The 72089-nt window shown below is 31.9% G+C and overlaps 3 protein-coding genes across 5 annotated transcripts; 1 reads left to right on the forward strand and 2 right to left on the reverse strand.

The window, feature by feature from the left end:
* On the forward strand, nt 5550-8061 carry LOC109326752 (NAD(P)H-quinone oxidoreductase subunit O, chloroplastic). The gene is made up of 6 exons (XM_019559541.1): nt 5550-5805; nt 5887-5942; nt 6638-6703; nt 6801-6842; nt 7232-7291; nt 7777-8061. The coding sequence occupies exons 1-6, from the start codon at nt 5592-5594 to the stop codon at nt 7804-7806; spliced, it is 468 nt and encodes a 155-aa protein (XP_019415086.1). The 5' UTR covers nt 5550-5591; the 3' UTR covers nt 7807-8061.
* On the reverse strand, nt 7857-12053 carry LOC109326750 (5' exonuclease Apollo). Of its 3 annotated transcripts, XM_019559538.1 has the most exons (4): nt 11813-12053; nt 11619-11724; nt 10324-10535; nt 7857-9794 (listed from the first exon to the last, which is right to left on the reverse strand). In XM_019559538.1, exons 1-4 carry the CDS (start codon nt 12002-12004, stop codon nt 8661-8663), a joined length of 1644 nt encoding a protein of 547 aa, XP_019415083.1. In that variant the 5' UTR covers nt 12005-12053; the 3' UTR covers nt 7857-8660. The 3 variants fall into 3 exon arrangements, with proteins under 3 accessions (XP_019415083.1, XP_019415084.1, XP_019415085.1); XM_019559539.1 differs by lacking the exons at nt 11619-11724; nt 11813-12053 and adding an exon at nt 11455-11603; XM_019559540.1 differs by lacking the exons at nt 11619-11724; nt 11813-12053 and adding an exon at nt 11165-11276.
* On the reverse strand, nt 15257-21323 carry LOC109326749 (mitogen-activated protein kinase kinase kinase YODA-like). Its single transcript, XM_019559537.1, has 11 exons — nt 20738-21323; nt 19234-19551; nt 18780-18867; nt 18544-18606; nt 17794-17954; nt 17630-17705; nt 17187-17246; nt 16968-17075; nt 16623-16859; nt 15999-16108; nt 15257-15912 (listed from the first exon to the last, which is right to left on the reverse strand). The coding sequence occupies exons 1-11, from the start codon at nt 21142-21144 to the stop codon at nt 15663-15665; spliced, it is 1878 nt and encodes a 625-aa protein (XP_019415082.1). The 5' UTR covers nt 21145-21323; the 3' UTR covers nt 15257-15662.

A 72089-nucleotide genomic window follows, 5' to 3' on the forward strand; every position in this document is an offset into this window, starting at 1 on the left:
CAGCTTGTTCATGTCTTTGTTTAGTGTCTGTTGGCGATGATTAATATTTTCGCCATTTCTTTTTGGATTTTTGTATATGTTAGTGGCGGTGTAGTTTCCGCCTTTGTTGACTTAGTTTGTATGAACTAAAGATGACTTAACTAATTATATGCATTGTGTTATTCAGGAAATTGTGAATCAGGTTAAGTTATCATTCGATAACGATAAGTTGATTTTCCGCATTCGAGTTACTTAAAGTGATGTCCCAGAAAAGGAAGGTTTTAAAAAGGAAATAATTTTATACATCACCATTTCAAAAAAAAAATTACCCATTTTTCCACAATGTTTTTGAGAAGTATTTTTCGGGGCGTTACATAGCACAATGGGCTATGTATTCTTCCTTGGGAAAGCACCTATATCATGGTCTTCTATGAAGCAAGATGTTGTAGCATTATCAACATGTGAGACTGAATATATAGCAGGTTGCTATGTTGCTTGCCAAAGTGTGTGGATTGAAGTACTAATAAAGGAATTGGGCTTGGGAAATGAGGAATCACTCTTGTTAAATGTTGATAACAAATTTTCTATTAACCTTGCCAAGAACCCAATATCACATGACAGATCTAAGCACATCGAAACCAAATATCATTTCCTAAGAGATCAAGTCACCAAAGAAAGGATCAAGCTGCAAGTTGTTGCACAGAATTGCAGGTAGCTAATGTGATGACTAAGCCTCTAAGGATTGCACGATTCAAAGCATTAAATGAGATGATGAATGTGAAAACTTGTGAAAACTGTTCCACAAAATCCAGTGTAGTTTAGAGTAGTTTTTGTTTATAAATTTCTATGTTTCTATTAGGCAGTTTGTTAATTCCATTTTGTGTATAGCTTTTGGATTAAGAGGGGACGTTGAAACAGAAAAGTAATTCAAAAGTTAGTTAGGTAGTTGCTAGACTTACTATTTGTAGAAGTTAATTTGGTTGAAGGTAGTTAGTCTATCACTATAAATAGAAAGGCTTTGTAATTCAAAGTATTCATTCAATAACATACAAGAAATTCAATTTACACATTACACACTCATATTCTCTCTTCTATTCTCCTCTTCACTGTCATTCTTCTGTAACATGAAAAAAGTAAATGTTACGAGACTCAAATAAGAATAAAGTGATGTTTGTCATTATAGAAAAAAGAATATATTATTTTTATTTAATAAGAAGTTATAATAAATTATAAAATAATGTGTAATACCTACATAAGAATGAAAATTTTATTTGTTGTCAGGAGCTGATATACTTACTTGTATGCATAAGCAAACCTATTTGTGGATATTCTCATAGGTAAACATATCTATATAGATGAATGGGTTAATAAAAGAATAAATTGTATATAGTATTAAAGTAATAGGAAAAATATAATATATATTAAATATTAATTAAAATAACAAGTATTAGCGTGCCAGAGGGTATCACAATATCCATCTTCATTAATTATTATTATGGATAGGTCTAGAAACGAGTCGAGTCGAATCAGAGCTTAATTAGCTCGGTTCAGCTCAAAACTCGACTCGAGTTCAATATGAGTTATTTTTTAGCTCGAATTCGACTCGGTTAAAGTTCGCGAACTGTTCGGTTCAATTCAAATGATTCATTTGAACAACTCAAATAACAATAAATATAAGAAATAATACATAAAAAATAGTTTATATATATAAATTAATAAAAATATATATATTTATATATATATAAAAGTCTATCGAGCCAACTCATAAATATAATGAGTCGAACTATATCCAACTCAAGTTCGGCTCGTTTATTTAACGAGCTCAATTTCCAGTTCAAGTTCAGCTCATTTGGTTCGTGAACCAAGTTTATTGAGCTAAATAACAATCGAGTTTCGAATGAATATCGAATTGATTCGGTTCATTGTCAGCCTAATTATGGACACATATTGCATGTATCTTATTTTTACCAGGTGAGTGTGAGTAGATCATTAGTATTTCATGGTGAAGAAAGGATTGTAAATATTTGAGCGTAAATATGTGTACCAAAATAAAAAGTATATATTTTTAATTATGCATCATTTATTCATCCTCCATGTTGTATAAACCATTGAGGTTTAAGTAAAGTTCATATAATAAATAATAAATAATAAATAATAAATAATAAATAATAAATAATACATAATACACTATAAAAAATATTGTAAGTATCAATTATTTTGAATCATCCTGCTCAATCTTCGATTACATTTTTAATCATTTAGATGAAGTGTGTTTGGTAAAGATCCCAAGTTAGAGATAGAAATCCTTTTCATTTCTGTCTCCATTTCTATCAATTTCCCTAAACAGGTGGTCATTAATTTGTAAACAAAATTTAGTACAATATATAACATATAGATAAATTATTTGATGGTTAATGTCATATCCATTTTTGAAGAAAATGGAGTGTCTCTGTCCCCAGGGCTTTGTTTGGGAGTGGGGTTTTGGAGGGAAAAGGAATGAAAGTGATGACTTTAGAAAATCTCTCCCTTGTTTGGGAGTTGAATGAACGAGAGGAGAATGTTTTGGATGGTTTCTATTTTTAAAGTTCCCCAATTTGACGATTTTTGGAGATAAAATGTCAAAATAACTATATATTTTGAGTAATATTATATAATTATACATTATTGTCCATTTCTCATTGTTAATTACATTTTTAAAAGAAAAATAAAAAAATATTCTTACATTATCATTAGTTTATCCTCTCTCATCTAAATTTTATACTCTCAAACCACGGAGATGATTTCCTTCCTTTTCACTTCCATTCCTCTCCCTTCCTAACCCTTTGATCCCTCTCCTTCCCTTTCCCTCATAACACCCAAACAAAGCCTAAGGGTTAGTCTGGGAGTTGAATTTTGGAGGGGAAGGAAGAGAAATGGAAGGCTTGGGAGTCATGAAATACACTTGTGAGATGACTCTTAAGCCTTCCATTTCCCTTCTTTCCCCTCCAAAATCTAACTCACAAACTAACCCTAAGGCTTTGTTTGGGAGTTAGGAGGAAAAGCGAAAGAGAAGGATCAAAGGGTTAGGAAGGGGAGGAAGAGAAGAGAAAAGGAAGGAAATTATCTCCCTTGTTTGGGAGTATGAAATTTAGATGAAGGAGGATAAACTAAGGATAATGAAAAAACATTTTTTTATTTTCTCTTAAAAATGTAATTAACAATGAGATATGGACAATAATATGTAATTATATATTATTATTAAATATATTTAGCTATTTTGACATTTTATTTCTCAAAAAACCAAAAATTGTGGAAACTTTAAAAATAGACATATGAAAGGTTTTGGAGGCCCTCCAAAACCTCCCCATTTTCTTAATCCAACTTCCAAACAAGGGAAAGACTTTCCAAAGCTATCACTTCCGTTCCTCTCCAAAACCCCACTCTCAAACAAATAGTTTGTATACTATTTGAAAGCTTATAAGTCAATTATTAGGAACATCAAACTAGGAGTTGATAAGTTAACTAAATGCATGTTTTGTAAAATTGGTTGATAAGTTAACTAATATGGTAAAATGAATTAGGTTATCTTCTATAAGTTATCTCAAATAGAGTTAGTAGTTTATTAAATAAGTCTTCTTACCAAGCACAATCAAGTAGCTTATTTTTATCATATAAGCCAATTAACTAACTTATAAGCTACCTCATGTCCTTCTCAAATACACTTGACTTATTTGACAAAAATATAAGTTGTGGATCATAATTGGTTAGAAAATGATTTTTCTATAAACCATTAAATTGAGGTGTAGATGAATATTCGGATCTATGAGTACCCATCAATAATATCATAATGAGTCGGGTTTATATCTGTATTTTTGGATCTGCGGATAATTGAAACTGAAGATTTTGAGATCTGCTATTGAACGAGTCCGGATCTAGGTAATGAGGTACTTAGATCCAAAATTCCTAAATATATATATATATATATATATATATAATAAGCATTCACGTCATAATTGTGATGATATATTCTGAAGCAGTAATGTTATATTTGTAAATCGATGATTATGAAATAATGTTATGTTGATAGAATGATATTAGACATTTTTTTTGGTTTCCCACATGTATCCTCGCACTGGGGCAATCCTTTCCGAGCCGGGAACATCCACAGGTACTGTGACTAACTCTCTCAACGGACATTTTTAAATGATATTAGACATTTGATATGCTTTATTGTCTTATTTTAAATTATGATTTTAGTAAAATTATTTATATTTACGTGACAAATTTAAAATTGTGTGCTTGTACTTTAATTATGTTTTACAATTGTTATCATCATTTTATTTTTATTTTGGTTGTCTAAAATAACACACATAATTATAAGATACACATGTACACAAATATATAAGTTGTTTTCAATTTTGTTAAATATTTTTTGAACTTATGGATATCTATGGATACATTAGGTACCCAAGGACCCGTAGGTAGTAGACCCAATGGGTACCTGCATGGGTCTGGGGCAGATCTGGGTCCCAAAGTGGTCTAATAGGACGAGTTTGGGTAATGCACTACCCGAACTCATTCAAACTTATTATCATTCCTAGGGATGGTAAAAAAATATGATCATTGGTACCCGTGGAAAAACCCGCAATAGATACCCACAAAAATAGCTTATGGGTGAGATTGAGTTTTATGATACCTGCCTCGCGGATACCCGCGAATTTATTTATTTAGTTTTTAATTAAATTTGTATATATATATTTATTATTATTTTAAGATTATATATCATATATTTTAATATTATTTCATAATAAATTATACATATTTGACTATGATCACAAATTTATCAAATACATATCATATTATTCATATAATAATTATTTTTACATATTATTTATTACAAATTATATAAATATATAATTAAAAACAAAAACTCGTTGGGTATCTGTAAATACTCGCTACTCGTAAATATTGCGGGTTTGGGGACGAGAAAATACTAACTCCATTCGCTCGCGCCCGTTACCATCCTTACTCATTCCTACTCTCAAACCTCCACATATTATTATTTTTTTGTTAAACTTATGTAAGCCGTTGTCCGTAAGTTAATTGAAATGCTTTATGATTTATAAATTATGGCTTTTAAGTCATTTTATATTTATTATTCACTTGATTAATTAATAAATCCAATCATCTAATTTATGAGCCTTTGTCTTTCAATAATAAAGGTATCTAACTTCTGCTGTGAGGATCCTCTAATAATATTTTTTTTATGACCACGCATTCTTAAGCACTTCCCACTTGATAGAAGGCATTTGCATTCATTACAACATCATAATATTTATATACGGACATACACTAATAATATAATTCACTCTTCTTTGAATTACTTTTTTTAAAGACAATAAATAATAATTAAAAATGAATTAGAGTAACATCTTAAAAACTATTAAACTGTAAACATCTTTTTCTCATTACACAAACAAACAAAGATGTTTGACAAATGTACATATCTTTTTTTCTCCTTCATGACTTGGCAAGTTGTGATTTGTTACATTTGCCATATCATCCAACATATCTTTGTCCAAAATGGAAGTGCCACTCTCTTCTTATCTCTTGTATGGCACTGTATTTCTCTTATGGCATTCTCTATGATTCTCTACCACACCTCTTTCTCTTGCCTTCACCATTTCCCACAAACTTTGAGAACTAAACATGTTCATTTGAACCTTTTCCCTTTGATTCATGCAGTGCAATCAGGTGAAGCAGATAGCAAAAAAAGTGAAGGTTCATCCTCTAAGGATAATAAGTCTTCAAGTCCTGTTCCTAAGCCCAAGAAACCTGTTTATTCTAGTGAGTTCATCAATTTCTTTTTTCAATGTGAGTTTTTATGGCTTTCTTTGATCATTGTGTGTTATTTTTATTTATGGGCAGTGAAGAAAGGTCAGATTGTGAGGGTGGAGAAGGAGAAATATCTCAACAGCATTAATGTAAGAAGGACAACCATTTTGTAGTTTTGTATTTCATGTTTCCTATTTTATATAGAGTTTGATTTTGATGCAATCTTAAGTAGTTATTTAAAGGGTTAAACATTATTAATGATTGACAACAAGCAAGCACATACTAGTAGATATTCTCTAATAAGGAGATAAGTAGTTGAAAAAACAAAACAAAAAACATGGTATGATATTTATATTTTATATCCTTTTATATAGAGTGAAATTACAATTTTGTTACTGAAAATAAAAGTAAAACAGGAACAGCTATGGAGAGGAGGACACAGGGTATGGCAAAAGAAATGTAAAATGTTATAAAATATAGTTAAGAGTGTCCAAATGTGTCTAATATAATCACACGACCAATAAGAAGACGTTAGTCTAATGGTATAAGATCTTACTAGATTCACAGAATGACCAAAAAATCAATGATTTGATTCCTGTGAACCATACTTGTTGAGAGGAACAATTACACACCCCGAAATGAATTAGTACCCTTAGTAGTACCAAAAAATATAATTTGACATGGAAATGACGAATATTGTGAAGTATTCGTGCTTTCTAATTAGTTGGTGGTATAAAAATCTTTACAAGGGCGCATCAGTGCTAAATCTCCTCTAGGATATTGGTTTAGTATACAGTAGATATTTGCAGTGTCAAAACTGACATGTCCAAGTTGAATATTTCAGTATCTTTCTGTTGGGCACCCAACTTATTACAAAGGATTAGACTACATTTATGAAGACCGTGGTGAGGTATATACCCAACAAATGTCTTACTAGATTTTCATATGGCAGCTTTGTTTTCTGTCATTACATGCATCTAACTGAAAATGTGAAATGCTTCTTCAAGGTCTTGGATATCCGTATATTTGAAACAGGAGAGTATGCACTTGTAAGTGACTTATATCCATATCAATTCTCATCTTTGCTTGATTCAAATTTTGAAAAAAAAAAATGTGAAGTGGCAAAAGTAAAAGTTTTATTTGTTAAAATGGGTAGAGTTATGCATGAATCTTGATAAAAGAAGAAAGAATGAATGAGAAAATCATTCATTGAATGATTATTGAATTAATTGAATGAATTGGATAAATGAAATTCTTTTATAAAAGGAAGAAAAATATTAACTACCCTAACTAACCAACTAACCCCTTTTACTACTAGAAACTAATAACTTGTTAAAACCAACCCAACAATATAATTTTTTGTATTCACGTACATTATTATTTACATTGATACAATATATTTCAACATTTGTGATCAAAACCTTTCCTTAATTGATAGATTGCATGGGTAGGGGTCCCTACTGCTCCAGCTTGGCTTCCTACAGACATGCTTATTAAGGTACAGTTTAACTACACTGATACTGTTAGGATCTATTTGTGAGTTGAATTTTGGAGATGAATGGAAGGGTATAGAGTTATGAAATACACTGGTGAGATGACTCTAAAACTTTCCATTTCCCTTCAAAATTAAACTCGCAAATAGACCCTAACAACATCAGTTAAGTAGAATGCATTTTCGAAATTAACCTCTGCTTAAGCAAAAGCCTAATCAAGATGAGCTAGTATTTGACCAGAAATGGCTTGTTTGATTGAGCTTGAGACTTGTGCATGGCTCACTTTGCAACTTATAAAACATTTATAATGCCTTTCTGTTCTGTAACTGATGATTTCCTTCCCTGGTCAAGTAGTAACATAAATCTCCAGTAAATTGGTTATGTCCATATATCTGACTTGCTTCTTTTCAATTGAACTTTTTTTATAAGCCTTTTCATTTAAAACTGCTTAATGTGAAAAGTTACCTCACTCTTCCTTTTTTCCTTGCAGTCAGAGAAACTCAATTATGAGAGGCTGTGATATCAGTGGGGAAAGCTATGACAAATAGATAAATAATATATATATGTTTTCCCTAATATTGTATGACTAAAGAAGCTTGGTCTGATACTCCGAGATTTTCTGCCCCATCTTTAGTCTATAGCTGCATGATCACCTTCAATGGCTTATGTCAATGATTTAAGAAAATCATTACTACTACCCTGCAGAAGTTTTTTCTGAAAACTATGATGTTATGAGTGCTTCATTATTCACAAATTTAATGTTAAAACTCTGATATATAGCAGCAATCATTAATAAAATGACAAGAAATGAAAAATCAATATCTTAATTTGCACATGTAGGTTTAGACATATAGTAAACACTAAGCAGAAAAACAAACATTTGTGTAGTATGGGTAACAGCAATTCAACCTATTGTACATGGTGTAAAAATAGAATGGATCTTTAGTTTGGATAACAGCATAAAACTGATTGTACAAGTAAAAATAGCACTTATGGCCATGAATGTTTGCTGACTTGTCAAGCCTCCATATTGTGTGTATGTAAACATTATAAACAATTATTTGAATTGCCATAATACATGAGTCCCTCCACATTCCAAGTTCTATGTATGAAGCATCCTTTGATGCATCTCTTGTTAGGAGAGCGAAAAAAATCATTGAAACATTATTATAACATATTGGAAACACTTCTGTGGTGCTTCTGCAATTCTTCTCTTCCAACTTGTTCCTATTTCAAGTACTATCGCAACTGTGATGGTAGTTTGATAGAGCAAGATAAACTGAATTCATGTGAAATCTTATGAGTAACACTTGCATAGACATCTTCCACCGTGGTAATCGGTAAATCGAAGAAATTTGGGAAAACACAATACCATTAATCATTTCCCCTCTTGGCACGTTTATAGGAATTCATAAGATTCACCAAGGAGGGGAGAGGTTGAGGTACAGGGACATTCATTGACCTGTACAACTTTCTGACACTTTCACTCAAGCCTGAAGATCCAACATTTAAATAAGAGGCACTCTTGTGTACTCTTGTCTCTTGAACTTCAGATTGCATATACTTCACTTCATCTAAATCTTCCTTTTTTTCTGGTGACTTCTCCCATTTCGTTTCGGCATCCGACACACTGCTAGATAATTCTTGTCCCGCGTCACTTGAAACTGTTTGTGAACAGATATTGGTAGGTAAATTATTACACCCTCGTGAAAAGGCGACGTCTTGGAGACCAAGCCTTGCTCTTCCGAATAACGTGACAGGCAAGCTTTTGCCAGGAGGAGACAATTCTACAGGTGCTTTACTTTCAGTGCAATGTTTGACTGGTGATTTAGTTTGCACGCAAGGCTGAAGGGTCCTATCAAGCACAGGATAACAGCTTACAGGTTTGACCAATGTATCAATGTTATCAGAAGTTTCCACTGCCATATCCAGAAGCTTCAAGATAGAGTTATTGAGAGAAACTTTAGAGTTAAAACAGTGTTTCTTAACGTAACTCAGATCCATAGCCCTGCAGCCGGGGGTTGTTGAAACAACCCAACTAGGTGCAAGAAGTTGAAGTGCCCAATCTAATTCTTCCTTGGATGAGTGCATTGAATAACATACATGCCAAACACCAAACTGATCCTTAACTGCTTCACCCATCCTCTTTTTTTTAGAATTTTCCATGTCTGAGGCATCATCTTCCAAAGCATACCACTGTGCAGAAGGTCGGACAATGAGAGGCTCCGGTTGGAGAGCTGCCTTGGCCTCAACCAACTTCATTCTCGCCCTTTCATATAGTCCTGGGGATCCATCGAACAAATGGAAACGAGAAGAAGGGTCTTCACAGAGGATTTCAGGAGCAGTAACTGCTAGATTCTTGAAACATTCTGGATCTTTGGCTTTCTCAACATATATATTGGCTCCAAATGTTTGGGATACATTAACAAGGATCTCTTCCTGACCGAGCATGTCACACGTTAGATACACCGTTGATGCATCAGGATGCTTCCATATACAATTAATAACCTGTTTCATAATTTCATAAGCCAAACTTTGAAATCAAATTACTTGTATTCATAATAATTCAATTCAGTTTTAAAGAAGAACTCAATATTATGCACCCACTGTTGTATTGCAAGTTTAGAACTGCTACAAAGTGAAATATAAACATAGCATGCTAAGGTTTAAGAATCCATTTGTTATACAATATTCAAGTTTCAACAAAAGTAAATGATGTGTGTTGGCATCAGGAAAGATTTAGGTTGAAGGCGTTAAATATAAAGCTGAGAATTAAATGATACTGTTACCGAACTGTGATATGTATAAAATCTCATGCACATGCACTCATCATAACTTGCCTTCATTGAGCATTCCAAATAAATACATACAATTACATTAAAAAAGCTTATTCCTTATTTTAGATTAAGGCTGGGAATTTTAGCCTATGCTTCTTCACACAAGTAACCATATTCTCCTGAGGTAGGTATCTAAATAATAAATTTCCTTCCAGTCCAAATCAAACAAAAAAATCAAGGGGTTCTAGGTTGTTGTTTACCTGTTGAATAGAAGAGTGCTTGCTAGGCATCCCATGAGAGAAGTTGCCGAAAGTACAGTCTAAGAATACACAATCAAGTGAGCAGCGTGGTTGTTTTCCTTGCTTGCCAACATACTTGCCAGGCAAGTTGTAGAGACACTCAGGGGTTAGCCTGCAATCCCCAGTGTGCAGAATATTACCAAATTTGCCTTCAAACAAGAACATCACAGCACCTGAAGAATTTGTAGTAAATTAAAGAAAAAGAAGGTGAATTAATCTTAATCCCGATAAAAAAAGTACCCATTAAGCACAACAATATGTTAAATTAAACTTATCAAACCAAAAACGCTCTTCTACCCCCGTACGGACAGAACTTAAACAAGCAACAATTCAAATATAGTTGAATTGAAATCCAAGTATAGGATTTCCTTCGAAGAAAGTCGATAAAGTAGCATAAATGCATAAACAAGAGGTCTATCACATGTAACTATCATATCTAATCAATTGCGTTCTGTTTCTCAGAGTACATTTTCATCCAATAAATGAGAGATTAATCCCTGGAGCAAGGCCAGGCCGATTAGCACCCCTCCCAGCAGTGTTTTACATATACACGAATCTTGAGCTTGAACCAAAACCCCATGCTCAAGAGGCATCTCCGAACACTTTTCATACACATGAATTTTGGGATGAAACCGAGTACCATATCGAATCAATCTAAGAATGTGTAATTATTTTGGAATCTTATTATTTCTCTATTTGTGGTTGGTGCTGGACTTGTACTACACTAATATCAATCCTAGGATAACAAAATTCAATCATGTTTGATGGAGCAAGTGGATCCCCTCTCTTAACAAATACATACATATATGTTTTTATACCAAGCCCCTCCCTCCATTGTTTTCTGGATCAGTCCCTGCACCTAGGATTATATAGGAGTAAAACTATAAACAGGAGGCACTGTACAAGGATCCCACCTAGCGGGGTTTGAGGAGGGTATGTAAGCGGTCTTACTCTTTCAAGTGAATAGACTATTTCCAGGATTTGAACACAGGTCACAATGGCAATGTTGTTTGCCTTATGACCTGGATTCAAACCCTAGAAAAATAAACATTTTATTCCCTTACAATAGATGGTAAGACTGCGTAAATTTACCTTACTCATAGCTCACTAGGTAGGAGCTTCCTACACTCGGCCCCGCCCTTTTTAGGACTATAAATAGGCTTAAAGACTGTTGCATATGATCATTCAGAAAATACAGAAATCATTGACAGAATATATGTTTGTGGTATAAATGGAGTTGAATTAAGATCACTCACCAGGGCAGTGGTTAGCATCAAAAGCAGTAACAGTGAAGGAGCCATCAGGATCTTGAACAATCAAAGACTGACCCACCTCAATACTCACAAACAAGGAATCAACAAGCTGTACAACAACACAAAACATTCAGAAAATAAAAATAAAAAACATAATTGCAACAAAAAGTACTAAAAAAAGTCACAAATGTAAAAACCTGAGGGTAATGTTGAAGAACGAGGGTTCTAGTAAGAAGGGTAGAGTAAATAGGGAAAGAGGAATAAGAAGTAATATTAGAAGAATGATCTTTATGAGCATGTGTGAGAAAATGATGTCTCTTTGTAGCCTTTGATGATTGACTCCATGTGTCTACAGAGAAGGGTAATCCTTTCGGCATTTCCATCACCATTTTCGAATCTCTTATCTTTCTTAATAGTCTATTTTTTATTTATTATACAACCAAGTAACCCACACCCACCAATGCTTTTCGGAATCAACAAAGTATAACAAAATATGACAATACTATTTACACAGTTATGGATTCGACAGATAGAATCATTTTTTTTGGGAGTAATTTTGTGCGCCGCAGAATGGTTTTTTTTGCATGTGAAGTTACATAAGTAACCCTTATTTAAACATGTAATGACGGGTGAGTACCTAAGAATGTGACGTGGAAGATTTTGTTTGGCGGATCAAAGAGGACTTTATTGTGTGGAAACAGTTTTCGAAGTTATGTGGCTTCCCGCGGAATCTCCATTACAAAGTATAAGCCCTATTTGGATATATCATATAAGTGGGCGTATACAGGGACTGCCCACATGTATGGGGCACTGGCACAAGCCCCATAGTTTATGGGTATACATTTTTACTTAGTGTCACTCTATATACCATAATCTTATTATTTGTCAAAAAATTATTTAAAAATTAAATTTTAACTTAAATATATTTTTTCAAATAATCACAAGGTTATGGTGCGAGAGTGGAGTAGCATTAAGTGTAGAACAACAGATATGCACCCTAATTTATAAGAGTCCAAATATTTTTTTACATATATAACTAATATATGATAAATATATTTTTATTTTTTTTAAATCAATTATATTATTAATGATTATTACTTTAGACATAAATTCATTTAATATTTTGTTGATCATAATAATCATTGTTTTATATTATCACATGTCTTGTTATATAATTAAAATAAGGTACAACTTGGGTTGAGATAGTCTCAAAAAATATATTAAACTGAAGACATTTGAAGTAAATTGTATTTTAGGTTATCCAAATTTACCTGAGGCCTACTTCTTCTGTTACAAGCACCAACAAACGTCATCCAACACAACGACCATGATTCATCGATGATGGTAGTGCCAAGGTTTGAGTTATGTGGTTCAATAATATGGTGTTTAAGGTGATTGTAGAAGTTCATGTCTTACTTGTTCTATTGTAAGGAGTATTGGGTCCACTCTTTTGGATGAGGGTGAAGGTGTTGTAAGTATTTTTGAAATTTTAATAATCATGAAAACAAAAATACATAATTGAATGGATTTGAGAAGATAAATTATTTCATGACATGAAAAAAAAATTTATTATATTAATGTAATTTTTATTAGTTATCGGTTTATAATATATAAATGTTAATTAATCTTGTGATATAATGAATTAGTTAAGAGCTTAATACGTATATCCAGTTTACACTGTTAATATATAATACTTATCCATCTTTGCTTTTATTTAATAATTATTAATATGTAAGTGATGAATGGTTTTACAATAGTGCAGACTATTTTCTCATTCTTTAATATTATATATGTACGTGCAGGGGAGGATCTTCTCTAGGACAGGTGGGGGAAGTTGCCCCCCTCAAATATTTCAAAAAAATATTATAGAGATATTGTTTTTGGTATATTTTAAAATTTAACAACAAAACTTAAGGATAAGAGTGTAATATTTATGTATTATTAATGTAAAAATTTATACACATTCACTACATCATCCATCATTCATTTAGATTAATTTTTTAAAGAGTTAATAAAGATTGAATATGAATGGTAGGTGATGAAGTGAAAAAGTATAAAATTCATACATTGTTAGTGCATATATTCTTCTCTCAAAGAATAATACTTCTACATGACTCATTGGACAATAAAAAATTCAATATTCTCTTCAAAACTCTCACCCTTTATAAAGTTTCACTCTCTTTAGTATCATATGACATATTCCCCCCTAATATTGTTTTAGATAACTCTCCAACTCAAACTGACATGATTACTTATGATTTGTTTGTTTCTTGCATCAAATTTTATTCATGGAGGTTGTTATTCTTTGTTAGTGAACTATTTTTTTATTTATTAATTTTAGTTGGGTTATTCCATTGCTATGTATGATATTCTTAATTTCGTTATTTCTATCTTTATATATTTTTCTCTTAAAAAATATTTATATTAATCTCAAGCATATATTATTTTGATTCTCTATTTGAAAGGATTGAAAAACTAACTTTATACTCGATTCTTCTGAATTTAAAATACATATAATGTTTATAAGAGATAATGAACTTATGTGTGCTTAGGAATATTTGGAATTTCTTCATAGATTTGTTATGTTATATTTTTATCATGTTTCTTGGGAATTTAAATATGAAAGAATAACTCATTTTTACATTAAAAATTTATATATATTCTAATGATTTCATATGTTATTTATGTATAAATCATAATGCTGCCCCCTCTAAAATCATGGTCAAGATCCGCCACTGTGTAGGTGTCTATTGATGAATGAGTTAACCACGTGAAAACATGGTGTCGGGTAATAGGGGACATGGCTCACTTAGTTGTTTTATTCCACGCACATATAATAAAATTTAGTTGACTTTCTTAAGAAAGAGTATAACAGTTGAACACTGCCTCTGTCATGGTCTGCACAACCCACAATGCTTAATAAAAACTTATTGTTTGTAAGAATTGCTCAATTTAAGTGTGACATTCTTCTTATGCAATATTCTAACAAGATTAAATTACTCCATAAGTCTCTATAAATGTATTAAATTGTCAAAATCTGGCTTTCTAGTTGAATTTTTTTAAATAAAATGTTTGAAATAAATTTTTAATAGGTTCTTTAATGGTTGAAAGTTATTCTTTTAAAAAAAATCATAATAAAATTGCACAATAATTAATTTTATCTTTTTTATTAGCAACTTGTCATTTTGTCACATGGAGCTGATTTTTTTAAAGCCAGTAGGAGGTTTACCTAAGTTGTTTTGAATAAGCATCACCAATCATTCATCAAGTTAGCACTGCATACAGACCACATCCACTACTAACATGTTGCAATGAGATTAAGTATAGAAAATAAAGCATCTCATTAATCAGGAGATAAGAATCATTTAACCACTAAAATTATAACTTGTATCATATTTAATTATTTTTTACAAAAATATTTCTAAAAACTAAAAAAATAGAATATATGTCATGATTCTAGTGACTGAAATAGATAACTTATCTCTAATACGATAAAATACTTTATTATGTTAAATATAACTTATGCTATAGTTGCGGCTTATTCACTCAAATATTTCAAAAAATAAAATAAAAAATACTATGTGAAATAATTTGAACATAATTGTACTATGAATTGCTTCCAAGTATTTTGGACATTAGGTACATACTGCTCTTTTTCATTAAACTCTTATAGTGATAATAACAAAAATACAATTTAAAAAGAAAAAAAAAGAGTATGCATGAAAAATTACCTTTTTCTCCTCTTCCATGAACTAACATAATATACAACATAAGCATCAGAATAAAGACAATAAACACATGCATTTACATCCAATAAAAATTGCTACAATCATCAAGGTTTCCTCATTCCAATGCTTGCATTGAGAGCTTCTATTCCTCACTTTTACCATTGTCTAGTTCTCATTCTCATGTGTTGGAAAGAATCTCTCATAACTTTTTAGATATAATCTGTGCTTTAAGAGAACATATTACAGTTCAACCACATACCAAAATGCAAGCTGGGGCAACCAAGAAAGGGATCTTAGTGGGGTATTTACACATGCAAACTCAAATGAGTCTCGTTCTCGGGGATCCGCTGGATGGGGTGTGACCTCTGTAAGGAGATCTTTCCTGCCAAGGATCAAGGGTGAATGCGGCATTCGATCTTAATGGATATGAATTGAGGTTATTTTGTCTCATCATTGTGTATGAAGGATGAGGAGGAGAAAGGAAACAGCTATTGTGTGCCGGTCCATATTGTCGCAATGGACTTGAGCAGGGAGACACAGGTAAAGATGTGATCATTCTTGTGTTGTCTCTGAACATGGGAGTTATAATAGTATGTCAGTCCAAATTACGCAAGTGATTTATGCGTATATAAAATCAGAAAGTCGGGTATTTTACCTTGGGCTCCTTACTGCTCGTGAAGATGCGACAACTTGCTTTGTTGCATAGTCTCCGTTTATTAGAGTATTATTTGTTCTATTGGAATTGGAATGATGCTCTAAAACTGGCTGCAAATCGACCCAAACAATGAGAAAGTTAGCCCAGACCATCCTTGGCCAATATATAAACAGATCTCCAGAAACTTAAGAAATCACATCATTTGGTGCAAGGAATAGGTGCATTAGATTAAAATATATGATATTCTATGTTCAACTTCTATTGCATATGTAGAATTCTGTGGCAGCATTAAATCCTCTATGAAGCTATGTAGTCCACTACCCTCATATATTATTAATGTATTTCCCTTATCACCCGAAACTATGTAATGGTTGCCCTGTTAATCTGTTCTCGGACTTCAATTTCTCTCACATTTGTGCCATACAAACTTCACCAGTACATTTGTATACATTGAAACAATGATTTAAGGCAAAATAAGAGGATCAATTGCAACATGTTAACTTTATGAGAATGTTACATGCTTTATAGTGAAGTTATCATGTATTGGAGCTCGGAACTAGCATTCAAGAGGCTAAAGTAACATCACTTCTCAAAGAAAAATAAAATCAAAGAATAGAATAGTACCGGCGTCCGGCTTCCATCAAACATGTAAGGGAAAGCATCTCTGGTTATGCTGACATTTACAGATTTTGTTGCTGGTTGGTCTCGAATAAAGGGGTGGTCTAGTAGCATTTGGGCTGTTGGGCGAGCTAATGGATCTCTTTGTAAGCATAGCTTAATGAAATTCTTTGCATCATTTGAAAGATGCTCAGGAATTTCGGGCATATCTTTGCTGTTACCAATTTTAAATATCGCAGCTACCTGTTGAATCCAACATGATATAAAAAACGATTTAGTCATCCACACTCTTCTAACAAGATCATAACAAATATGCAAATAAAGGCTAGTTTTAAATATCCAATATCTCACCCCTTCATATTGACTCCAAGGAGGCTTCGACATTGCCATTTCGAGAATTGTGCATCCCAAACTCCATATATCAACAGGAAGACTATAGCCGTTTGTATTCATCACAACCTAAGAAAGCAAAGATCAGGACATAGTGCTTACAGTCGGGGAGAGAGAGAAGGATGTGCTTGTTTCAAAAGAAATTTCAAGATCTGTAAAGATGCAGGATAAATTTTTTACCTCAGGTGCCATCCAGTATGGACTTCCTTTGAAAGAAAGCATTGAGGCAGAGGAATTTATCTGGTTTAGAACAATAACAATTCAGAGACGGTCTTCAACATAAATTAGAAGTAAACTAAAACATAAAATTATAATTTTGAAGCTCTCTAAATTGGATTTGCTTCTTATGGGTATAATCTAACACCATAAAGCTCTAAATTATTAAAAAAAACAAGGTAAACATGAGAGAGTGCAATGGATGTGAGTCACTAGGCATTCAAAAATGAGTAGAACTACAAACTTTAACCTTTGACGAAACAAACATCTTAAGTATCCACTGTCCATAAATTGTGTATTATAATTATTATCTAACTTCCATTATACCCGAGATAATAAATACTATTTGCTTTCGAACTGAGGAAGAAGCAAGTTCTTTACAGTATATGAATATATGATATACTCACATGTTTAGCCATTCCAAAGTCTGCCAACTTGATTTCACCATTAGGATCAACTAGTATGTTAGCCCCTTTGATATCTCTGTCAAAACAAAAACAACAAAATAATTTAAAGATGATAAAGAAACAACAATTTCATGTTATAACTAGAGTACGGAAAACCGAATTACCTATGTACTGTATTTCTTCCATGAAGATAAGAAAGTCCAGACACAATCTGCCTGGTATAATTCTGAATAACTGGCTCCCCAAAGGATCCGTATTCCTGAAGTAGTTTATGAATAGAACCACCGGATACAAATTCCAAATAAACTGAAAGTGCTTCATCTCCCTGCAATCATGTCATATAAATATTGATAAGAGCAGAGATGAGAATATTGGATTGGATGAGTGGATACACCGGATAAGATACGATTAGGGATGAATGAATTGGAAAGAAAGTTGGGGTAGCTCCTATTGTAAAAAAGATGATATAATCACACCTCATGTGATTTGAGCATATGCAGAGGATACCGTTAAAAGCCCCAATAAGAAAAACCATATGCAACATGATTAGAAGATTTAGAGATCAATGTTTTGTCAATATACGTAATTTATGATAGAGCATTATGGAGTCGTTTGTTCGATCCATGTAAACGACCCCACCTAATGGATCAAATGCTTGGTTGTTGTTGATGTGTTTGTGCGGTGGTGCTGTAAAGCATGGATATTTTTTACGAAAAAGGCCGAGAACACTTATGAACCAATCATAAGAGGTGGAGGAAAACAGAATTAGGGTAAATCTATTTTTGATGGCAAATCAAACAAATATCACGCGATGCCAGTTCATAACCACTTCCTTAAGAAGAGTTTTGTGATAAACAGCCTAGTTACATACACATTGCATACAGGATTCTAGACTCAGAGTATTTTAGTCATACCAAGTCACTCCCATAGTACTGAACAATGTTTGGATGTGAAAGCTGACTAAGCAAATGTATCTCCTGCAATCATTTCGAGAACATGTTAAGGATTTATATAGAATCAAATGATAATCATACATATGAAAGCAAACTACAATGCAACCTTAATATAAGAACTGCAAAAGAGGTACGGTATGTGTTAAAAGCTTAAAACATGATGCATACATAAATAAAATAAAACATGATAGAATTACCTGATTAAGTTGTTTGAGGCACTCTTTTGACGACCGGTCATCGCAGATAACCCTGACTTCTTTTATTGCGCACATCTGTCCACTTTCACTATCAAAGTTGCAACACAAGCATTTTAGAGAGGCAGAAGATATATAGTTTAAGTAATTTGTCCATAATATTAAGGACATATGAGAAGAGTGCACAGTCTGAGGAGAGGGTTTATGATATCATTCTGTAAATATAGCCATACTTTAACATCAGTTTTTTCATTGTTGCCAATAAATCTGGAATTCTAGTATTTATTTTGTAACCAAAAGATTTGCTTATACATTACAAACACCAGATACAAAAGGCCACGTGCTCTGCCTTAAAACTTTCAAGGAGTGAAAAGTATTACATGATAAAAGTTGTCGAAGGCTAAGCCGAATATGTAGTATATTTCCTTCACTGGAAAAGAAAAAAACAACCCAATACCTATGGAATCCTTGGTAAACATGCCCAAATGTTCCCTGTCCTAGAAGTTTTCCTTTCTTCCACTTGCCCCGGTTACAGATACTGTTTTCTTGCTGTACATTTGCTCGTGTGTTCGATAGAGAAGACGGACTTGTAGGAGATCCTGGGGGAAGAGGCAATGGATGACATTGACTCCTTCCATCTTCTTGCCTGCCAGTCGGGGAGTCAAGACTCAAAACATTCAACCTTGGATGAAGAGGGGAAGTAGGGCTGGTGGGCCCTCTTGAACCAGGACCTGGGCTTTTTGGCCTCACATTGAACTTCATGTCAACTTGCCCTCTAGCATAAGGAAATAGAGTTTATTAGTTTAGCAGCAGATGAGAGAAGAGCACTGAAACACCCTTATAAACAAACTACACAGATTCATGTTCTCTCCATTCCTTTACTTCACACTGTCACTGCTAAGATGAGTGTACACATCACCCTCCCAACTATTATAATTACAACCATCTTGAACTAGCATATATCCTTGAATTCATTACTACGTTTGATGAAAAGTTGAAAGAAAAATGTAATTTGCATGATTATCACCTAAATCATTTGGAATGTCTAAGAAGCATGAATCATATAATGGAAGATGAGCAGGTAGATAACTTTCCAAGAGTCTGTTTGCAAGTTGAATTTTGAAGGGAGGGAAAGGTAAGGCTTCATAGCCATGAAATACACTTGTGACATGACTCTGAAGTTTTTCCTTTCACTTCCCTCCAAAACTCAACTCGCAAATAGACTCTAAGAGAAAAAACTATAGAGTATAGTCTTGAAAAAACTTTCCATCACAAGTTAGATCTTCATTTCCACCAAATAAATCCATACAGAAAGTTCGCACTTTAGAAAGAAGAGCTTCAAATCTACAATCATACAAAAAGACGCCTAAAATAACAAGTTATAAATTATTCATTATTCACAGAACAAAACAATCATCTAATCTGAAGAGAAGGAGAAAAATTATGAGACTGAGAACCCTTTTACATAACTGGCTAACTGAAAAGGGAAAGAAAAGTTGAAGGCAAGAGAAATGGAAGAAAAGTGTACAAAAAAGTCTACCACCATGTAAAAAAGGGTAGTAGTATCAGACCTTGTTACAAAATTTTGATTGGAGAAGTATTAGCAAAACTAATAGGGGATATAAATCAAGCAAGAAAGCAATCATAGTCCAAAATTATACAACACCGAACGGAGAAAACTTTTGGAAAAAATAATCTTTATGTGATGAATGATTAACCTAAGGTTTAACCTCTCCAAAAACAAATGAATCAAACAAATTAAGACAAAATTTACAAACTTGAGCTAAACCCAAAACAGGAAAAACAAAAGTTAAAAAGACCCAAAAAAAAAAGAAATTTTGATCATCAATCTACCAAGCTAAGTTCAACATAAGCACAAATTTACAAACCTAATCCAAATATGGAAAATAGAAAAACCCAAAAAAAAGGTAAATTAATTTAAACCCAAATCCAAATCCAACCTTGTAGCGTTAATTTGAGAAATCGAATGATCATCCAAGGAGCCAGAAGAACTAACGCTAGAACCAGCAGAGAAGGACCCAGATCCAAAAACAAGACCTTGATCATTCCCAGTGTTAGAAGAAACAGAAGGACGCGGTAAAGGGAGTCCTATTTTATCACCACCGTCTGCATCGGCGGCGGCGCCGTGTGAAGTAAAATCCTTGTTAGCTCTAGGAGAATTCCGGGAAAGAAAGGCGGCGCCGGTGACATCATCAAAACCCAATTGTTTTTCACCGTTTTTCTTAACCTTTTTGATGGATGACTTGTTGATGAAGTTAAGAAAAGTGCTTGTGTTGTTTTCATTTGGTTGGTTTTGTTGTTGGGTTTTGGTGCTTTTGCATGGTTTTTTACTCCACCAAGTTGGCATTGAAATTGTGATGATGATGCAGAATTTGGAAGTGGAAGATGAGGTTAGAAGGAGTATAGGAAAGTGGGTTAGTGAAGAAGATGAGAGAAAAAGGGTTGAAGAGTTCAGAGTAGGTGTGGTTTTGTAAGATTATGAGGAAGAAACGAAGAAAGAGAGCAATGAAAGAATGGGAAAAATATTATAACAAATACTTTCTTTTTGTTTTTTTTAATTAGTGATTACATTATTATTTTGCAGTGTGAATGTTGTATATGTTCACATGAATGTGGATAAGTTGTCAGATAAGATATTTAGCATTTTTAGATGTTGGATTGTATACTATTTTTAGTTTTTTACTATTTGTCATTTTGTAATAAAGTGAAATATGTACCGATATATTATTTATTATTTATTTGTATTATTTATATTTAAAAGTTAATGATAATAAAATATAAATGACGGATAATATAGTAACATTATAAAAATATCTTATATTAATATATATATTATTTTCTCTTTGTAATATTATTTTTATTTAAGATTCAATAATAACTATAATATAAATGATAGAAGATATGTTGTTAGTATATATATATGTATGAAATTGGTGAATACATATATGTGTTTTATAGATCAACCAATTTAATGGTTAATGTAGTTTTTATTTTATAAATTAAAACTCTTTAAACGTGTATTACAAACGAGTAAGACTTGCTCAAGTAATGAAGAGACAAGTGAATTTTTACTTTATATATTAAGGATAAAAATGTAATCTCATTTTAAATAAAAAAATAGTAAATTACACTGACACCTCCTGAGTTTTAGTGAAATTACACGAACTATCCTCACTTTTCTACCCCTACACGAACATCTCCTAGTTTTTATAGTTTTATTACACTAACCACTCTTGCATAAGAAATAAGTGTAATCTTTTAAACAAAAAATGTGATAAATGCAATTAAGTTAAACAAAACATGATATATTATGTAGACAAATCTAAATAATATACAAATCAATGTATCTTTATTATTTTTTGTTACAAAATGCATCAACAGTTCTAAAGAAATATTGTTTAAATCGCTCTTATAATATAGTGTAACGAACCAAAAATAAAAAAAAAAATATTGACTCATATATTATTTGGATTTGTCTTCACAATATATATGTTTTGTTTAACTTAAGTGTATTTATCACATTTTTTGTTTAAAAGATTGCACTTATTTTTCATGCAAATGTGGTTAGTGTAATGAAAGTATAAAAACTAAGAGAGGTTTGTGTAGGTGTAGAAAAATAGGGGCGGTTTGTATAATTTCACTAAAACTCAGGAGTATCAATATAATTTACTCATAAAAAAATATAAATACTAATATATGTTGTTTTTTATAGCACTTGTCTCTCCATTAATAGAGAGGAGTCTTATTCATTACAAACATAGTTAATAAATGATCAGATTCCTTAAAGAAAGATATCATGAACGCAATTGTCTCCATGTGAAAGGTGTGTAGGGATTCTTTATTTATTTATTTTCATTTCCCTCATCTTATAGTTATTATTTTGAGAAAAATGTATATATATTGATAATATATGAGTTTTATACATGACTATTGTATTATTCATCGTTCATATTTAATTATTATTCAATATTCATACAACATAATATAAATGAATAAGTAAATGATACATATAATTTGTATAAATCTTTACAATAGTATTGCATAAATATTTAATATTTTATTATATAGATGAGTCATATTAAGGATAGGGGTGTGACAATGTAATCCAATTTGATTTTTTTGTATACTAAGAACCGATAAAAAAAAATGAATGGTTGGTTAGGAATCAAACTGGGCCGTGAACAATTCTAAGATAAAAGAGAGAGGATTGAATTTCATCAACTTTTTTTATTATAAACATTGAAACATAATACTAGGATAAAAGAGTGAGAAAATTGTATGAAGATAGGGGCAATGGTGCTAGCATACCCCTTCCAAGCACATTTTGGTTGGGAATCCCACAACACTGTAGAGGAAGATCTTACACATCATTTCTTAAAATTTGGACCATCAATGAATGTCACATTTCTGGCCGCAACTATGTTTTCCTTAACTTTGAAAAGGATGAAGATGCATGCTACTGACAACCCAATTGGAATCTAGTTTTGTGTTACCTAGGTAATTGTTCGATTGGTTTTTTTGTTTTGTGGGTTGGTTTCCACAAATCAATCTCTAAACTATTAGAGTCGTATTATAAACAAAAATTAAATGAGCTTTTAAAAATGAGTTTATAACTTTTGAAAATAGCTTGTAATCTTACATATATGAAATAATATTAAGAGAAAATAATAAAGTATAGAAGAAACTTTATTCTCTTGAAAAAATGAACACACTTTCAATATTTCTCAAACAAATTTTACACGCCTATAAATATTTAAAAATTATATTAGTTACTTTTTTAAACTTAAAAAAATCAAATTATTACTTTTAGTTATTTTTCAAATTCCAACTAGCTCTAATACTAATTTTATTCAACAACTTTAGTTTAATAAATCACTTATACAACTACAAACATTCATATACCATTACAACTAAAAACATCCATATACCATTACAACTACAAGTTCACATGTAAGAATTAGTTTTTCGGAACATGGAATTAATATATTTTGACATTATATAGGTATAATTATATACACTACAATATTTTAAGAGTAAATTACATTGACACCTTATGAATTTTAGCGAAATTATACAAATCACTCATTCATTTTTTATAGCTACAAAAACCCTAATTTTTATACATATGTTATACACTACCATTGTATGAGAAATGAATGTGGTTTTTTAAACATAAAATGACAATAAGTGTAATTAAGTTAAACAAAAATATGATATATCGTAGAGACAAATATAAATAGTATATGAGTTAATACATTTTTATTATTTTTGGTTTATTACAAAATGTATCAATAATTCTAAGGAAGTATTCTTTAAATCATTCTTATATTACATTATAACGGACAAAAAATAATGAAAATTTATTGACTCATATGTTATTCAACTTGTTTCTATAATATACTATATTTTGTTTAACTTAATTATACTTATCACCATTTTATGTTTAAAAAACCACATTTATTTCTCATACAAGAATAATCAGTATAATGTATATATAAAAATAAGGGGATTTTTCATAGGGATGATTTATATAATTTTACTAAAACATATAAAATATTAGTATAATTTACTTATATTTTAAAGATATATAGAATTTTTGAAAATTAAATCTCATGAATAAAATATTACTCTACTCCTATCATAGTATAACTACCTAAAATAGTAAAATTAAATACAGGAAATGACAGCTAAGACATAAAGGATGGGTTGAAGGGGACGGCAAATAGTCGTTGGATAAATCAATAACTGTTTAGTGTTTCTTTCTGTATTATTCTATCTCTTTGTCATTTCCGGGGTTATTTTTAGGAATCAAATACATAGTAAGTTTTTTTTTTTTTTGGAGATTTAATAAGGTTTTATATTATTAAACTAAAAATTTATTAGTATTATTTATATAATTTGAAGAAGAAGAAAGGGTTATTACTTATTTGTTCAAATTAAAACTATGATATTATAGTAATTATTATTTTTATATGTGTTGATTTGTATTAATATTTTATTATCCACGTACATAATAGAACTTTTAATAGCTACATAGAAAAATAAAAAATCATAATAAATAATAAATATCATCCAAATCAGTACTATAATTACATTTATTAAATAACATTTTTTTAAACTCAGATAAGTAGAAACTGTGTAATGTGTATTTTATAATCCACGTACATAGTAGTTGTCTGTTCGTTAAGGTATTAAGGTAGTGAAGGGGAAAACGAGAAGAGTTTAAAACATGTGCGCTAGGAGTGTAAAGTTTTTACATTGTCAGTATAAAATTCACCATTGATTTGTATTACTGTTGTTTGAGAATCAATGATGATTAATAAATCAATGATGAATGATTGACTGATGGTGTATAAAATATTTTTGTGCTTGACAGTTTACATGCGCTGGACCTAAAATTGGCCAGCCATAAAGCATTTTACCAATTTGCTTTTTTTAATTTGTTTTCTAACCACGTTATGGTAATAATTCTTTAATACTACTAACTCAACATTGGGACCACATTTTCTCTTCTAAACATTATTTCATTTCATGTGTCGTTTTTGTGGTTGGTCATAATAATTTATTTTTTAAAATTTTAGATTTAAATATTTATTTTTTAACCAATCAAATAAAATGATATATGAAGTGACATATATTTTAAACAGCATATATGATACTCTTAAATTAATACGAGGCAATAAATTTTAGTATTCACATTAGCAAGTTATTCATGCATTTGCATAGACAGTATTTTTTGGTCGCACGGTTAAGAATGTACATATTACATGTGCATCATGGTTAAGAAAACACATGTTATTCTTACATTCACATGGTTAAGAACATACATGTTATCCGTATATTCGTATGGTTAAAAACACACATGTTACTTGTGCATTCGTATTGTTAAGAACAAACATGTGACCTGTACATTTTAATAGTTAAAACATATATGTTACTTGTACACTCACATTGCTAAGAATACACATATTACTCGCACATTCGTATAGTTAAAACACATATGTGTTACCCGTACATTCGCATTATTAAGAACACAAGTGTTACTTATATTGCCAATGCAGTCAATTTTATAAAATGATTACATTTTTATCAATAAAACTACTCAACTTCAATAACCAATATTAATTATATTTCTCAAACAAAGTAAAAGATAACATTTTGAAAAAGACCAAAAATATGTATATGAGTCTAAAGAAGAATGTTAACTTCCATATGTTATATTATATTTTTGTGAACTTTTTGAATATGTTATTTTGAATGAAATTGAACACAACTCATTATCAAAAAATATATACATGATGAGCATTGTCTCAAATTTGTATCCATAATTAGTATCACCTGAAATTAAGCAATCGTAAACAAATCAAAAAATATATAAAAATAAAAAATAAAACAAATTAATTCATTTCCACAATCAAATGAAATCAAATATATTATTTTTTAAGTCACAAATACATGTAGAAGAATAATATAATTGTAAAATAAAAATAACATTAGTATGGGTAGGTTGCTAATTTTATTCTTCTAAACAAATGTAACTCTTTTATCAAAATAAAATTAATTCTCAAAGATGTAACTCATTTAGAAAACTCTCTCTTTTCTTTGTGATGAACAAATTTATAAATAAAAAAATGAAAAATATATTAATTTACATAGTTGCAATAATAATAAAAAATCATCATATAATGAATATAATATTATTATTTTTAGCTTTATTCAGTAATTTTATTTTTATGTCACACAGAATATTAACAGATTTCCTTATAAATTGTAACATCATAGCTCATTTATTAGTAATAGGATTGAATTCTTATTATTTAAGTTTTAAAAATAATATTAATTAAGAACATTTTAAGATCTATTTAAATCATTAGTATTAAAAATGATTATTTTGAAATAAATTTATTGTCTATCATTTTTTCAAGCGTATAATATTAACTGAATTCTTTATTAAATGTGATATCATAATTCATTATATTAATTATAACAATGAATTCCTACTACTTAATTTTTTAAAAATGATTAAAACATATTAATTGAGAATTTTTTAAGATCTACTAATTAAATGCTTAATTAGTACATATTCTATTCAACGTTCTAAAATTTAAAAAATGATAGATGATATTAATTGAGAATCTTTTAATAAGATTAAATTCCTACTATTAAAGTTTTAAAAATAATTAAATAATATTAATTGAGAAAACTTTAAGATCTATTTAAATAATTATTATTAAAAAATGTTATTTTGCAATAATTCAATGTCTATTATTTTTTAAGCGAAATAAATTATAAACAATTTTCTTTATTAATTGTAATATCATACTTCATTCTATTAATAATATCAATGGTTTTCTACTATTTAAGTTTTAAAAATGATTAAATACTATTAATCGAGAAAGTTTTAAGATATACTATTTAAATGCGTAATTCCTAAATATCTATTTAGCATTTTAAAATTTCAAAAATGATTAGATGATATTTAGTGAGAATGTTTTATACTCCTACTATTTAAGTTGTAAAAATAATTAAATAATATTAATTGAGAATGTTTTAAGATCAATTTAAATAATTAGTATTAAAAATTAGGAATGACAATATGGGCTTGGCCCAACAGGCCAGCCCGTTCGGATAGGTATTTTTAGGAGGTCGGGCTGGGGGAAAGCTTGTATTCAACCCGTTTTTAGACGGACAACAGAGGGCCGGGTCAGGGGGCCAACATTAAAAAGGTTGCTGCAGTGTTGCAAAGATCAGGCGGAGAGTGTTGCAAAAAAATTGCATGAAATGAAAATTAGAGATGATAAAGCCAATAAGAATAAAGATAAGGTATATACTGTCATTCATTTTTTTCTTACTCTCCTAAGTTCAATGCCTATTTTAGTCATTATTGTGCTACTTTGTAAATGTAAAATCATTAATAGATGTTCATAATATTGAAAAGTATGCACATATACACCTTTCTGTCTCTACTCTCTACTAAGATATCTAAAACAAGTTGCTTTTATTTGTAAGTTTCATAAGCCGAAATAAATTTTAAATTCTATCAATTGCTGATTTGAGTAATAAGTTTACTACATGTAGGATATAGAAGCAACCATAGTGAGTGGTCACGGAACAGTAACATGTCAAATAATTACAACTGCTATTGGTGGTCAATGTTAAACTAGGATGGTATGCTATTGTGAGATTGTAAACTTTTGTTTGTGATTTTTTGTTTTAAACGACGTGTATGAGGCATGATGATTATTTATTGTTGTCTAAAAGTTTTAATGAGTATTTTGAAGAAGAAAAAACGGGCAAGCCCGTCGGCCTGTCAGTCCTGCCAAATATGGGTCGGACTGACATTTTGAGCCCTTTTAGCAATAAGGGTCAGGCTGGGCCAGCCCATATTCTGGCGGGCTAAAGGTGGGTCAGGTCGGGTCGGGCCAGCCTGTATTGTCACCCCTATTAAAAATGATTGTTTTGAATTGTGTATTATTTTTTAAGTGAGATAGAATATCAATAGATTTCCTTATTATTGTAATATCATTAATATTAACAATGACTTCCTACTATTTGTGTTTTAAAAAATGATTAAATGATATTGTTTGAGAACATTTTAAGATCTACTATTTAAATGCGTAATTTCTACATATTTTATTTATTGTTTTAAAATTTAAATTTGATTAGATGATTTTAATTGATAATGTTTGAATAAGATTGAATTCCTACTATTTCAGTTTTGAAAATAATTAAATAATATTAATTGTGAAAATTTTAAGATCTGCTTAAATAATTAATATTGAAAATAATTATTTTTAAATAAATTCATTGTCTATTATTTTTTTAAGCGAGATACAATATTAACAGGTTTCCTTATAAATTGTAATATCATAACTCATTCTATTAATAGTAACAATGGATTCCTCCAATTTAAGTTTAAAAAAATGATTAAACTATGTTAATTGAGAACGTTTTAAGATCTACTATTTAAATATGCAATTACTACATATCATATTTAGTGTTTTAAAATTTAAAAAATGATTAAATGATATTAATTGAGAATATTTTAATAAGATCTACTACTTAAATATGCAATTACTACATATCCTATTTACTTTGAAATAAATTCATTGTCTATTATTTTTTAAGCGTTATAGAATATCAACAGATTTCCTTACTAATTGTAATATCATAGCTCATTCTATTAATAGTAACAATAAGTTCTTACTATTTAAGTTTTAAAAAATGATTAAATAATATTAATTGAGAATGTTTTAAGATCTACTATTTAAATAGACAATATTGCATATCCTATTTAGCGTTTTAAATTAAAAAAATGATTAGATGATGTTAATTAAGAATGTTTTAAGACTTATTTCAATGTGTTTCATATAATTTTATAACATAATTTTAAAGTAGAAACAAATTAAGTTTAATAAAAAAAATAGCAAACCAAGAACCAAAGTGAGGTCAAGGATGCAGTGCAGTGAAAGTAGGGGTGGCAATGTGGGCCGCCCGGCCCGGCCCGCCATTGGCCTGCCAAAATAAGGGCTGGCCCGGCCCGTATTGTTAAAATGGCTCAAAATGTCAGTCTGGCCCATATTTTGAAGGGCTGACCCGTTTTCCCTCCAAAATGTACATAATTAAAACTTTTAGACAAAAAATAATCAACAAACTTGATAGATGTCTTTTAAAACAAAAAATCATAAACATAAGTCTATAATATTACAATAACAACATAACATCTTAGCTTAAAACTTTAAATTCTAAAGAAGAAACCAGTTGCCACGTCCCTCGTACAGCACAGTGTCACACACTTTAGTTTTTTTATTTTTTAACAATGGCCCGTTGGGCCAGCCCGGCCCGGCCCGTCTAAAAAACGGGCTGAATATGGATGTTTGGGCTAAAATCCTCAGCCCGGCCCGCTAAAAATAGCCATCCGAACGGGCTGGCCCGTCGGGCCAAGCCCATATTGTCACCCCTAAGTGAAAGATACCTATTTGGAGAAATTCCTTAACACCCAAAAGTAAAATCTGAACTTTTAAGTTGATTGTCAAACTGAATGACACATGAATAATTGAAAAGATGAAGACAACTTCGACCATATATTTGTAGTATCATTATTAATTTTGCAAATAAACAAAATGTTCTTCCCTTTCATTATTCATGTACCCTTCCTAGAAAAGAAAAGTAAAATTTAAAAGTAGAAACAAATCAACTATAAAAAAATATCAAATCCAAACCCAGGAAGTGAATGATGTATTGCAACTAAAGATCATAACTTGAAGAAGTTCTTTCACACATTGAAAAGAAGAACACAAATTCAACCATATATTTATAATATCATTATTAATCATTAGAAGTAAACAAATTAGACAAAATTAATAATGAAATAAGACTACTGAAGCTTTGCAATATACAAAATCGAATACACATAATATGAAAATTAAACAATTTGAAATTTCCAAACAATATAGAAGAAAGTCATAACAAAAAATTAAAAAAATGGCTTATCAGGATACTCGATGATGAAAATAGATTCAACACTGAAACCTCCATCTATTTGAAAAATACATGTTTTGGATCAGATCTAGAACTTTACTATATGTGGATAAACCCTCATGACAGTTATGAGAATCCAAATATGTTCAAAATGAGATCAGTTTTTTCTTTTAAGGATTTTATCTCTTTGATTGGTGAAAAATGAAATAAAATTATATTTACTAGTGAACATCTCGTTGGATCGATTCATGAATGATGAAGTAATGAAAAATAAAATTAGTATAAAATCATACCTCGTTTGACGATGGAAAAGATTAGATCTGTCTAATAAATATGGAATTTTTTTAGGAGAAGTAGTCTGTGAGTTTCAAAAGAAGAGAAGATTAAAAAGTAATTTGAAATAAGAATAGAGAAGAAAATTAAGAAGTAAATTGAAATGAAATAAGAGTAGAGAGATGAAATATTAATTTGACGAAAATAGACTATTCTTTGGACAATATATTGTCACATATTATATTAAGATAGTAGAGGAAGAATATAATGTGTGAGAGTCCACTATAAGAATATGTGAGTATTTTGGAGGGAAAACGTTAAGAAGATGTTGACATGTGTGTGTGATGACATGACAAAAACTTTTTTTATTATATAGACTAGCGTGTCGACAGACACTTCGTGTCTGCCGACCCGCATTCTTATTTCCTAGTATTAAATATTTAAGAGAATCATGTTATATTGTTTGTGATAAAAGAAATATGAAAATGAATTATAATTCTTTTAAAAAACTACATTGATAATATGATATTTTTAGGTATTAACTTTCTTTAACTCCTATTAACATTATTATGTATAAAAACATTGTAATAATAGTTAATTAGAAGGGTAAAATATGCAATAAGAAATTACACCATATTAGATAGTTATAAGATGTTTTGACTTTATATATAGTATAGATAATAAAAGTGCATGCATATTACGTGTAAACACATATAAGTGAATATAATTGGTAAAAAATATTTAATTATTAAATTTTTACCTTAAAAATATTTTTTCAATTATAATAATAAGTGCCATATTAATTAGATATCGGGAATATTTTTGTTGTCCCGAAAAATATGTCATCTAATGTCTTAGTTGTTTTGATTGACTGAGAAAATATATTTAGTTTAATAATTAATTGTTTTTCTAACTAACCATAATAAATAACATGAAATTACATAATTTATACTAGTGTGGTGACAGACATTTCGTGCCTGTTGGCCTACATTTTTACTTTATGAGATGAGAGAGCGATTAATATATTGGTAGTGGTTATATATGATTATATGGTTTTTTTAGAAACTAAAATGTTAAGGGTAAAATAAGAAAACTAAAATTACATCATGGGTAGTTACGCCATAATTTTCCTTTATATATAACTAGCGTGTTGACATGCACTGTCGTGCCTGTCAACCCGCTTTCCTATCGTTTGTAATGTATAGTTTGTATTTTATAAATTCAAATATAATTTTTTGTGCTAAATTTACGGTTGAATTTATTCAATTGGTCTAATATTCAATTTTTTAAATACACTTTTAAAATAAGAAGATAATAAGGATAAAATAAGAAAATAATATTATATGGTTTTTTGGTAGAAATAAAAAGATATTGAGGGCAAAATAGGAAAACACAAATTACACCATGATGGGTGGTTATTTTGTGTTTTCCCTTTATTAATAGTATAGATATATATAGTTAGATGGTCGAATTAAGGTGAGAGAGTGTTTAATATATTGGTAGTGGTTATATATGATTATATAATTTTTTGGTAAAAATTTAAAATTGTTAAGGGAAAACAGTAAAATTATATCATGGTGATAGTTAAATCATGTTTTCCCTTTATATACTAGTGTGTATAGGCACTTCGTGCCTACCGGTCAATATTGCATGATATTACACATTCAATTTTTATATATTTTATTTTTTGAATTATAATATATTTATCATGTTCGATGTACAATATATTATAATTTTTGCGTATTTATGATAATGTTCAATTTAATGTGAAAGATGTAGTTAATTAATATGTTGATGGTAGTTATTTATGATTATATAGTTTTTTTATAAATATTAAATAATGTTAAAGACAAAACAAAAGGTGGAAATTAGATGGAAGTTACACCATATTTTGTCTTTATATATATTATTATATATTATATATTATATATAATATATATGACAAAAGATATGCTCCATACAAATCCCTTTCTTAATAAAATAAGTGTGCCCAAATTTGCGTGTGGTTAGGGACAATGAGGTTTCATTTGTAATGGCAATTTTTGTTTATAAATTTCATTTCATTATTACCTGAAGGAGGTGTCACCCTGTGTAGTGCGTCATTCACAACGTCACTAACACCATCTAAAGACTAATTTAAGTATGATTAGTAAAGAGATTATGAGTATTATATCTTCAACTAATTTTTTATATACATAATAACTTAACAAGTTTAAAGAAGCCAGTTATAAAACTACTATAATTAAGATGCTTCATCATAATGTATGTTTAACAAGTAGTATTTTTTTCTCTTTTTTTACCCGTGCAGCACGCAGGAAAAAAAGGTACTTTAAATAATAATGTTAGAATGATAGTGAAAGCACAAATCTTATAGAAAAAATTTGTCCACAATATTCGGATTATTTATGTTCATTTTTCCCCAAAAAAAAAACAAATGTAATCGACCACAGGTCCACCACCCTCACTTAAAATAAATTTTAGCATTCTTTAGAAATGACAACGAGAGGAATCGACTTTGTGCTTATTTAACCCTAAATTCGGAATCTAAAATTCAATTTCGAACCTGAATTCAACAAAGTTGAAAATAATTCTGAATCCGATGGAAATCTGCTCGGAACATTTATATATATACATATATATATATGAATTAATATTAATTGTATTTTTATATATATTAATCAGGTTTTGGGTAGGATATCAACTATATCAAACTTGAATTTGAAAGTAAAATTAAGTAAATTTTAAACTCAATCACATTGGATTTTCCACGTTAAATTCGAGTGGGTTTAGATTAGTACGCACGTGTTTGATTTTTATTGACATCCTACCATTGATAGAGGATATTTGGTTTAGAAGAAAAAGGAAAGGAGAAATGCTATAGAATAGTGTTTTTAATATGACTTACTTCACCAAGAAGGCGTTGATCTAGTTGTGTTAGAGCTAACTAATTATAAAAATATCAAATTGTCAAAGTTTGATTTTAATAATGACATTTATTATGAGAGACAGTCACACATCCTAAAAAAAATTAGTGGAGAAAATACCTTACTTGTATAAAAAAATATGCCTTATTTAGGCGTTCCCTTTTAAAACTACGTCCCAATAAAAATTATCGCCCCGCTGGCAGCAGCTCCTTTCTCTTGGCAGATATGTTGGGTGTTGTTCACTTAGGTTTAGTGGTTGCTTTCTTAGAAACATAAACTAATATATTCTAGTGGTTGCTTTCTTAGAAACATAAACTATAGTAGTGGTTTTCTAGATTAAAAAAGTACATGGTGAGAGAGTTCTCCTCCATCATGGTCAGTTATTTTCTTTATAAGTTGAGTTTTAAAAATGAGGAAATGAAAACTGAAGACTTTAAAGTCATCTAAGTATTTTATAATTTCTTCATAACTTACCTCGCAAATAAACCATAAATGAATTTTCACCCCACTAAGAGTAATTGGCTACAAACCTATAGGAGGTTCCTCCAAAAAAACATTAAATTTTCAATAATTACTATAATACATGAATAAACTACTCTTATATTATATGGTTGAGAGTCATTTATAGACCCCTAAATATAAGTTACTCCATAATGTTTGGGCAATATCAAATAATTTATACCAAATTATATCTCTTCCTAATTATATTCTAATTTATTATTCCTTATACACATTTTATCATTTTCAGTAATAATGAATGGAGGGATAAGTTTAAAATGCTAATATATTTTTGAAAAATTTGAGAGCTGTGATTATTTTTATCTAACTTTCTTAATATATATGAATAATTATAAATAACTTATAAGTAGGTATGAGATGTAATAATAGTAATACATGAGAATTTCCTTATATCAATAGGGTGAAGATGACGAAACTCTTATCTATTCACATAGTACCAGTGAAGATTTACGAGATTCTTATGACCATAGCACATCAACGTTATATTATTATTTTACTTTTAAGACTCAACTGGGAATTACTTATATCTCACACATCAATATTAATTATATCATTATTTTCTTTTAAAACTTAATTTTATTTTAATAATGTCAGTCGTCTCCTATTTCTAAACATTATTTTCAAGTGCTATCTTTTCATTAGAAAATATTATAAATTAAGACAAACAAATCATTGTTTTTATGAAAAAAATAGTTAATAGTTAAAAGGAATTATAAAAAATCACATTGCATGTATATTCAATTGAAAAGGCTGTTAAAATAAAATAAAAATCATATATTCAACTGAAAATGTAATAGTTAAATGTAAAATATGTTTTTAACCCATATTTTTATAGCAGGTTTGTAACCGAAATTAAAAATTGCTAAGAAATGAGCAGTGCGACATAAAAAAATCACTTCTACCTTCACAAATGATTGATTCAAGTAATACATGTTTAATTCTTTTTATGTAAGGTTTTGAGTTAAGTATGTAAAAAACTTCAGCCAAAGAGAAACAATACCATCATATTAGAAATGTTTCTGACTCTAGTGAGATTGCTCAAAATAATATACCAATAATTTTAAAAAATCACATTGTAGATAGAACATCATAAAAAATATAGAACCATAAATCCTATTTCGTACAAGATACCATAAGGTGCTAAAAATCACCTTGAGAACAGTACGTAACGTTAACAATATAATTTTCATTTTTTAAAAGCTAATTTTTTAAATATATTACAAGTACTTAATTATTTTTATTATCTAGGTTACTTTTAACATTATTATTAGGATATATAAAAGAGTAATAATGTGACATAAAGAGAGTACATAATTAAAGAAAATGGATCCTCAAAGTGTTAACCTAAATATTCAAATTAAGAGACTCGTGTTAAGATTCCATTAGATTGTGAAGAATAGTAAAGTATGTGAATAACTAGCTAGCTATTGGTGAGTTTTTAATTTTTTTTCTTAACCCATATGCGTTTTTAAACTTTGGTGGCATATGAAAAATGTTTCCTTACTCAACATTATTATTTTATTTTAGTGACATGTGAATAGGCAGTAACATGTGAAGTGTATAACTAATCCATAACAAAAGTTCTGCAAATATTGAACTAGAACATGCCCTCAAGTGACAACTTGTAGAAATACTCACTTCTCAGCATGTGCTTAATGTTTCTGACCAGTTTCTTATTCTCAACTTGCTTCATTTTTTTCTGTGTTTGTTGTTATAGGCTCCAACAAAGTAGGGTAACCAAATGCTTGGGTGGGCCTTAATGTTCTTTCAAATTGAACCTTATTCAATGGATCTCATTTTCCTTCAATTATGCATTTATATGCATTAACCTTTTCCTCTCAACTTGAACCTATTTGTGCCTCTAAATCTCTAATGTTAGCGAATTTCCTTTTATAGTATTTTATTAATATTTTGGTCTTAATAATGTTTTTTTGGGATTATTAAGAGTATTTTATTACTCTATAGGTAAAGAACTAACCCCTTTGGGGTGCATGCCTACCCATTTTCTAATAAGTGTTGTTTTTAGTAATTGAACTATTGACATTTTGATCTTTTTGGAATCTAGTGGAGTCTTACATCATTACTACAACTTCATGTTGATTTAGGGCGAATAGTGCACGATTACATTCTTATTTGTTATAAAAATCATATTTTTACTAATTTATTAAAAAGTAACGTCCAAATATAAAATATAATCTATTTAAACATTTATTTTAAAAAAAAGCATATTATTAATCAATATTTAGAAGAATGGGAAAATCCAATGTATAAGCAAACTAATCAAATCTAGCTAGAGAAAAGAATTATAAGTCAAATTATTTAGAAAAAATAGCTTTCACTTTATAGTCGTGATTTAATAAATTCCTTACATAACTTATTTCTAATATAATTTTTCACTAATAAGCCCTTTCTTACATCATTTTATCATTTTAACTAGTTTTTACTATAATATATTAACTAATAACTAATCAACATTTAGCCTGACTTTTCTTCATTTGATTGGTTTTTTAGTCTACAACCAATTTTATATAAGTTTTGTTAAAATGACTTAAAATGTCATAACTTATTCAATTAATTTTTATTCATATCCACAAATTTATCAGCCTCTTTATTATTTTTATTCCATCACTATAAGCAATCATATAGATTCATATAAATTAAGTTACTACCAATAATAGATCAAATATATCTGTCAAAATAATAAAATATCTTCTCAACGAGAACATAAATTATATCATCTCGTCATTAAAATTGTTATATTATGCTATTATTTAGTTTTTAAAATATTTTTGTATAATTAAATAAGACATATATCAAAATTTTAATTATTGTAAAAAATAACTTATCTTCTAGTATAACAAGATATTTTATTCTTTATTATTATTTATCGGTGATGAATATTTTCCATCTCAGTTAATGTCAGTAAAAAAACAAATTCTTATATTTTAAGTAAACATATTTCATCATAGATTATTTTTTATTGACCAATGATTAAAGTTAGAGATCTTATTTATAAAAATAATGAGAAAACAACACATAATCGTACCCACTAGACCGTAAAGAGGCGTCCTATTAGGTATTAGTGGCCTAGGAACACTTAGAAGGGGGTAGAATAGGTGTAGCAGTTATCAATCACCGCTTCTTGCACCGAAACCCAATTTCTGGAAACAACCCAGTTAATCAATTAACACCTAGTCTTAGTCGATTAACGCATGCACAGAACAGAAAGATCAGAGAGGCATATTGCACAGTTATTTAAAAACAATTGAATAGAGATAAAACAAATATTTTTTAGAACTATTAATGAGCATATGACAGTAAACAAATATGCGAAATATCAGCTACAGATTCAAATTGAAACAACAAGAAACATAACGAAGATTCAGGGAGAAAAAGAGTGCACAAGTGGATTTTTATCCTGGTTCATTTGTGGTCCACTACAAACTACATCCAGGCCTCCCCTTCTGATCTAGAGAGATTTTCTTCTTCATAATATTGAGTAAAAGTATGAATACACACACCAATTCAATTACAAGCACATATGACGCTCATTTCTTAAAATCTAGGACCCCTAAACCATTGGTTTGACTCTACCTTTCGCCTGAGAAAACCTTTCTCATGAAACAATCCTAGCCAAGATTCTTCTCCTTAAATCAAGACCTCCTAGCCTTGGTGAAGAATCTCAATCTCTGTGGTGATGCGACACCAAGAGATTAATCCAGAAATACACAAAAATAGATTAAAACAGTTAAGGTATACTAAGCACAATAATGCTTGAAATATTACAAGAAAAGCTCTAAAGACTAACCCACTCACTAATCACTCAAGCCATCAAGAATCATGTGAGTTAATGAAAAACAGAAATCAAATAATCTCTCTATCAATCTTTACATATAATGCATAAATAAACATGTGAGCAAGATAAGAATGAGCATATGAACATGTAAAATAGTATGCAAAAATCAGAAATCAATTCGACATAACAACTCTCTTCTCACACATGCAACTATCTTGCAAAACAGTAAAACAAAATGAAAAATGCTCTCTAAAATCAGCCATATACAATAGAATGCAATGCTATTGTTTTCTGAAAGTTGTCTTTTATTTATAGCAAGTAGTTTTTGCAGTTGGATTCGTTGCAAACAGTTAAAGGGTTAAAACAGAAATCAGTTATAACAAATAACAGACATGTTAATCGATTAAGGCTACCCGTTAATCGATTAACCATGCAACAGAATGGCACAAAAAACAGTTGTAATAGAAAACACTGATTTAACAGGAAAGCAGTTGAGTTAATCGATTAAGTCACCATGTTAGTCGATTAACTGGCACATTAAAGTACATGGTTCAAACAGTAAACTTCTCATATGTTATGCACAACTTATATACATGTTCTACCAAATTATATTATTCCTAATATTCACATATAACATGTATGATTAATGCATGAACATACAATAAACTAGATGATATGTCTCATGAATATGACATGATAATTAAGATGGCTTGAGAGACTAGCACCTAGGTTCACCTCACCTATACTCACTTACTACGACACGCATCCCAGACTACTTAGAATAATGACTCTAATTATATCCTAGTCTAGATATGACCAGATGAGCATAAGGCATGTTGATTGTTGAGTCATCTTCAAGCTTTAATAGAACCTTGTCTTCATCAAAACATAGGCAAATCATTGCTAGTACTATCCTTGACACTTTGCACTTTCAATATCCCTATTTTTGTTGATGACAAACACCACATCAAAAAAATTTCAAAACGTTTAATGAATTAGCTTGATGATGAATTTGCATAATGGTTGTTTTTCGAAGATACAAAGTTGAAGCGCATTTGCTCCCCCTTAGGTAAGCAAGGTAAGCAATCATTATTACGGAAGCTATGTAAAACAACCTACAAAAGCTACAACCTGCAAAATACATATAACACAACAAGCAACTTTTCTCCCACTTTTGACATTATCAAAAAGATACAAGTATTCAATTCTAGTCAAAAGTCAGAAGAGGTATTATAGTTATGACAGACTTTAATTAATCAATTAATTTTGGGCGAGTAATCAATCAACCAACTGTAAGAAGCTTGAACAAATACACATTTACACAACATTTAATCGATTAAATAAAGGTCTTAATCGATTAAATGGAAAGCAAACATCAACACCACAGTTTTAATGGCATGAAAGGCTATGTTTATTCAAATTAAGCATGGAATGATTAAGCATTTGACATATTTGAGCAGTTAGCAGTAGGCATAATCATTCAATATTAACACATACACCAACTATGATCAAGATCCATTTAAAGAAAAGAAGTATACTATTTGCAACATAATTAGTACTCAAGCATGAACAAGATCATTCGAAATCATTGTAACACAATGTCAAGTTTTAAAGCAGTAATTCAGCAGAAGTCAAAGAGTTATTACAATCCATAATAAGAGCAAAAGCACAAAATAAAAGATAAGTTCTCAAGAGGGAACAAGGAACAACAAAGTCCATTAGCTAGGAAGGATAAAGCTAAGACTCTAAGGGCTCCTAACTAAGGATGAGATGGAGGGTTTTGGTTGTCAGGAATCGTCAAGCTACTACCATCCTTGATGAAGGTACTCAGGTTGTTGAACTCAGCATACAGTCTTCTAGTTTGTGAGTCAGCAGTGGTATGAACATAGTTCCTCAAAGATTGGTAACGGTTGTCAATATAAGAATTTTGACGCTCCTCAAAACTCTCCAGATTCGTATGATATGAGTCCTTCAAAGACTGAAAGTGGAGATCCATCCTATTGTTGAGACGTTGTTCCATAGCATCCATGTAGGCTTGTCCGAAAGCAGGTTCATGTGATGCATGTCCTGAAGACTCCCCCTGAGTAGCAGCAAATGGCTCTTGGTTATCATCTTGATCATCCTCACCAGATGGGTCAAGATTCATAGTGTTGAAGTCCTCTTGATATTACCATGTGTTACCATACTTGTAGATACTCATCTTATGAATTAGACTTTCACCAATCAAGTGATCCTTGTCAGAATAATCCATCACTATAGTATCAATCAATATGTAGATAATCATTAACTCGTGAAATGAAGATACTACCAGGAAGAAACCTTGATTGAGAAGTGGAGACACTATACATGACCTTCAGAATCTCGTCAGGCCAATTAATCATGATGTTCTCCTTCACAGAAAACATGAAACTCAAATCATTCACTGTAGGTGGTGCATGATTTGTGTTCCTCTGAATCAGAATATAGACAATCAAGTAGTGTAGGAGCCTATTCTCCACGGACAACGACCCAGCTTTGGTCAACTCAGCCTGAACATATAACTGAGGTCTACGCAAACAAGACTTATAAATTTCAACAACATCAAAAGAGTTATTATTTGCCCAACCACATTCACTTAAACTAGCACCAATACAAGATAAACCACCCACGTTCATAAAAATGTCTTCATTAATCTCAAACAGTTTTCCAGCAATCATTGACCAATACTTCCCATCTTTGTATCTAAAGTTGACATAATACTCCCTAACTAGAACAGGGTAAATGTTACCTTTTAATTCCAAGAAGGGGACAACCCCCTGAGCTTGCAAACCATGCGGAAATCGAAGTTTTGTTTCGCCAACCAAGTCAAATTCGCAAACCAAATGTATGTGGGTTTCCTCCCCTGAAATTTGAGCAACCGAGTTTCTTGCATAATCAATGAATAGTATGGGTCTCCGCAGTCCTGCCTTGCTTGTTGAGGTGGCACGACTTTTGGGGCACGCGGTGGACGTTACATGGTTGTCTTGATTCTCTTAGCACGTCTTCTCTTCATTGCAATTGAGACTGAACCGCGATGAAGGTTTAATGAAAGGATTGAGGGAAACCTATGGTAGAGTTTTCAGTTGGGGAAAACGAATTCCTTGGAAATAAGAGATGGAGAATCCGGTTTATGGAGTGGAAGTGATGTAGGATGACTCAGTTTGGGCTAGGTTAAAGCTTAGGGATGATGTTGGACTTGTTCCTCTGAGATTTGAGAGAAAAGGGGATGAATGAGGTTGTGAAAAATGCCCAGAAATGTTTCTGTTTCTGATATACTGATGTCGTTAATCGATTAACAGCTTACCTTAATCGATTAACCTGAGTTAAAAATGCTAGGTTTTAAAAAGTTTGCTAGGTAATCGATTAACTTATGGTTTTAATCGATTAAATGCATCAGATACAACATTTTGGATGTTTTTAACGGCATGCAAAGATTTCAAACTTATTATTAAATCAATTTTAAGCAATCACATATATTTATAAGACTTTTATACACAGAATCATGGATTATACAAGGAATTATGAGCATTCAACATGTTTTTATGATAAAACATACAAGGCAAATAAGTCATGCAAGGCAATTACATATGATCAATCAAGATATTTTTCATCAAGGATTCCTAGTTCTCTTCGAAGAACATAGAAAGTATATCGTGAGAGGGGCTTGGTGAAAATATATGCTAATTGCTTTGATGTTTCAACAAATTCTAATACACAATCACCTTTTTGAACATGATCACGCAAAAAATGATGCCTTATTTCAATATGCTTGGTTCTAGAATGCAAGACGAGATTCTTGGGAAGGTTAATGGCGCTTGTGTTATCACACTTAATAGGGATCTTCTCTAATATGAGCCCAAAGTCCTTAAGTTGCTGCTTCATCCAAAGGACTTGAGTGCAACACACGCCAGCGACAGTGTATTCCGCTTCAGCGGTGGATAAAGCAACGCATGCTTGCTTTTTACTATGCCATGCAACTAAGGAACTACCTAATAGGTGACAAGTCCCACTAGTGCTTTTTTGATCCAACTTACACCCAGCGAAGTCAGAATCGGAGTAACCTACAAAGGATAAGGAGGCATCCCTAGGATACCATAATCCCATATTTATAGTTCCCTTTAAATATCTCATGATTCGTTTTACAACAATATATAGTAATTTTTTTGGCAAGGCTTGAAATCTAGCACACATACAAACACTAAACATAATATCAGGGCGGCTAGCAGTTAAGTACAATAAGGAGCCGATAATCCCACGATATTTAGTTACCTCAATCGCTTTTCCCTTTTCATCTTTGTCCAGATAACATGCAGATGCCATAGGTGTGGATGCATCTTTACATTGCTCCATATCGAACTTCTTTAATAATTCTTTACAATACTTTAATTGATGAATGAAGATGTCACTTTCCATTTGTTTAATTTGAAGCCCAAGGAAGAAAGTCAGCTCACCCATCATCGACATATCAAACTCCCCCTACATCAACTCGGAAAATTCCTTACAAAGGATGTCATTAGTAGATCCGGAGATAATATCATCAACATATATTTGTACAAGTAAAACATGATTATCTAATCTGTGGATAAAGAGGGTGGTGTCAACCAAGCCTCTTTAGAACCCTTTTTCAAGTAGGAACGAACTCAATCTATCGTACTAGGTTGTGGGAGCTTGTTTTAGGCCATAGAGGGCCTTCTTGAGTTTATAAACATGGTTCGGGTATTTGAAGTTTTCAAACCCTGGTGGTTGGTCTATGTACACCTAATCTTGAATATAGCCATTTAAAAATGCACTTTTAACATCCATTTGGAAAAGTTTAAAATTCATGATTGATGCAAAAGCCAAGAGCATCCTAATGACCTCAAGTCTGGCTATAGGAGCGTAGGTCTCATGATAATCGATGCCCTCCTCCTGGTTGTAGCCTTTGGCCACTAAGCGAGCCTTATTTCTTATTATTAAGCCAGACTCATCTAGCTTGTTACGAAAGACACATCTGGTGCCAATCACCGGATGATCTTTTGGTTTGGGGACCAAGTCCCACACATTATTTTGCTCAAACTGGTTTAGTTCTTCTTGCATAGCTATACCCCAGTGTACATCATAGATGGCTTCATTGATGGTCTTTGGCTCTATTTGAGATACGAATGCAACAAAATAGCAGAAATTATGTAAAGAACTATGGGTTACCATCCCCACAGATATATCACCTAACACCTTATCGAGTGGATGATCCTTTTTAGTTTTCCACGCAATAGGTATATCCTGATGTTGTTCTTCTACTATTTGCTCCACATCTTATTGGATTTTATTCATGTCCTTGGATTGCACTTCTTCTAGTGTACGTTTGTCGCATAGTTGGCTTATGCTCAACAGATTATGTTCTAAACCTTCTACGTATAGAACGTTCTCGATTATAGCATGAGTTGAGTTGCCAATATTCCCATTGCATAAGATTCTTCCTTTGTTGTTGTCTCCCTAGGTGACAAATCCTTTTTCTTTTAAGGACAAGTCTAGGAATTTTGGCTTGTCTCCAGTCATATGTCTCAAACAGTCTCTATCATGATACCAGTTTTGTCCACGTGTTCGAAGACATACCTGCAAAATAGATCACCTCCTAGTTTCAGGTACCCAAATTATGTTGGGTCCTTTTCTGTTAGTGACGAGGGAGTTATCTCCCTTTCTTACCCAAGCGTAAACACCACTGTGTATCCCATATCTCCTGATGTAACAGGAATGAGACGTGTGGCCATGTGTGCCACAATAGTAAAATGTAGGGACTCTACTTTTCTTATTAGATTTTTATATGGGTGTGTTAGAGGTCTCATATATGGTCTATTTCTATGGGGTGAGCGAACATATCCTAGTCCAGTGTGGTCACCAACATTTCTCGTTTTACTAAGCAAAGTGTCTAATTGATGTTTACTATTTGTAAGTTTTGCGAGTTTTTCATTTAGTTTTATATTTTCGTTTTTCAAGTCCTCGCAAGACTAACAAGTAGTTGTTTGACATAATTTATTTTTAGAGCAGTCGCATGAAGTACACGAAAAAATTAGATCTAAAGTTTCATTTTCTAATTTTAATTCATCTAATTCTTTTTGTAGTTGAACTATTTTCTGATCATTAAGCAAAATAATTCTTTTTCTATCAACGCTAATTTTTGCTAATTTTTTGAGTTCTTCATGCATGTCAATATAAGCTTCATAAAAAACATCATATGAGGGAGAATCAGAAGAAGATGAGGATGTGTAAGAATATACCTCGTCTATAGTATCCTTACTACTTGATCCGCAAGCCTCATCTGTTATGGTCATTAGGCACACCTTCGCGGTCTCCTCTTCATCCGAGGTGCTTGATGTTATTTCTTCCTCTGGTACATCCCAAATGATGTATTCCTTTTTCGATTTGAAGTCCCGGGGAGTGCTCTTTTCTGAATCAACTTTCTTCAAGTAAGTGGGGCACTTGAACTTCATGTGACTCGACTTACCACATTCATGACAAGTGAAGCGCTCCTTGTTCTTACCTTTCTTAGTTGATTCTCGCGTTTCTTTATTTTGGAATCGTCTAAATCCTCCTTTCTTCTTTAAGAACTTTCCAAATTTTCGCACAAGAAGATTTAGCGTTTCCTCATCAATGTCTGAATCAGAGTCGTCATTTTCCATCTCTTCATTGGGTTGTGATGTTGTAGCTTTAAGAGATATTCCTTTATTTTTACGATCAGACTCCTCATGCATGGTCAGACGCCCAAGCTCCATCTCATGCTCTTGAAGCTTTCCGAAAAGTGTTGCCAAAGGCATGGACTCTAGATCCTTTGACTCCATGATTGCCGTCACTTTAGGTTGCTATCTCCTGTCAAGACAGCGTAAAACTTTATTAGTGAGTTCCCCTCTGGTGAACATTTTATCTAGAGCAATAAGATGATTAATAATGTGAGTGAATCGCTTTTGCTTGTCGCTAATCGACTCACTCGGTAGCATACGAAATAATTCGTATTCATGTGTTAGCGCGTTTAGTCTGGCGCGCTTAACCTCGCTAGTGCCCTCGTGAGTCACTTGTAAAGTGTCCCATATTTCCTTGGCACTTTGACATTGAGATACCCGAAAGAATCCAACGTAAGATAGGGCCGAGGTAACTATATTTTTGGCACGAAGGTTGAACTGGACCTTATTGTGCTCCTCATCGGTCCATAAGCTTTTGGGCTTTTCTTTTTCGTCGTCCACTAAGTGAAGTGGGATGAAAGGGCCACCGATTACGGATTCCCAAATATCCGAATCAATAGCCTCTATGAAGATCTTCATTCAGACTTTCTAGTAGGCGTAACCCTCGGTACTGAATACGGGAGGGCGGTTAATGGATGCGCCATCATCGCCAAAGGGGTTGTGGAACCCATTTAAATTCCCTAAGGATCACACAGATACGGTTGAGCTAGCACGTCGTACTAGTTCTGATATTACTTGTTAGGTATCAGTGGCCTAGGAACACCTAAAAGGGGGGATTGAATAGGTGTAGCGGTTATCAATCACCACTTCTTGCACCAAAACCCAATTTATGGAAACAACTCAGTTAATTGATTAACACCTAGTCTTAATCGATTAACACATAGTCTTAATCGATTAACGCATGCACAAAACAGAAAGATTAGAGAGGCAAATTGCACAGTTATTTAAAAATAATTGAACAGAGATAAAACATATATTTTTAAGCACTATTAATGTATGTCAGTAAACAAATATCCAAAATATCAGCTATAGATTCAATTTAAAACAACAAGGAATGAAAAGAAGATTCAGAGAGAAAAAGAGTGCACAAGTGGATTTTTATCCTAGTTCGTTTGCGGTCTACTGCAAACTACATCTGGGCTTCCACTTCTGATATAGGGATATTTTCTTCTTCACAATATTGAGTAAAAGTATGAATACACACACCAACTCAATTACAAGCACATATGACGCTCCTTTCTTGAAATCTAGGACCCCTAAACCATTGGTATGACTCTACCTTTCGCCTGAGAAAACCTTTCTCACGAAATAGCCCTAGCTAAGATTCTTGTCCTCAAATCAAGACCTCCTAGCCTTGGTGAAGAATCTCAATCTCTGTGGTGATACAACACTAAGAGATTAATCCAGAAATACACGAAAACAGATTAAAACAGTAAGGTATAATAAGCACAATAATGCTTGAAATATTACAAGAAAAGATCTAAAGACTATCCCACTCGCTAATCACTCAAGCCATCAAGAATCATGTGAGTTAATCAAAAACAGAAATCAAAGAATCTCTCTATCAATCTTTACATATAATGCATGAACATGTGAGCAAGATAAGAATGAGCATATGAACATGTAAAACAGTATGCAAAAATCAGAAATCAATTCGGCATAACAACTCTCTTCTCACACATGCAACTCTCTTGTAAAACAATAAAACAGAATGAAAAATGCTCTCTAAAATGAGCCCTATACAATAGAATGCAATACTATGGTTTTCTGAAAGTTGCCTTTTATTTATAGCAAGTAACTTTGGCAGTTGGATTCGTTGCAAGCAGTTAAACGGTTAAAACAGAAATCAGTTATAACAAATAAGGACCTGTTAATTGATTAAGGCTACCCGTTAATCGATTAACCATGCAACAGAATGACACAGAAAACAGTTGTAACAGAAAACACTGATTTAACAGAAAAGCAGTTGAGTTAATCGATTAAGTCACCACGTTAATCGATTAACTGACACATTAAAGTACATGGTTGAAAAGGTAAACTTCTCATATGTTATGCACAACTTATATACATGTTCTACCAAATTATATTATGCCTAATATGCACATATAACATGTATGATTAATGCATGAACATACAATAAACTAGATGATATGTCTCATGAATATGATATGACAATTAAGATGATTTGAGAGACTAACACTTAGGTTCACCACACCTATACCCACTTACTACGGCACACATCCGAGACTATTTAAAATAGTGACCTTTATTATATCCTAATCTAGATATGACGAGGTGAACATAAGGCATGTTGATTGTTGGACCATCTTCAAGCTTTAATAGAACCATGTCTTCATCTAAACATAGACAAAACATTGTTAATGCTATCCTTGACACTGTGCACTTTCACGTCCAAATGAGATAATATATAATAATGCTACCCTTGCACTTTCACTTTCTCAGTATACTTATATTTCCATAGTAAATAATGAAGTTTGAAAGGGACCAATAAAATGTTAGTTTAATGATGTAATTATATATTTTTAAAGAGATTAATTCCTTACCGATATAAATATTTGATTATATAAAAAGATGTAGCTTAAGAGTAACTCGCGTTGCCCTTTATGTTTTTGCTCTCACTTGGAGTTTGTTTGTTAAGAGATGTGACTTAAAAAGTGCTATTAATGATTTATTTAAGTGAAAGATTTGTCCTGTCGGAATGATAAAACTCATGATTCCTTACTTCAAACTCATTACTCATTTTTTCCTTATCATTAAGAAAATCCATCAGGTATAATAGGTAAATAAATTGTTGGTAAGTACTAAAAAATAATATGATGTAAGAAAGCTGAGGAAGGAAGTGTACACATAAATAAATTTAATGGGGGTGAATTAATCAAATTAGGAATTCAAGAAAATATATTGAAGTTTATGGAATTATATTTAGGACATATAGAACATGATTGATTGCAAGAAAAATTAATCACAATTAGAATAACAACTATAATAGAAGTATAATGTGTGTGAAAAAACCAACATGTGGTCCTGTATACGTATTTTCCGTTTGTTTGGAAGGGAGATTTAGCAAACAGAGAAAAGAAGGAGAGTGATGTTAGAGTGAAATAAAGAATTTCTCCTCTTTATGTGAAAAGAGCAGGGATGACAAAACCCAATCCGTCGGTATCTGTGGAAATACTCACAATTGATACCCACAATAATAATTTATGGGCGGGAGCAGGTTTTGTACCCACAAATTTATATATTTAGTTTTTAGTTAAATTTTTATATATATTTATTATTATTTTAAGATTATATATTATATACTTTATTATTATTTCATAATAATTACACATATTTGACTATGATCATAAATTTATCATATAAATATTATATCTTTCATGTAACAATTATTTTTACATATTGATTATTATAAATTATATAAATATATAATTAAAATTAAAAACATGTTAGGTACCCGCAAATACCCGTTACCCACACGAGTAACCGTAAATATTGTGGGTTTGGGCACGGAAAAGCACTACTCGCGCCTGATGCCATCCCCTAGAGAAGAGAAAGAAGGAAGATACTAAAAAAATGTGTAAGTCTTAGAAAATTTCATTCTCTCAGCCAATGAGAAAAAAGTGAGAGAAAGAGTAATTGTATCAAAAATTGATCTCTTAATTTTACACATTCTTTACTATTTAATTCATAATATTTATTGATTATAAATTAATAATTAAAATAGTATTATGATATATCATAATACGTAAATGTATTACTTTTTACTATCTAATAAAAATAATATTTTTAATCTTATATTTGTTTTTAAAGATATTTTTGATATTTAAAAATAATATTATTTCTCTATTCTCATTTTCTACTTGACCAAACAAAGGAAAAATATAAAAAAAAACACATATTTTTCTTCTTTATCTTCTTTCTCTTGTACCAAATAATAGAAAAATCCAATTTATTTCTTACATTTTTTTTTCTTCATGCTCTCTTTTTGATTTTCTCTCTCTATCCAAATAATAGGGGTGAACATGGGCCGGGTTGGGACGGATTAAAGTTTGTCCTTACTCGTCCCTAAATATTGGTCGAGTCACTTTTTTGTACCCGGACCTAGACCCGAAGCTAACCCGATCCTAAATAGCGACCGAGCCAGCCTTTAAATCCGACCCGACCCTAAATAGCGACCGAGTCAGCCTTTAAATCCGATCCAACTCTAGATCCGATTAAATATAATGCATACTCATTTTAGATAAAAACTTCTCAATATTATTTATTATTGTGAATATATAGTTTGATATATAAAATGATATATGTATATATATATATATATTATTAATCATGTATATATTATGGAAAAATTAAAGAATAAATGATACTTTCAACCAAAAGGGTATCATTAATCTATGCATATTTGAGTAGAAACACATACAAATCGAGTGACCATAAGACGGGACGGACCAAGTCATGCTTGGTCCCTACCCGGCCCTAAATATTGACCAAATCTATTTTTTGAACCCGAACCCTGCCCTAGACCCAATCAAACCCGACCATATTCGAACCAATCATGATTGAGCCATACAAGGTGAGCCCGCTAACCCCTACCAAATAATATCAATCAATATTTTATGATGTCTTATCACTAGAGCATTTATTAGTTAATATTAATTAATAAATTATCATAAATCAATTTGAACCTACCTATTAATTATAATAAAAAACTAAAAACATAATGTATAACAAACACATTTAATATTGTAACCAATACCATAACTTATCATGTATTGATTGATTTCATGGCTGGAGATTTTATCATTATAAAGCATGACAATTGTTAAAAAGAGGAAGAAAAAAAAGCATTATTACAACGAAAATTATGGTTGGGTGGGTCCTACTTGTCTTGTGGTTTAACTTATGTTGACCCCTTGTACTAATTATTGGACTTGTTAAATTTGTCAACTATAGAAATGTACATATCACTACATTCAGATTTTATATACACAATGCACCTTATATAATGTAGCTACTATCCATTGCTTTGCTCCAAATATGAAGAGAAAGAAGGGAGATACTAAAAAAAATGTGTAAGTCTTACAAAAATTCATTCTCTCAGCTAATGAGAAAAAAGTGAGAGAAAGAGTAATTGATCTATTTAATTCATAATAATTATTGATTATAAATTAATAATTAAAATAGTATTATGATATATCATAGTACGTAAATGTATTACTTTTTACTATCTAATAAAAATAATATTTTTAATCTTATATTTGTTTCTAAAGATATTTTTAATATTTAAAAATAATATTATTTTTCTATTCTCATTTTCTACTCAACCAAATAAAGGAAAAATATAAAAAAAAAAAAACACATATTTTTCTTCTTTATCTTCTTTCTCTTGTACCAAATAATAGAAAAATCCAATTTATTTCTTGCATTTTTTTTCTTCATGCTCCCTTTCTCATTTTCTCTCTCTATCCAAATAATAGGGGTGAGCACGGGCTGGGTTGGGACGGATTAAAGTTTGTCCTTACCCGTCCCTAAATATTGGTTGAGTCACTTTTTTGAACCCGGACCCGACCCTAGACTTGAAGCTAACCCTACCCTAAATAGCGACCGAGTCAGCCTTTAAATCTGACCCGACCCTAAATAGCGACTGGGTCATCCTTTAAATCTAATCCGACTCTAGACCCGATTAAATATAATGCATACTCATTTTAGATAAAGACTTCTCAATATTATTTATTATTATGAATATATAGTTTGATATATAAAATGATATATGTGTATATATATATATATATTATTAATCATGTATATATTATGGAAAAATTAACGAATAAATGATATTTTCGACCAAAAGGGTATCATTAATCTATGCATATTTGAGTAGAAATACATACAAAACATGATGAACGAGTGACAATAAGACGGGACGGACCAAGTCATGCTAGACTCGATCAGACCCGACACTATTGACCAGATCTATTTTTTGAACCCGAACCTCACCCTAGACTCGATCAGACCCGACACTATTCAAACCCGATCATGATCGGGCCGTGCTGGGTAAGCGGGTAGGGCCAAGTCCAGCTAACCCCTACCAAATAATATCAATCAATATTTTATGATGTCTTATCATCACAACATTTATTAGTTAATATTAATTAATAAATTATCATAAATCAATTTGAGCCTACCTATTAATTATAATCAAAATCTAAAAACATAATCTATAACAAACACATTTAATATTCTAACCAATACCATAACTTATCATGTATTGATTGATTTCATGGCTGGAGATTTTATCATTATAAAGCATGACAATTGTTAAAAAGAGGAAGAAAAAAAAAGCATTATTACGACGAACCAAATATTTTATGGTTGGGTGGGTCCTAATTGTCTTGTGGTTTAACTTATGTTGACCCCTTGTACTAATTATTGGACTTGTTAAATTTGTCAACTATAGAAATGTACATATCACTACATTCAGATTTTATATACACAAGGCACCTTATATAATGTAGCTACTATCCATTGCTTTGCTCCAAATATGAAGATAAATTATTCTATGTTCTTATTATCAAAGGGTTTTCTATGTCATCAAATCTCTCACTTAAAAAACATTGAAAAGTCTCACCTAATACTTATGCTTTTCATCGATTCAACCCATGTTATATTATCACCTTGCCCTTTCGTTCTTCTATGTTTCTTTTTTGAAGTATTATTACTCCTTTTGCATAGTGTTTTTTACTGTGTATAGTATTGGATTTCTGATTAATTTATTATCTTCATGTAAATAAATGCATGTTATATGAGATATGTTAATGTAATAATATTTAAAAAAACATCCACTACTCATATTTACATATAATAATACATTTATTAATATGTGTGAATACCTACTTTTATCCGACCCATAAAAATCCCTAAAACTATTTTTGTTCGATCTATGGTCCAACATTTATTAGAGTATTTTTGTGAAAACTCTAAAGTTTTTATATAGCATTATTTTGTTATATATGTTTACCATATTAAGCATTGTTCTAAGTAATTTGATGGGCTGAAATTTGAGCCTTTAAATTTAATCATCAACTCATCTTTATCTTAGCCATTGCACTTTTCATATACATATAGTAACATTATAGGTCCTTTTTTTAATTAATTGCAATAAAGTCATTATTGTAAATACTCATAAACTAATTTAAATTATAAATATATATATATATATATATACAAATATTTAATTCGAAAATAGGAAATACAAATATATATTAAAATTGAAGTAACAAACTAGTTTGAAAATGATGCCCAAAGTGGTAGAATCAGTATGTGAGAGTGGGGTAGTTACCTAGTCTTTAGGGAAAAAGTTTATATGATGTCATTTTAATAAGGAAGAAACGAACTGAAAAAGGCACCGGAGAAAAAAGGATAGATTTGGCAAAAAGAGCATAGAAAAAGAGAGACGAAACGAGTAGATTGAAGGAAAAAAATACAAATTTCCACCATTAAGAAGAAAAACAGATCACTCAACAAGTCTAAAGAAAAACCATCATGAGATTCAAAAGCAAGTAAAGGAAAGAACTTATATTGGAGAAGCAGAGGAGTTAGAGTATACAAGAAGGAAAGGTGCATATACAAGAGAAAATCTAAAAAAGGGTTAGTAATCATGTATATCATCATCATTTTTTTTTTCCTTTCAGTATTCTAATATGATGCATATCATCAAGTTATACACTGTACATCCATGATAATGTTTTGCTATATATATACTTTGTTAGGCTCTAGTTTGTTCTAGAGAGTAGACAATTTTCAATAGCTTTTACCCAGTTTCAAATCAGTTTTTATACGCAACCCTTATGCCTTTCCTTATTAACAAGTATAAATTTTTTGCATCAACCATGCATATCTAATTATAATTATAATAAAAAAATGAAGGAGACTTGACATATGGTTTTGAAGTAAAGCTGTGACTGCCTATGGCCGAGTGAAACATTGTGCTTAATATCATTCTACCTCATCCCAAATAAGCTTCATAACTTTCTCTCCTTCAAACATACTCATTCATTTTCATGATCTCTCAATCTCTCAACATAAACATCATTCCTACACCATCCCATAAATCCACACACCCTTGTTTATTTCTTTTATCATCTAACATAACAAAACAACACAACAAAAAAAGAAAACAATTTCACTTCACCATTCCCATCTTCTTTTAATACCTTCGAGTAACTCCGGCGGGAATCACCACCACTACCGAGGCTACATAACTAGGGAGCTCGGCCACTGGAACATAAGAACCGCTGCCTCTGGACATTCACGACAGCAAGACCGACGCTGGCGGCTTACCAAATTTAACGTCACTGATGAGAACAAGAAGGAGGAGAAAACGTGGAACCAAGAAAGGACTCGGTTGTGACCGGAAGAGGAGACTCTTCTTCCTTTGCCGCCGCTTCCAGACTCCGTCCAGACGTGGCTGACCCTCTCTTGGGTCGGGCCGTCCCGAATCCACAACTTCAGAGTCACGACCGTGGATGGTACGGCTCCTTCCGTCACTCATCTCGCCTCGACACGTCGTCACCATGAATAGCCATCGATGTTCTCCTCCCCTAGCCTTGATCGACTGCCGCCGCTGGAAGAACAAAAGGGAGTAGCTAATTTAGGGATTTCAAACCTCTCTTCCCTTTTCTTTATTGTGTTATGCATGATATGGGTAACGGTGTGTTACCCCTCTTAAGCCTTTTTTTCATTTACTTATTTTTCTTTAAAAAAATAATAGTAAAAACATTTTTCTATTTATTCATTATGTGTTTATTTGTTTCTTTATCTTTTGTTGTTATATTAAGGAAATGATTTTATCCACCTAAGTTGTTGTTTATTAAGTTTCACCAGTAATTCACATAAATTTAGTATAAAAATTGAGTTTTTTTATATATAACAATATATTTAAAACTAAAAGTTTTGTATCTTTAACAAATAAAATTATTTCAATGAGAATGTAATAATGATGTTATGACTTGTATTGTATGTTGCTTCTTAATGTGAGTCGAGAATCATCGCAGTCACTTGTATTGTCTCTGTTATTTATTGAAGTAAGAAGATGGTTAACGACCAATATTGACTCTTCACTTATTTATTCTTTCTTTAAAATATTTAAGCAAAAATGTTTTAAATATTATTTTGGGATTCAATAGTGAGGTTACAATTCGTATTGCATCTTTCTCCACGCTTCGAGTCGATATTCGGTCGCGATCACTTGTACTGCTTCTGCTATCTATTAAAGTGAGAAAAGGGTAAGTAGTCAATGTTAACTCCTTGTCTATTAGTTCCACTTTAATTAAATTCAAACAATTTCAAACCATTTTTAAAATCTAAGTTACCTAATTTTAAACTAGAACTACGTAATTTTGATTTTTCTATTGCACCTAAGGATACATAGGAGCAATTTGAATTTGTCAGACACAAAAAAATAAATTTTTTTTTGGGTTTCCCACAGGTATCCTCGCACTGGAGGCAATCATGTCCGAGCCGATAACATCCAAGTTACATGGGGCTAACTCTCCTAGAGGACATTTTTTCCACCCACAAGACTCGAACCCGATACCTTGCTTAAGAGGAATCAAGCATGTACCACTTGAACCAATATCCGTTGGTATAAGAAATATATTTTGTTTTAAGTAGTTTAATATTAATAAATTCAAGGTATTCAATTTATACAATTAGTTAGAGTACCGTTTCATTACGGACGAACAAGGTGCTAGTACCTTCCCCAATTTGTAATTGACTCTCGAACCTCGATATCAAAAATTCAAAATCCCTATGTGATTGAGCTTTAAATATTTTTTTACATTTTTTATCATAAAATGTAGTGGCGACTCTAACAGGTCGCGTAGCCAAAAATCGGGGCGTGACAGCTCGCAACTCTACTGGAGATATTTTTTTTAACAGAGTCAGACCGAATACCACTTTTTGCATGTTTTGTTTTTTACCGTTTTTCTTTCTTTGTTTACGCAAACATTTGTCTAAATCTTTGTTTAATTATTTGTTTATGTATTCATTTTTTCCGAGTCAATTAATTATTTTAAATGTATTCACCTATTTCTTGTGCAACTTTTTGGGGGTGAATTTATTTTAAAGTTTATGTGCTTCCTCACACATTCACTTGGTACATTTGAGTTACACACGCCCTACACCCGAGTGTTAGAGATTAAGATTGAGATATTGGGACATTCGCTCTGTCGGTAAGTGACCTTGTGTCACATCGAGTATTGGCATGATGAATCACCCAGATTGTTCCCATCTATTGTGAGTTGGCCGCTTTGGGAGCTAGTCTCTTCTCGTAACTAGCCCATGATATGTGGTTTACTTTCTTTTCAAGATTGGATGCAATTTGGTGACCTTTAGAAGTCTAGACCTTTATCGAGTCCACTTTAGACAAGACCTAGCATTCCACCATAGGGTTGCAGCATTTAGAATTTCCAAAAACCTTATAAGTATACCTTACATAGGACATATGAAGCAAACATTATCCACCTTCCTTTTGCATCAATGCACATCATGAAACATGATTTACCATCATTCCAATTTTTGTAAGCATATTAGCCATGAAATATTAAACGTTATTTATAACATACTCTTGATGGCCTGAATGCCCTCATGACATTTTTTTTGTCATACCAACAAATTCGGATTGTACTTTTTGTAATTCCATGCCATAATCAGTGTTCTATATCAAACATTTTCATTTCATTCTTCATTACATATCATACATCATTGCATTTCATATAACATCATAATGGTCATGCATCCATACATTTTTTATCATCTTTAATAAGCACATTCCTTTTCTGAAAAGAGATCTGCGGTATAGTGAGACATGGAGGCTACTTCTCATGATATGGGTCAAAACAATAACCGATTGGTGAAGAAGGGAGTAAAAGCGGGAGTAAAAGGAATGTATTGGAATTGTTCGATAGAGTTGATTCCCAAGATCCCTAAAGAAGTTCAGAATCATTGCAATAAAGAGTATGGAAGGCTAATTGATCTACTCCTTATCACCGTTGACACTGATACACTGAAAGTTATGGGCGCCATGGTTTACTATTGAAGCCCAACTCTGAGAGTCTTTGAGTTCACTAACTTAGATGCATCACCTACCATCGAAAAATATGAGGTCCTGTTGGATATTCAGGTGCGAGACAAAGATACAGTCTATCTATTCACTAAAACTCAGAGTGTTATAGAAGATCTGATAGAGAGGCTCATTGGAGTAAGTCTGAGTCAACTAGAATCATCAAACAGGGGATGGCCTTTGGACTTAGGTGGAAGTTTTTGAAAAAAACATATCATTCAAACGGCGGAGCAAGGAAAATGGGAGTTTTTCAAACTAACATTCGCCTTGGCAATCTATGGCATGGTCTTGTTCCCATTCGTCCATGACATGATTGATCAGGCGGCCATAGATGTGTTCGCAAAGTTCAGGTCGTTTGGAGCTAACCCAGTCCCAGCTATTGTGGTAGAGTCCCTACTCTCGTTCCAAAGATGTCACGAAAAAGACTATTTCAAGATCTGATGTTGTACTCAGCTGTTGTATGTATGGATGATCACTAAGTTCAAACACCATCAATATCCGTATTGGAGTAGATACCCCCTCTTGAGGTTCAGAAACATTATGGTGGAACCAATGTAGTTGTTGGATTGGAAAAAGCTATTTGATGAAGTTACTCCTAGGAACTTTGGGATAAACACTCGTCTGTATGAGAGACATCCAGTAATCATGTATTCCTACAGAGAGTACCCAAATATGATATTAATGGGACCTCGAGGATGCATTTCCTTCACTCCAGCTCTAGTGCTTGGTCAGCTCAAATGGGGAATGCAACCAGTATGGCTAGAACAACTACAAGGAATCTACATATGGTACAAAGGTGAGGAGGCCACCAAAGAGAAATTGAACTCAATTAGAAACACTCTGAAAAGGATTTGTCTTTGTGGGCCAAATGAGTTGGGAGAACATCAGGCCTTCTACAATGATGAATACAAGCTATGGCATAGCGAAATGCAAAATGTACAAGTTGTCCCATCAATGTTCCAACCACAGGAAGCATCTGGTCCATATGAGAACAAGTTACTAAAGGAACACATCAAGCTCTTAGAGGCGAAGCTAGAAGAAGCCAAGGATACACATGACAAGGATAATTTGGGCCTCGAGAAACTCAACAAAATCATCACCAATATGAAGAAGGATCAAACCAGCCTCAAAAGAGACTTTGCTGAAATGTACTCTCAATCTGGAAAAGTTCACTTAATTCAGGAAGTGAAAGAGAAAGACGTAGAGATAGCTGACTACAACGATTAGTTGAAAGCACAAAGTTATGCTACACGCACGGCTCAAGCCAAAGCAGAGGCTCTAAAGCTTGAAATGGAGAACATAAATCAGAGTGAAAGGCAAGCATGGGCTTCTGTTAAAAATTACCAGTTGGTATTGGGTGAAGGACAACAAAGAGAAGAGAACCTCAAAGCCAGCCTCGAAGCCTCAGAGAAGACCTGCTATGATGCATTAACAAAAGCAAGTCAGCTATTAGAACAACTTGGGAAACTCCGAACTGCATATGATGAACTAGTGGCCAACTAGGAAAGTTGGTCAGATAATGGGAAGGGGGTACTCGAAGAAATTCAATGAGAGAAAGATAAATGGGAAGGGAGATGCAGACGAATAGTTGATGGTCTTGGTGATTTTTCTGATGATTGGTTGAAGCTGTTCTACGAGGCTAGACAAGAAATGACAACGTACCCTGAAACATAGCTTCTTCCAGAAATGAAGGCATTTTTTGAAGCTTGTGAGGGGGGATAGCTAGACAACTTAAGAAATGGCGGGTTGATGCTATGTGTGAAAAGGCAAATTAGGCTTTACTTACAAGTAATGTTATCTCAAAAAGTTTAAAATATCTTATATTTAGATACAACCTTGGTCCAAAACTATGTGTTTTCTCTAATGGTTGTCATCAACTGTATGCGACTTTGTTGGGTATGCCCTCAAATCACGAAATGTAAGGCAATATATTTAATGCTAACAACCCCTAATAAGAGCACAAATATAGACGCAATCAAGGTTAGAAACTTGAGGTTTTGTTCTAAGATTGCCGCCAACGCAAAAATGAGCCAGTGGGGTATGCCTCGTGGTCACCAGAATGCGGGTCGAAATGTCTTGCTATATCGGTCCTCTCTACAAAAAGGAATTTAAAATTATTGCATGCATCATTTTTGTTCATTTAAATAAAATAAAAATTTTATCACCTAAGTATCATATAAACATTGTTCCTAAGCATCCTTATCACACCAGACTACAATCCAAGCTGATGGCAGACCAAGAATCCAGTAGCATTAATAAAAGGTCCGAGCTTGCTAAAATCAAAGAGAAAATGAATCAGATGATGAAAATCATCCAGGATATGCAAAAGGCTCGTGACTCAGAAGAAGATACCATTATGCCAAACGCAAGAAAACCACAATCTGCACAAAAGGTGGGTCTGAAGATAGTTACTAGGGCCAACCGTCATAGGAACATTGTCATAAGGTATGAAGATACAATTGATGATCAAGAGGAAGAACAATCACCTCAGAAAGACTCTTCCGAGCAAGACGAAGATCCTACTCACGATCTTCCTCCTAAGGGCAAGTCCACAAACTATCAGGCATAAATTAAGATAAACAGGGGTACCCCAAATGACTCATCAAGCCAAGATAGGGCAAAGCTGGAGCTGATAAAAGAAAGACTAAGGGCTATTGAGGGAACAAACTTTCCTGATATAAAAAGGGTATTTGAGATGTGCTTGGTGCAAGATGTAGTTTTTCCATCAAATTTAAAACTCCTGAGTTCGAGAAGTACGATGATACTTCCTTCCCAAAAAGTCAATTTTATATGTATGTCAGGAAGATGGCAGCTCACCATGGAAATGATAAATTGTTGATTCAATGCTTCCAAGATAGTTTGAAGATGGCAGCTCACCATGGTTTTGAGCCCTACAACATTGGGTATACTCCTTAAAGCTCGCTTCTGGTTTCTTAGTCATGCTCTGAAGTTGGACCGTATCAGGAGCAACATCCCCATTGTACTTATACTGCTACATGAAGGCATTCGATAAATCAACGAAAGTCTTAATTTGAGCCTTCTCTAATCGGATGTACCAGCCTATGGTCGCCTCGATTATACTGTATTGGAAGCAGTGAATCAACAGTTTGTGATTTCCATGGTGAACGATCATCTTCCTGGCATACATATGTAAGTGACTTTTTAGGCAGGAAGTATCATCGTACTTCTCAAACTCAGGAGTTTTCAATTTGGGTGGAAACACTACATCTAGCACCAGGCACATCTTAAATGCGTTTTTTATATTAGGAAAGTTTGATTCCTCAATAGCTCTTAGTCTCTCTTTTATCAGCTCCAGCTCTGCCTTCTCTTAGCTTGATGAGTAATCTAGGGTACCCCTATTTATCTGAATTTCTGCCTGGTAGCTTGTGCACTTGCCCTTAGGAGGAAGATCGTGAGTAGGATCTTCGTCTTGCTCGTCGACATCTTCTTGCGGTGATTGTTGTTCTTCTCGATCATCAATTGTGTCTTCATACCTTATGACAACATCTCTACAACGATTAACGCCAACAACTATCTTTGGACCCACTTTTTATGCGTATTGTGGTTTTCTGGCGGAGTGGTATCTTCTTCCGAATCTCCAGCCTTTTGCATATCCTGGATGATTTTCACCATCTAATTCATTTGCTCTTTGATTTCAGCAAGCTTAGACATGTTATCAGCGCTACTAGACACTTGGTCGACCATCAGCTTTGACTACAATCTGGTGTGGTAAAGATGTTTGGGAGCAATGTTTAGATGATACTTGGCTGGAAATTTTTTTATTTTATTTAAATGAACAAAAATGATGCATGCAATGATTTTAAATTCCTTTTGATTGGGAGGATGGTATAGCAAGACATTTCGACCCACATCCTGGTGACCACGAGGCGTGCCCCATTGGCTCATTTTTTCGTTGACGACAATCATAGAAAACAACCTCAAGTTTCTAACCTTGATTGCGTGTATATGTGTCATCTTATTAGAGGTTGTTAGCATTAAACATTTTGCCCTACACTTGGTGATATGAGGGCATACCCAACAAAGTCGCATGTGGTTGATGACAACCATTATAGAAAACATATAGTTTTGGACCAAGGTTTTATCTAAATAGAATATATTTTAAACTTTTTGAGATAACATTTAGTGGTAAGTATGAGCCCAATTTGTCTTTGCACACATAGATATAAATACTTCAAGCAAGGAACTACAATTCCCTTATTGTTTTATTCTCTTTATCATTACATTTAGAAATCTTTCATATCCTCATCCCACCATTTCTTAAGTTGTCTAGCTACCCCCGCCCCCCAACTTTCAAAAAATGCCTTCATTGGTGGAAGAAGATCTGTTTCTGGGTACATTGTTATCTCTTGTCTAGCTTCATAGAACAACTTCAACTAATCATCAGAAAAATCACCAAGACCATTAATTATTTGTCTGAATCTCCCTTCCCAATTATCTTTCTCCCATTGACTTTCTTCGAGTATTTCCTTCAAATTATTTGACCAATTTTCTTAGCTGGCCACTAGTTTATCATATGCAGTTTGGAGTTTCCAAAGCTGTTTTGATAGCTGACTTGCTTATGTTAATGCATCATAACATGTCTTCTCTGTGGCTTCGAGGCTAGCTTTGAGGTTATCTTCTTTTTGTTGACCTTCACCCAGTACCAACTGGTAATCTTTAACAGTAGCCCATGCTTGCCTTTCACTCTGTTTTATTTTCTCCATTTCAAGCTCTAGAGCCTCTGCTTTGGCTTGAGACTTGTGCGTGGCATGACTTTGCGCTCTCAACCGATCGCTGAAGTCAGCTATCTCTGCATCTTTGTCTTTCACTTCCTGAATTAAGTGAACTTTTCCACACTGAGAGCACATTTCAGCATAGTTTCTTTTGAGACTGGTTTGATCCTTCTTCCTATTGGTGATGATTTTGTTGAGTTTCTCATGGCCCAGATTATCCTTGTCATGTGTATCCTTGGCTTCTTCTAGCTTTGCCTCTAAGAGCTTGATATGCTCCTTCAGTAACCCGTTCTCAGATGGACCAGATGGTTCATGCGGTTGGGAAATTGATAGGACAACTTGACAATTTCGTCTTTCGTTACGCCATAGCTTGTATTCATCGGTGTAGAAGGCCTGATGTTCCCCTAACTCATTTGGCCCATAATGTCGAATCCTTTTCAGAGTGTTTCTTATTGAGTCCAATTTCCCTTTTGTGGCCCCATCACCTTTGTACCATATTGAGATTCCATGTAGTTGTTCTGGCTGTACTGGTATCGTTTCCCATTTGAGTTGACCAAGCACTAGAGCTTGAGTGAAGAAAATGCATCCTCGAGGTCCCATTAATATCATATTTAGGTACTCCCCGCAAGAATACATGATTGTTGGATGTCTCTCATACAGACGAGTCTTTGTCCCAAAGTTCCTTGGAGTAACTTCAACAAATAGCTTTTTCCAGTCCAACAACTACATTGGTTTCACCACAATGTTTCTGAACCTCAAGAGGGGGTATCTACTCCAATCTAGATATTGATGGTGTTTGAACCTAGTGATAATCCATACATACAATAGTTGAGTAGAACATCAGATCTTGAAATGGTCATTTTCATGACATCTATGAGATGAGGGTAGGGTCTCTGCCACAATAGCTGAGACTGGGTTAGCTCTAAATGATCTGATCTTTGCGAATACATTTATGGTCGCCTGATCAATTATGTCATGGATGAATGGGAACAAGACCATGTCATAGACTGCCTAGGCGAATGCTGGTTTGAACAACTCCCATTTTCCTTGCTCCATCATTTGAATGATATGTTTCTTCAAAAATTTCCACCTGAGCCCAAAGACCATCCCTTGTTTGATGATGTTAGTCGAACTCAGGCTTACCCTAATGAGCCTCTCTATCAGATCTTCTATAACACTCTAAGCTTCATTGAATAGATAGACTTTCTCTCTATCTCGTACCTGAATATCCAGAAAGACCTCATATTCCTCGATGGTAGGCGATGCATCTACGTTGGGGAAATCAAAGACTCTCAGAGTTGGGCTCCAATTCTGAATCATTGCGCCCATAACTTCTAGTGTATTTGCGTCAGCGGTGATAAAATGTAGATCAATTAGCCTTCCATACTCTTTTTTGAATTTATTTTTAACTTTGTTAGGGATATTGGGAATTAACTCTATCAAACAATTCACATCCATTCCTTGCACTTCCGCTTTTACTCCCTTCTTCACCAATAAGTTACTGTTTTGAGCATAACAAGATAAGTAGCCTCCATATCTCACTATACTGTGGATCTCTTTCTAGATACAAAATCTGCTTGTTAAAGATGATAAAAAAATTATAATATTATATGACTACATGAATATAATGAATTATGATGTTATATGAAATGCAATGATGTATGATATGTAATGAAGAAAAAAATGAAAATGTTTGATATAGAACAATGATTATGCCATGGAATTATAAAAAGTAGAATCCCAAATTTGTTAGAATGAGAAAAAGATGTCCCTAGGGAATTCGGGCCTATAAGAGCTGTGTTATAAATCATGATTCATATTTCATGGCTAATATGTAATATCGTATTTTTCCGAGCACGTTAAATTAAGTAATTAGTTGTTAATGAATTAATTATAGAAATTAATCAATAATGTTTTAGTCTAAACCTCACTTGACTTTTAGTCTTGTATTATAATATTCTTGTTTTCCCTATTTTTTCAAGATTTTTGGAGAATAAAAGTTTCTAGGACGATTTCGGTCGTTTTATTGAGTTTTCACCCAGTTTTTGAGTTACATAACTCGGAATCGAATTCCAATTTCGCCGTTGGCTTCAAAATATCATTTCTAGTCAAAATAGACATCAATGTTGTCTATAACGCATCTCTAGGTATTTTTCACCTCGAAATTAAAGTTTCGACGTTTCGGGCAAAAAACCTAAATCGGTAGATCATATATTTCCGGACGAAGTTACCCAGTAATACTCGGGCACGACTTCAATTTTGAAATCACGTCACATCAGTCAAGATAGAGTATTAATCACATCATGGGTCAATGACTTGTCAAACAAGCAAAGTCAAAGCTTCCATAATCCCATAAATCACTCACCAAATCTCCTCACTCCACCACCATTATACACATTACCTAAGCTAGCCTAAAGCTAGATTGTCTCTCATTGATTTTCTGATCTGAGAAAGGGTTAGCCTTTTCTATAAATACCTCACCTCATCCTCTCATTTTTACGTTAATTCTCCTAAAGAAAGTTAAGGCATTCTTTCTATTTTACTCTTCTCCATTTTTCTACACATACATCATGAGAAAATCGTGATCTCTTAGTATGTTATTCATGGAGTTTAGTTTATTTTTTTTTTCTTTAAATATTTTGTAAGTCATGACTAAAGGGGATGATAATGAAATCATATGAACCTTTGTGTAGTTTTGACTTAGGTAAAACTTAAAATTTCTTCGTTGTTCTTAGATGGGAAAACTATATCTTTGGACATGGTTAGATGAGTTTATTTGCTTTAGAAATATTGGAAATTATTGTTAGTATTTGAATGTGTTTAAAGGTGATGATCTGAACATCAAGTGATGATTTGAACATCAAAGGAACCTTTATTGTGTTTAAGAAAAGTTTATGTCTATTCTTGAAAGTTCAAAATGTTTATGAGTTTTTGTTGAAATTTTTTCATTTTTAAAAGGTATTATGTGTAAAAGGCTGTTTAGCATATGTTATTCTTTGATTTCTAAGTTAAATTAATGATTTGGGATAAAAGATGATTTATTAAAGTCTTGACTTCATAAACTTAAAGTGTTATGAAGTTTTGGATAGTAAAGTAGTAAAAGTGTTAACTTATGATTTATAGTTCTATGACTATGAAATCAACACATATTAACCCTTCAGGTTATCCTAAATTTTGTAGGTGTTGAAATGATCATGAAATTAGTTGTGTTTTTTTAGTAGCATACTTTAAATGAGGAGATTGACCTAAAAACTCTTGACTTTATAAACTTAAAGTGTTATTAAGTCTTAGATAGAAAAATGATTTAAAAGTGTTGATCTTGGTTAAGTTAGCTCACTTGAAAGTGCTAAGATTGACTTAAAAAGTCTTGATTTAAAAGTATTGATTTTGTTTAAATTGGTTTACTTTAAAATGGTAAGTCTAGCGTAATAATCTTACTTAAAAATGTTAATCTTAATAAAAATGTTTTACTTGCAAAAGATAAGTTTTATGAATAGTTATCTTTACCAAAAAATGTAATGAAATGGAAATACATGTCTAGAAAAGTTTTGTCTAAGGAAATACTTGATATTTAAGTGTGTCTTTACGACCCACCTCTCTTTCCTGGAAACTAACCGGATGTATATCCATAGATTATGACATAATTCCATTATAAGTTTGGTTAAAACTTTACTTTAGAAAGTGTCCTTGTGTTGTAAGACTTTCAATGATAAATGATGATTCAATAAATACCTAACCTTGAATCGGATGGATAAAAGTGATTAAGTTCATTTTAGATCGGAAGTTTTATTTTCGCGTAAAATGTTATTTCGTAAGAATAATAATTATTAATGGACCTAATTAGCGTTATTTTGATTTTGGCGTGATGAAGATTTTGAGAAGCGAACCGACGAATTAAGCTCACCTGGAATCGAGGAAACAATCTACACGACACACTCAAGTGAGGGAGAAAACATCGTGACACAATGACGTTCGAATATGCTTTAGGACCTCCAAACTCCCTCACAAGTTTGGAGTTGTCTCTAGTTTTAAGAAAGTGTGTACTTAATCAATTGTCTGTTTTGTTTGGATTAAGTACACCAATATTTCTTATGCCGAATTATGTTAGTTATGTTTATGTTTGAAGATGCCATAATTATTCTTGTTTAATATTGCCCGAATAACTGTTCTAAGAATTATATGTATGAGATAATTGTTAAATGTAAGGCTTAAAAATATGTGTTATAAATGAGAAAACTTTTCATTGAGAAAAGAAATTTAACTAAGTTTTAGGCTTTTCTCAATTGAGCGAGAAGTGTCCAGAGAAAACGAATTTTCTCGCTTGGGCGAGACAAGTCTCGCCTGAGCTGAAATATGCACAAATATAACTGGTTGTTTTCTTTCTTAAGCGAGACAGTTCTCGCTTGAGCCACATGTACCTTATAAAAATGATCATTCACTTCCAATCCTATTCAATAAAACCTAAATCACCTTTATTGGAGATAATGTTCTTTCAATAAGTAAATGTTGTAAAAATGAATGATTATATGAAACTCTTGGAAATGATACAAAGAAGAGTTGCCATATCTAAAGTGATGTAAGTAAAGAATTGCATGGTTAAGGAAGAGGCTCGCAAGTGGTATATTATGCCCACGCAACGAGATCGTCTGACCGTAAGAGGCTTGGCTTGAGAGCCGTCCAGGGTGATTCAGCGATGGTTCGTAGTGGTGCTAAGAAGTATTATATGCCCATGAAGCAAGATCGTCTGACCGTAAGAGACTTGGCTTGAAAGCCGTCCAGGGTGATTCAGCGAAGGTTCGTAGTGGTGCTGAGGTTTATTCTCTTTGGTTTAAATGTTAAGATCAGGTCCCACTAGAAACATTCTCGACGGCAAATGTCTTAGGATGGGCAGATCATTATAATAGATGGATTAAAAGATTTAATTTGCTAACATCGGTTAATGTGCATATTCATTGTGAATAATGAAGTAGTGGAGAGGAAATTTATGGGAAACGAACGAGCCCCGAGATGTTGAGAGGGACGGCGATGGCAGTGATTTTTTAGCAAAGTCTTGAGGGAGAGTCTAGGTGAGACGAGTCCCGTGTATTCCTGGATGAGGTATTCTATTGGATCGGACAATGCTCACAATGCAAACTAGACGATCTCTGACAACCCCTCTTTGCAATCAGGATCGATGAGAGGGATGCCCAAAAAGTATTTGATACGATACCGTCCTGAAACGGACAATTCTGTTGGAAAAATCGACCATATATATATATATTTATTTATATCCTTGCGAGGAATAAGTTTTGGTGCGATCAAATCGGCTTGTTATGGAACATGAACTCTCAGTTATTTCTGAATAGTTATTGGGAGGATAATAGTGTAAGGATGATGGACATATGCATAGCATGCATACACGGTATTTATCGATATTGATTCTAAAATCATAAGTTTTATACTTCATTCATCATTAATACATGCGTGTATGATCATACGATATATTTGTAGTCTTGGGGTGATATTTTGTGTAATTTCACGACGTCAATGATAAGTTTTTCATTAGATATGTTACTCTCTCTTTCTTTCTGGTGTACTCGTATACATCCATGTTTATATGGACAGATCAGGGATGATCAGGGGCCACCGCTTTTCCATGTCCTGGGAGGGGGCATTGAGCATTGAAGGAAACAGATACACCTACACTGGTCCCTGCAACCTGGAATTGGATCTCATATGAGGTGGTGGAAGATGAAGATGATGACTGTGTAGAGTTAATTTGCATAGTGGATTCGATGGAAGTTATAGAGATCTCTTCAGACACGGAGATCGAGGAAGACCCGAGTGAGGTTTCCAATGCACCACCAGTCTAGCAGCTCATTTCTTTCTTTTGATAGGGAACATGTGTAGGGTACTTTTGTTATGACAACGCCCCCGATATTATTTTATTTTTATTTGTATTTTTAGTCTTTGTTATGGGCGAAGAATAGACTTTGCCTTGTATTTTGTAAATCATGATGTACGTATTACAAACTCAAGAATTGATTAATGAGAAGTATTCAGAAAAGAATTGTGTTTCATTCAATTACATTTTAAGTATTAAGAAATTATTTCCACAAAAGTTTGAAAATGTGACGTCTTGAAAGAGAATAGATAAAATGAAGAGAAAAAATGATTTGTAAGTTATATGTTACATAAAAGAAGAAATTAAATATAGTAATGATGAAATGATTTTCGGGGTGTTACATAATATGCTTAAAACAATTTGGAATGATGGTAAATCATGTTTCATGATGTGAATTAATTCAAAAGGAAGGTGGGTTAAGGTTTGTTTCATGTGTCCTATGTAAGGTATACTTATAAGGTTTTTTGGAAATTCTAAAAGCCGCTACCCTATGGTGGAACGCTAGGTCTTGTCTAAAGTGGACTCGATAAAGCTCTAGACTTCTAAAGGTCACGAGATTGCATCCAATCTAGAAAAGAAAGAAAACCACATATTATGGGCTAGTTACGAGAAGAGATTAGCCCCCCAAGCAGCTAACTCACAATACATGAGAACAATTTGGTTGGTCCATCACGCCAATACCCGATGTGATAGAAGGTCAGTTACCGACAGAGTAAATGTCCCCCTATCTCAATCTTAATGTCTAACATCCGGGTGTGGGGCGTGTGCAATTGAAGTCTACCAAGTGAGTGTGTGAGGAATCACATATACTTTAAAATAAATCCACCCCCAAAAGTTGCACAAGAAATAGGTGAGTACACTCAAAATAATTAATGGACTCGGAAAAAAATAAATACATAAACAACTAAATAGACAAAGATGCACACAAATGTTTGCATAAACATAGAAGGAATAAGGGTATAAAATAAACATGGAAAAAGTGGTATTGGACCTGACTCTCTTAAAAAAATCTCCCCAACAGAGTCGTCAGTTATCGCGTCCCAATTTTTGGTTATGCGACCTCTTATAGTTGTCACTACTTTTTATGGTAAAAAATATAGAAAAATCTTTAAAGCCCAATCACATTGGGCTTTTGGATTTTTGATATCTAAGTTCGGGAGTCAATTACAAATTGTGGAAGGTACTAGCACTCCGTTCGCCCGTAATGAAACAATACTCTCACTAATTACATAAATTTAATACCCTTAATTTATTAAAATTAAAGTACTTAAAACAAATTTTTTTTTTGGTATCTGACAAATTCATATTGCTCCTACGTACCCTGGGTGCAATAGGGAAATTAAGACTATGTAGTTCTGGTTTCTAAAACTTGGTAACTTGATTTGATTTTAAAAAATGGTTATAAATTATTTGAATTTTAATCGAAATGAAATTAATAGACGAAGAGTCAACATGGAACGCTTACCTTCTTTTCACTTTGATAGATAACAGAAGCACTACAAGTGACCGCGACCGGTTATCGGCTCGAATCGAGGTGAAAGATGCAATACGAGTTATAACTTTGCCATTGAATCCAAAAATAATTAAAACGTTTATTATTATTATTTTTTTAACATAAAGGTTAGAAATTAGTCTGAGTTTAACTGAAGTGAGATTAATAAACAAAGAGACAATATTAATTACTTATCCCCTCCCTATTTTCATAGATAACAAAGGCAGTATAAATGACTGTGGTCAGTTCTCGATTCGAAACGAGGAGAAAAATACAATACAAGTCATAATCTCGTTATTAAATCCTCAATAAAACACTTTTGTTTTGGAATGAAATTATTATTATTATTCATTTTTTAAGGCAAACAACAGTATCAGGTTTTAAATAAAACGTTGACGAAATCAATTTATTTGTATAAAATGCTAACAATATACATAGCCTATAAGATTTAATTGTTAGTTTAAAATTCAAGATGGGCTTTAAGCTTGCTGGATGAGAGGAGGGCCCAATATAACACTTGCAAAATTAGAATGAGGTGAAAGCTGGGTTCTTCATTTTAGGTTAGGATTTAGAGGAATTAGGGAAGAGAGTTCTCAGTTTTGTTATTTTTCTGTGTCCTTTTCTCTCTAAACGTGTTGTGTTTTATAAAGGATTATCAGATATCAATATCCACTATTTCTGGAAAATAGTTAACCTCCCCATTATCCTGAAAAACTCTCACCCACTAGTCAAATTTGGTTATTAAACCAGATTCTTTTTTAATCACCTCCCTGTTTTTTTTTTGTTCTTTATCTTATTAGTAATTTTAATTTATTTATTTTCGAAATAAATAAAAAATACTTTTTCTTTTATACATTTTCTGGTGCTAAAAAAACTATTGTTAAACTTTTTATGGGCTGGACAAAAGTAAATGTTCACAATGATTTCTTTTCATTCAAGGATTTCATAAGAAGTCATCATTCATAGGATAGAAATGGAGTTTATGTGAGACGATTCTGTTTATCACTTTTACAAAATTATTGAAAACAACACTTCTCCGTACAAGGGTCAGAGTTCATAATTTAACTAAGACAAAATGGTCTGATCAAAGAAAGTAGTATTATACAACAAAATTCGCATTATATGAAACACTAATTGTGGTAACAATAACATTTGTGCAACCACGTGCATTGTTGGCAATTGAACTATGGAATCAAAATAGTGATATATATATATATATGATTTTGCTCCTAGTTAAGCAAAGGAGTTGTACACAAGGAATTGAACTAGGGAGTAAAAACATTTATTACATCAATGTAAAACACTTGAACTATAAAACTCCAAACTTGAAATATTAGACACAGTCTTATAACCATTGAAGAGGAATGAGTTAACCCACTAGAATCATAGCACTTATTTTAAAGTTAACAATATACTTTTGCATTGCCCATGAACTACATCCCCACCATAAAAAAGATTAAATTTAACATTAGTAGGAACACTTTCAGTATTACTAAGTTAATCACAAAGGCAAAGACAGTCTCAACTTAGTAACAAATAAACAGAAAAACTCATCCATAAATATTTTTCATAGTGAGGTATTATGTCAAAACATAGTGAATAATGTTAAAATGCATTGATAAGAATAAATAAACATTAATAGCAAAGTTAAGTAGACTTAAAGGAAAATGACAAAATTAGTAGAAACACTTTGACTATTACTAAGTTAGTGACAAAGGCAAAGGCAATCTAAATTCAATCACAAACACATAAAAAAAACTTATCTATAAATATTTTTCATATTGAGATATTATATGAAAAACATGGTGAACAATATTAAAATATATTTAGAAGAATTAATAAACACTAATAACAAAGTTAACCAAACTGAAAGGAAAATGACAAAATTAGTAGGAACACTTTCACTACTACTAAGTTGGTAACAAAGAAAACACAATTTAATCTCACTCACAAGCACAAAAAGACTCATTGAGAAAGTTTTTTCATAATGAGGTATCATGTAAACACATTGTGAATAATCTTAAAATGCATTGACAAGAATTAATAAACACTAATGGGAAAAGATAAGGATTGTTCATAGAAAGTCAGGTTGGCCAGTTTCCTTCATGTATACAAACCGATACTAAACAATTAATAACAAAGTTCAAATACTCAGAAAATGAATTATACCTTGACCAAATGAAAACAAAAGAGATTGAATAAAAAAGAAAAAAAGAACAAGAGAAATGTTCCCAGAGCTACAACCAAAACAAAATGAAAAGTAGAGCAGAGCAAGTTGACATGAAAACTAGAGTAGGCCAAGGTGAAGTGTCGTAAGTGGAGGCTAAAAGATTTCTTAGAAGAAGAGAAGACAAAGTCAATAATGATGAGGACCAAAAAGTAAATGTAAAAGATTTATATGTTCTTAAGTATTTAATATGTTATTATTAATTTTATTTTTGACTCATCCCAAACCTTGACACATAGAGTATGACAAAGTTGAGACTTAATATCTTAACCCATCATAATATGTCACATGGCATACCCAAGATTAATTCATTTTTCCTTAGTTATTTATTTATTTATTTGTAATATATTTCAATAAATATTTTTTTTATAAAACAAGTAATAATACATGTTTTTTAAAAACAAATATTTATTATACATAAAATGAAAATAAAATGATTTTTAAATAAAGATGTATTAAAATTATTATTTTAGAATTTTAATAGTCTTTTTTGTGCTCTCAAAGTGCATAGGCGTTTCACCACCATTGATCTTATATCTTTGCTATTGAATCTTATTAAATAAAAAATAAATTTATTAATAATTATTTTAGAATTTTAATAGGGCTGTCATGACTTGTGTTGTATTTTCTTTTATGCTTTTAAAGCACGAAGTCATTTCATGACAATAAGATCTCTTTTCTGTTTATTTCTTTACTTCTTATTTTGAAATTTTAATAGTTTGATTATGACTTGTGTCATATCTTCTTTTTTTACTCTTGAAGCGGGAAGTCCGCCCATGTCCAATGCAAACTTATTTTCTATTAATTCCTTTTAATATAATTAAATAATTACTTTAAATCCTCTTAATTACATAATTAAATAGATTATGGAATTTTAATAGTCCGGTCATGCGACATGTGTCATACATCCGTTATGCTCTCAAAGCATGAAGTTCTTTCATGACCAATGTGATCTTTCGGCTATGGATTCCCTTTAATGAAATTAAAATAATTAGTTTATCAACAATGAGTTGGTTTAGTGGTGTAAAGCCCAGCTAGATTCTTAGGATGATAAAAAAGTCAAGTATTTGATTCCTATAAACAACACTTATTGGAGGGATAGTCATGCATCCCGAAAGAGATTAGTTCATTATGCAAAATGATGATGAGATACCATTAGTAGTACCCAAAAAATAAAATATTCTTTAATAAAAATAAACTCATTATGAATACTAGTGGTGGGAGGCCCAAATCATACTTATACAAAGTCAATTCAAAATTTATATATTTTATTTTGAAGAATTAGAATATTTTTTGTATTGAGTATACTTTATATTGTAAATTTTATTGTGAATACTTTATATTATAATATTTTCTTTTATTATAATTTTAGGAGGTGGTAAATATGTTGGTGGTAGTTACATATAATCAAATGATTTTTTTGTAAAAATTAAAAAGTTTAAGGACAAAATAGGAAAATGAAATTATATCATGTTTTCCCATTATATATAACTAGCATATCGACCTATACTTCATGTCGGTCACTCACATTTTTATTTTTTCTGATATAGCATGTGATAGTTGATATAATATACATAAAACTTATGCAAATTTCTCATTTTGTACCTCTAATAATCATTATAGATGTTTTTTATGTTATTGTTTGTTTTACTTGGGTTGAGAAAAAGAGAATATAGAAATAAGATAATGTATCGAAGATTAATGATATATTAATATAAAAAATGAAAGCAAAAGAAGTAATTTTGGAAGTTTAAAATGGTTATTAATAATACAAAAAGATAAGTTTGAAATATAAAAATTATGTCATGTGGTGGTTATTTACTGTTTTGCCTTTATTAATAGTATAAATATAGATATAGAGATAAATAATGTTACGGAGATGATTAATATGTTGATGATGGTTACATGTTAAAAAGTTTTAGTTTTTTATAATTTTTTTATAGAAATTAAAAAGTTTAAGGGAAAATAGGAAAATGAAATTACATCATAGTAATTACACTATATTTTCCTTTTATATATAACTAGCGTGTTCGCTTTCCTATTGTTTGTAACATGTAGTATGTATATTATATTTACCTAATATAGTATT

The sequence above is a fragment of the Lupinus angustifolius genome, chromosome LG14 (assembly GCF_001865875.1).
Source record: "Lupinus angustifolius cultivar Tanjil chromosome LG14, LupAngTanjil_v1.0, whole genome shotgun sequence".
NCBI lineage: Eukaryota > Viridiplantae > Streptophyta > Magnoliopsida > Fabales > Fabaceae > Lupinus > Lupinus angustifolius.

Coding starts and splice junctions, on each gene's coding strand:
- LOC109326750 (XM_019559538.1), bottom strand. CDS start 12,004: ATGGTGATGGAAATGCCGAAAGGATTACCCTTCTCTGTAGACACATGG. Junction 10,536..11,618: donor TGATGCTAACCACTGCCCTG/GTGAGTGATCTT, acceptor CAAATTCTTCAG/GTGCTGTGATGTTCTTGTTT. Junction 9,795..10,323: donor AGCACTCTTCTATTCAACAG/GTAAACAACAAC, acceptor ATTATGAAACAG/GTTATTAATTGTATATGGAA.
- LOC109326752 (XM_019559541.1), top strand. CDS start 5,592: ATGGCATTCTCTATGATTCTCTACCACACCTCTTTCTCTTGCCTTCAC. Junction 6,704..6,800: donor TTTATGAAGACCGTGGTGAG/GTATATACCCAA, acceptor TGCTTCTTCAAG/GTCTTGGATATCCGTATATT. Junction 7,292..7,776: donor CTACAGACATGCTTATTAAG/GTACAGTTTAAC, acceptor TTTTCCTTGCAG/TCAGAGAAACTCAATTATGA.
- LOC109326749 (XM_019559537.1), bottom strand. CDS start 21,144: ATGCCAACTTGGTGGAGTAAAAAACCATGCAAAAGCACCAAAACCCAA. Junction 17,955..18,543: donor AGTACTATGGGAGTGACTTG/GTATGACTAAAA, acceptor ACATGATTGCAG/GGAGATGAAGCACTTTCAGT. Junction 17,706..17,793: donor GGAAGAAATACAGTACATAG/GTAATTCGGTTT, acceptor TTGTTTTGACAG/AGATATCAAAGGGGCTAACA.